The following is a 72,089-nucleotide window of genomic DNA, read 5'->3' as shown; positions in this document are numbered from 1 at the left end:
AACATCCTTTTATAGCACCTGTGAACTAATTAATTAACTCTTTAATTCCATATATTTCACAGTCAATGTGAATTGTGCACCATCTAGTGAACACAGTAATAAAGCCCTTTCGAATTTCTTGTTTACCTGTCAGATTATTTTTACACACATAAAAAAAAGTTTAAAACATCATTATAGTTACAAATCAATTATTTCATGATGGATTAATGAAATAAACAATTCAAACATCACAATTTTACCTCTCTTTTTTTCAATATTAATTTAGGGATATGGTTTATGATTTGGAAACGGAGTTGGCTCACTGTGTGTCCTGCCTTTGCAAAATGGGCTAACACAGGAAAAGTCATGTCTTTATTTCTAATACTTGATTTGTGGGAACTTATCCTATCTTTCAGGGGGCATATAGTCTCCCCCACATAGCCCCACCCACATGGACAATTTAATAAATAGACAACAAATTCGGTATCACAGGTATAGTACCCTTTGATCTCCTTTTTCTTATTATCGTTTGTTTGTGCTATATATTTACCCCTGATCATAGAATTGCATTGCGCACAGTTTAAGCACGGGTATGACCCTTTGTTAGGTGTGGTAAGATAATTAATATGGCCTGTCCTCGTAGTACCTACGTCTGCTCTGACTAATTTATCTTTTACATTTTTGACCCTTTTAAAAGAATGAATTTTTTTTTTTTAATTCTTCTATGGTAGGATAAGATTTATTGAGGATGTACCAATATTTTCTGAGAACAGATGAGATTTTATTGCTATATTCACTATATTCAGTGGTGAATATCAATCTGTTCTCCTTACATCAGATGATCTGCAAAATATAAAGTCTGATATGGATAAGCTTATTGATGAGTATGATCTGAAAGAGATGAAACAACAGAAGTTCAGCCGCGACCAGGAAGACTACCAGAACAACAGAGTATACCGGTAGTCACGTGAGGATCAACTGCATGATGTCACATTCTGGTGAAAAGGAAGAGGAGAAGGGGCATGAAGAGGCAGCTGGCAAGCACCTAAGAAACCTGCACAAGGTAGTTTTGACAATTCCTCATCTGAGGATTTTTTAGGAACAAGCTCCGATACAGATACCGGAAGGGCAGCTGTAAGCACAAGCAGCAACAGAGAACAACTAGGAGGAGCAAGCAAACACACAAAGGATAGAGGAAGTACAATCCGGTCAGAACAGCCCAGGTATGTAAAACAAATGATAATATTGTAAATTTGGACACTGTACCAGAGACTTTTGAGCTTATATTATTGGGACTATCACAGCAAAAAAACATCTGTTGAACAAAAACAAAGTGATTTGCGTATAGGTTTGGTAATAAATATATCTAAATATGAATTAACAGAAGTTGAATTGAAAGTATTATGTAGGGGGTTATCTTTTTGCCCTTCAAAAAATATTGATACTTTTAATTTAGATAAGGATTTATATTGTTTCTGTCGTTTACTAAGATTGAAAACACATTTTTCAGCCCAAGAGATATATACACCAGACGCTAATAAAAGCACTATATAGTAAAACACTACTCTTGATTTAAAGTCTTTTGGACTGACAAATAAATCAAAATTTATACCTAGTACCATCAATCCTGGAATGGAAGCCTTTATTAAGTTTGTGCAAAGTGATGTTAAATCAATTTTAGAAAAATCTAATTTTGGATCAACAAAAAATAATCTATGTTACAGAGAAAGACAAACTTTACAAAATCCAGCTAAAAATAAACAGATTGTGATTAAAAATGCTGATAAGGGTGAATCTGTAGTTGTGTTAGATACTGAGTAATGTATTATATACATGAAATACTGTGTCAATTATTGGATGGAGGAGTGTACAAGGTTCTTGATGGTGACCCCCTTGCTGAAATCCAAATGGAGATTAAACAAATTGCAGAGGGGGGTCATTGCTAAGAACCTGGCCACTTTTCCTATTAAAGGGCCATAATACCCAAATGTTTAAACACTTGAAAGTGATGCAATATAGCTGTAAAAAGATGACTAGAAAATATCACCTGAACATCTCTACAGGGAGTGCAGAATTATTAGGCAAGTTGTATTTTTGAGGATTAATTTTATTATTGAACAACAACCATGTTCTCAATGAACCCAAAAAACTCATTAATATCAAAGCTGAATAGTTTTGGAAGTAGTTTTTAGTTTGTTTTTAGTTATAGCTATTTTAGGGGGATATCTGTGTGTTCAGGTGACTATTACTGTGCATAATTATTAGGCAACTTAACAAAAAACAAATATATACCCATTTCAATTATTTATTTTTACCAGTGAAACCAAAATAACATCTCAACATTCACAAATATACATTTCTGACATTCAAAAACAAAACAAAAACAAATCAGTGACCAATATAGCCACTTTTCTTTGCAAGGACACTCAAAAGCCTGCCATCCATGGATTCTGTCAGTGTTTTGATCTGTTCACCATCAACATTGCATGCAGCAGCAACCACAGCCTCCCAGACACTGTTCAGAGAGGTGTACTGTTTTCCCTCCTTGTAAATCTCACATTTGATGATGGACCACAGGTTCTCAATGGGGTTCAGATCAGGTGAACAAGGAGGCCATGTCATTAGATTTTCTTCTTTTATACTCTTTCTTGCCAGCCACGCTGTGTAGTACTTGGACGCGTGTGATGGAGCATTGTCCTGCATGAAAATCATGTTTTTCTTGAAGGATGCAGACTTCTTCCTGTACCACTGCTTGAAGAAGGTGTCTTCCAGAAACTGGCAGTAGGACTGGGAGCTGAGCTTGACTCCATCCTCAACCCGAAAAGGCCCCACAAGCTCATCTTTGATGATACCAGCCCAAACCAGTACTCCACCTCCACTTTGCTGGCGTCTGAGTCGGACTGGAGATCTCTGCCCTTTACCAATCCAGCCACGGGCCCATCCATCTGGCCCATCAAGACTCACTCTCATTTCATCAGTCCATAAAACCTTAGAAAAATCAGTCTTGAGATATTTCTTGGCCCAGTCTTTACGTTTCAGCTTGTGTGTTTTGTTCAGTGGTGGTCGTCTTTCAGCCTTTCTTACCTTGGCCATGTCTCTGAGTATTGCACACCTTGTGCTTTTGGGCACTCCAGTGATGTTGCAGCTCTGAAATATGGCCAAACTGGTGGCAAGTGGCATCTTGGCAGCTGCACGCTTGACTTTTCTCAGTTCATTGGCAGTTATTTTGCACCTTGGTTTTTCCACATGCTTCTTGCGACCCTGTTGACTATTTTGAATGAAACGCTTGATTGTTCGAGGATCACGCTTCAGAAGCTTTGCAATTTTAAGAGTGCTGCATCCCTCTGCAAGATATCTCACTATTTTTGACTTTTCTGAGCCTGTCAAGTCCTTCTTTTGACCCATTTTGCCAAAGGAAAGGAAGTTGCCTAATAATTATGCACACCTGATATAGGGTGTTGATGTCATTAGACCACACCCCTTCTCATTACAGAGATGCACATCACCTAATATGCTTAATTGGTAGTAGGCTTTCGAGCCTATACAGCTTGAAGTAAGACAACATGCATAAAGAGGATGATGTGGTCAAAATACTCATTTGCCTAACAATTCTGCACTCCCTGTATGTAAAAAAGAAAGATATTTTACCTCAAAAGTTTCTCAGTAGCCACCTCCCATTGTAAAGGATTTCTAAGCAGCATATTAGTATGTCTGTCCTGGGACAGCTGAAAGGATGAGCCTCGTGCACTCTCATATTATTTCCATATTCAGTGTAACAATAAAATCTCATGAGAGTTAAGTCAAATCTCATGAAATAACAGTAAAAGAGTTCATGACCTCAGCACTGCTGATGCTGATTGGCTGCTGTTCATTTCTTCATTTGTTTATTTTTTTTTACCTGCAACTGGGAGCAGCTGAGTATAGCTTTTTACACAGAACTTACTCTGCTGAGCTGAGGAGATTGTGTGGCAAAATATCTTCCTTTTTTACATAGAGATGCTCAGGTGATATTTTCCTGTAAGCTTTTTACAGTTATAGTGCATCAGTTTCAAGTGATTTTGCATATGAGTATTATGTCCCTTTAAAAAGCACCATATTACTCCTGTGTTTAACACACTGCCAAAGGTCCACAAATAGTTGAGGGAGTCTCCGGGAAGGCAAATTGTCACCGGTACTGATTCTGTTTTTGCACACATTTCAATTGTTCTAGACAAAATGTTGAATCCCATAGCTTCAAAGCAACAATCTTTTCTTAAAGATGCAGGTGACTTTTTAGATAGGATTTGTGGGACCCCCTGTGGTGATACTGAGTTTTTGTTCAGTTTAGACATAGTAAAGTTATACACATCCATACCACATGAGGCACAAATACAATCTGTACTTGACCTTGCAAAACAAGAAATCTCTCTGACTACATTACAATTTGAATTTATTAAAAATTTGTTAAGGATGATACTTTAATTACTTCTTATTTCAAGACACATATTATTTACAGCAAAAAGGCATGGCCATGGGCTCCTATGTTGCCCCTTCATATGCCAATGTTTTTGTCAGTGAATTTTAAAATAAGTTTGCATATACTAATTCAAAATTCCAGGAGTATTGTAAAGTTTGGTTGTACTATATAGAGAGGATATGTTTTTTAGATACATCTGTATACAAGCAAAACTCAACACTCACTACTAACATATATAGTAAGCCGACTGATTGGAACACATTGTTACATTTTCAAAGTTTCCATCCCTCCAGAGTTTTTAACTCCATTCCCATTCATACGAAGATTACGCAATGTAAAGGATAAGAATCTACAGGAAAAAAGATTAAAAGAAATGGTTGAGAAATTCCTGGCAAGAGGTTATCCAAATGACATTGTGACTAATTGTGAGATAGAGACTAAAAACAGACTACACATTGACACTGAGGGAAGGAAGAAGAGGAACAGATTGATATTTACTACTGAATATAGTGAGTATAGCAATAAAATCTTATCTGTTCTCAGAAAATATTGGAACAGCCTCAATAAATCTTATCCTACCATAGAAGAATAAAAAAACAAACCATTTAATCTTTTAAAAGGGTCAAAAATGTAAAAGATAAATTAGTCAGAGCAGATGTAGGTAGTATGAAGACAGGTCATATTAATTATCTTACCACACCTAAGAAAGGGTCATACCCGTGCTTCAATTGTGCCCAAAGCAATTCTATGATCAGGAGTAAATATAAAGCCCAAACAAACAAACAATAATAAAAAAGGGAGATCAATGGGTACTATACCTGTGACACCAAATTCGTTGTCTATTTTTTGAAGTGTCCATGTGGGCGGCGCTATGTGGGGGAGACCATACGCCCCCTGAAAAATAGGATAAGTTTCCACAAGCCAAGTATTAGAAATAAAGACATGATTCTTCCTGTGTCAGCCCATTTTGCAAAGGCAGGACACAAAGGCCTAGATTTGGAGTTTGGCGGTAGATGGGCTGTTAACGCTACGCAGGCTTTTTTCTGGCCACACCATAAAATTAACTCTGGTATCGAGAGTTCAAAAAAATGCTGCGTTAGGCTCCAAAAAAGGAGCGTAGAGCATTTTTACCGCAAATGCAACTCTCGATACCAGAGTTGCTTACGGACGCGGCCAGCCTCAAAAACGTGCTCGTGCACGATTCTCCCATAGGAAACAATGGGGCTGTTTGAGCTGAAAAAAAACCTAACACCTGCAAAAAAGCAGCGTTCAGCTCCTAACGCAGCCCCATTGTTTCCTATGGGGAAACACTTCCTACGTCTGCACCTAACACTCTAACATGTACCCCGAGTCTAAACACCCCTACCCTTACACTTATTAACCCCTAATCTGCCGCCCCCGCTATCGCTGACCCCTGCATTATATTATTAACCCCTAATCTTCCGCTCCGTAAACCGCTGCAACTTACATTATCCCTATGTACCCCTAATCTGCTGCCCCTAACACTGCCGACCCCTATATTATATTTATTAACCCCTAACCTGCCCCCCACAACATCGCCGCCAGCTACTTACAATAATTAACCCCTAATCTGCCGAGCGGACCTGAGCGCTACTATAATAAAGTTATTAACCCCTAATCCGCCTCACTAACCCTATCATAAATAGTATTAACCCCTAATCTGCCCTCCCTAACATCGCCGACACCTAACTTAAATTATTAACCCCTAATCTGACGACCGGAGCTCATCGCTACTATAATAAATGGATTAACCCCTAAAGCTAAGTCTAACCCTAACACTAACACCCCCCTAACTTAAATATAATTTAAATCTAACGAAATTAATTAACTCTTATTAAATAAATTATTCCTATTTAAAGCTAAATACTTACCTGTAAAATACATCCTAATATAGCTACAATATAAATTATAATTATATTGTAGCTATTTTAGGATTAATATTTATTTTACAGGCAACTTGGTAATTATTTTAACCAGGTACAATAGCTATTAAATAGTTAAGAACTATTTAATATCTACCTAGTTAAAATAATAACAAAATTACCTGTAAAATAAATCCTAACCTAAGTTATAATTAAACCTAACACTACCCTATCAATAAATTAATTAAATAAAATACCTACAATTACCTACAATTACATAAACTAACTAAAGTACAAAAAATAAAAAATAACTGTTACAAAAAATAAAAAAATATTTACAAACATAAGAAAAATATTACAACAATTTTAAACTAATTACACCTACTCTAAGCCCCCTAATAAAATAACAAAGACCCCCAAAATAAAAAAATGCCCTACCCTATTCTAAATTAATAGAGTTAAAAGCTCTTTTACCTTACCAGCCCTGAACAGGGCCCTTTGTGGGGCATGCCCCAAGAAAATCAGCTCTTTTGCCTGTAAAAAAAAACATACAATACCCCCCCCCCAACATTACAACCCACCACCCACATACCCCTAATCTAACCCAAACCCCCCTTAAATAAACCTAACACTAGGCCCCTGAAGATCTTCCTACCTTGTCTTCACCATCCAGGTATCACCGATCCGTCCTGGCATCCGGTGCTGAAGAGGTCCAGAAGAGGCTCCAAAGTCTTCCTCCTATCCGGCAAGAAGAGGACATCCGGACCGGCAAACATCTTCTCCAAGCGGCATCTTCGATCTTCTTCCATCCGGTGCGGAGAGGGTCCATCTTGAATCAGCCGACGCGGATCCATCCTCTTCTTCCGGCGTCTCCCGACGAATGACGGTTCCTTTAAGGGACGTCATCCAAGATGGCGTCCCTCGAATTCCGATTGGCTGATAGGATTCTATCAGCCAATCGGAATTAAGGTAGGAATATTCTGATTGGCTGATGGAATCAGCCAATCAGAATCAAGTTCAATCCAATTGGCTGATCCATTCAGCCAATCAGATTGAGCTCGCATTCTATTGGCTGTTCCGATCAGCCAATAGAATGCGAGCTCATTCTGATTGGCTGATTGGATCAGCCAATCGGATTGAACTTGATTCTGATTGGCTGATTCCATCAGCCAATCAGAATATTCCTACCTTAATTCCGATTGGCTGATAGAATCCTATCAGCCAATCGGAATTCGAGGGACGCCATCTTGGATGACGTCCCTTAAAGGAACCGTCATTCGTCGGGAGACGCCGGAAGAAGAGGATGGATCCGCGTCGGCTGATTCAAGATGGACCCGCTCCGCACCGGATGGAAGAAGATCGAAGATGCCGCTTGGAGAAGATGTTTGCCGGTCCGGATGTCCTCTTCTTGCCGGATAGGAGGAAGACTTTGGAGCCTCTTCTGGACCTCTTCAGCACCGGATGCCAGGACGGATCGGTGATACCTGGATGGTGAAGACAAGGTAGGAAGATCTTCAGGGGCTTAGTGTTAGGTTTATTTAAGGGGGGTTTGGGTTAGATTAGGGGTATGTGGGTGGTGGGTTGTAATGTTGGGGGGGGGTATTGTATGGTTTTTTTTTACAGGCAAAAGAGCTGATTTTCTTGGGGCATGCCCCACAAAGGGCCCTGTTCAGGGCTGGTAAGGTAAAAGAGCTTTTAACTCTATTAATTTAGAATAGGGTAGGGCATTTTTTTATTTTGGGGGTCTTTGTTATTTTATTAGGGGGCTTAGAGTAGGTGTAATTAGTTTAAAATTGTTGTAATATTTTTCTTATGTTTGTAAATATTTTTTTATTTTTTGTAACTTAGTTATTTTTTATTTTTTGTACTTTAGTTAGTTTATGTAATTGTAGTTATTTGTAGCAATTATATTTAATTTATTTATTGATAGTGTAGTGTTAGGTTAATTGTAGGTAATTGTAGGTATTTTATTTAATTAATTTATTGATAGGGTAGTGTTAGGTTTAATTATAACTTAGGTTAGGATTTATTTTACAGGTAATTTTGTTATTATTTTAACTAGGTAGATATTAAATAGTTCTTAACTATTTAATAGCTATTGTACCTGGTTAAAATAATTACCAAGTTGCCTGTAAAATAAATATTAATCCTAAAATAGCTACAATATAATTATAATTTATATTGTAGCTATATTAGGATGTATTTTACAGGTAAGTATTTAGCTTTAAATAGGAATAATTTATTTAATAAGAGTTAATTAATTTCGTTAGATTTAAATTATATTTAAGTTAGGGGGGTGTTAGTGTTAGGGTTAGACTTAGCTTTAGGGGTTAATCCATTTATTATAGTAGTGATGAGCTCCGGTCGTCAGATTAGGGGTTAATAATTGAAGTTAGGTGTTGGCGATGTTAGGGAGGGCAGATTAGGGGTTAATACTATTTATGATAGGGTTAGTGAGGCGGATTAGGGGTTAATAACTTTATTATAGTAGCGCTCAGGTCCGCTCGGCAGATTAGGGGTTAATAAGTGTAGGCAGGTGTCGGCGACGTTGAGGGGGGCAGATTAGGGGTTAATAAATATAATATAGGGGTCGGCGGTGTTAGGGGCAGCAGATTAGGGGTACATAAGGATAACGTAGGTGGCGGCGCTTTGCGGTCGGCAGATTAGGGGTTAATTATTGTAAGTAGCTGGCGGCGACGTTGTGGGGGGCAGGTTAGGGGTTAATAAATATAATACAGGGGTCAGCAGTGTGAGGGGCAGCAGATTAGGGGTACATAAGTATAACGTAGGTGGCGGTCGGCAGATTAGGGGTTAAAAAAATGTAATCGAGTGGCGGCGATGTGGGGGGACCTCGGTTTAGGGGTACATAGGTAGTTTATAGGTGTTAGTGTACTTTAGGGTACAGTAGTTAAGAGCTTTATGAACCGGCGTTAGCCCAGAAAGCTCTTAACTCCTGCTTTTTTCCTGCGGCTGGAGTTTTGTCGTTAGATGTCTAACGCTCACTTCAGAAACGACTCTAAATACCGGAGTTAGAAAGATCCCATTGAAAAGATAGGATACGCAATTGACGTAAGGGGATCTGCGGTATGGAAAAGTCGCGGCTGAAAAGTGAGTGTTAGACCCTTTAATCACTGACTCCAAATACCAGCGGTAGCCTAAAACCAGCGTTAGGAGCCTCTAACGCTGGTTTTCACGGCTAACGCCAAACTCCAAATCTAGGCCACAGTGAGCCAACTCCGTTTCCAAGTCATAGACCATATCCTTAAATTAAGACAAGGAGAGGACAGATAAATAATGTTGAAAAAAAGAGTTATTGTGGATACAACTATTAGGGACTCTGCATCCAGTAGGTTTAAATAAGGATTATGATTTACATGTATTTATTTAAATTGTATTGTTTTTAAATGGTGATGTTTAAATTGTTTATTTCATGAATCCATCATGAAATAATTAATTTGTAACTATAATGATATTTTAAACTTTTTTATACGTGTGTAAAAAATAATCTGAGAGGTAAACAAGAAATTTAAAAGGGTTTTGTTACTGTGTCCACTAGATGGCACACAATTCACATTCACTTAGATTACAAGTTTTGCACTATAGAGGGTGCGAAACGAACGCAACAAAAGTTGCGTTATTTCATCCTCCATATCGCTGCCATTACAAGTTACTAAAAAGCCGCCTTGTGCGTGTGATATGATGTTGATGAGCTCCATACCGCACAAAATCCAAGGGCTGCTTTGACGTGCTCATGCACACTTTTCCCATAGACATCAATAAGGAGAGCATGTTAGAAAAAAAACTAACACCTGAAGTGCGGAATGGTAATCTTCGTAACGCAATATCCTACGAAAGGCCCTTTTAAGGCCCCATTGATAGTTATGGGGAAAAATAAGTTACATTTAAACCTAACACCCTGACATAAACCCCAAGTCTAAACACCCCTAATCTGCTGCCCCCGACATCACTGACACCTAAATAATGTTATTAACCCCTAATCTGCCGCTCCTGACATCACTGCCACTAATAAAAGTTATTACCCTTATTTCGCTGCTCCCCGACATGGCCACCATTGTAATAAAGTTATTAACCACTATTCCCCTGCACCCCAACATCGCCGACTGAAAGCTACTGAAATTCTATTGGCTTATTTGAATAGCCAATAGAATTTCAATAGCTCTCATTCTAATAGCTGATTTGAACAGCCAATAGGATTTCAGTAGCTCTCATCCTATTGGCTGATTTGAATTAAAAAAATCAAATCAGCCAATAGGAATGCAAGGGACGACATTTTGAAAAGGTTACCTTGTATTGAAGATTCAGTGTACGGTGGCAACCATATTAAAGGGAATGGACCCCCTCTGCACCTCCGGAATGAAGATAGAAGATTCCACCGGATTTAACCCAATAAAGGAATATTTTGGATCAAACAGTGCTTGGGCTATACTCTTGATTGTTGCTTCTATATGAAGTGGGGCTTGCAGGACCCCTACAGTCTGCATGCACTTGATAAAGTTTTTTTTTTATATATGTATATATATATATATATATATATATATACACATATTTAGACTTGTGTATATGGGTGATTTGATTGCCCTCAAATGCATTTGCTTTTAACTTGTAAAACTTACATTACCTAAATTACATGCAAAAAAGCCGAAAAAAATAAATATCGCTTGTGTGCAACAGTAATCGTCCCACTCATAGTATAGCCCCATATAGGCAATATTAGAGAATTAAAAGAAATCATACTTTTAAGAGGGATTATAATAAAAACAACAAGTGGGTTATAATGTGAAACATTAAGTTGAAAAGAAAGTGTCTGGGATATATATAAAATATTTGCTATCCTCTGAAAAACATTATTTATTTTTAACTGATAATTTTTTTTTCTTTCTTGGTAGTGAGAGTCTACAAAATCCATGCTCTTGGGAAGTACAAGACTTGGTCACCAGGAGGAGGCAAAGGCACCCTATATGAAAGTCTTTAAATATTTCTCCCACTTCCCCTTCCTTTCCAGTAGGACATAAAGCCAAGGAAAGGAAGAAAAGAAAGAGAGACAATAGAGTAAAGAGGTGTATGATAGAACTGCCATTCCAAAAAGATACAGGTAGGTTTGTGGACTCTCACCTCCAAGAAGCAAATTAATTTATCAGGTAAGAATAAATATTGGTTTCTTTCTTTGGTGGTGAGAGTCTTAGTAATAAACACCCAGCTGTGAAGTCCACAAAAACAAAGGGTGGGACCAAAAAAAGGTAAAGGCAGGCGCCTATTTGTCAGGTACAACCACTTGAAAAATAGAAGGAGAAAATTAAGCAAAATGAATTAAACTCTTCCTGTGTAACAACCAAGAAAGAGCAGAAATCTGATCCTAAGCTCCCAACTGAGAGACCCTTATCCAGGCCAGTCTGAAGAAATTTCAAATGCGGGAGATCCCAACCAATGTCAGGAATAACCCTTCTCAAAGACTACAAGGAAAATAAACTTTCCCACATTGTGGAATTTTTTTACTAGACACAGGTTCATAAACCTGAATAATAGTCAGTATTACAAATGCAGAAACACCACTCTGAGAAAGAACTAACAGAACAACCTTCAAACAGGCAAGTTGAGAGACAAAAGAGCTTGGTAAACAATGGACCCTTGGATAACAGCATCTTTCCTTGTGGTAGGAGCCTGAGGAAGAGCACTGGACATCCACACAAAGTCAGTGTACCATAACCTCCACGGCTATGCAGGAGCTGATCCATACACCTGCTTGATCTGAGCCACAACTCTGATATAAAGCACAGTTGGAGGAACAGCTAAATTAGACGTCAAACTAGAGAGCAACTAGGGGGAACTTCCGGGTAGCAGCCATGATAGGCTGCATATTTCCATTCTGCTCCTGCACTCTATCTATTTTTACATGAAACAACTTTTCAAACGGCTCAAACACTGGCTAAACTAAAAGATCTTTACCTCGCTTGAAAACCTGCATCAGATGAGCCTAAAACTGAAGAGGTACACGCAGTTTTGAGCGCCCGGAGCACAACAGAGGGTTGAGGCCTGCTTCTATACCCCCCCGACGAGGCACACTAAGGCCTTGTCGTTAAGTAGCACGAAGTGCTAATATTACAACCAAACAATCTTCACAGCACTACTCAGCGTTACTTTGATGACTGACCAGTAAGACGCTTTACACAACCGGACGATATTGTATACCTTATCTCTCCCTAATACCTGCTACTACACCTTTGCTATGGAGATTCCTTCAAACTTTTGGGTGGAACTACGCGCCCTGCTTGCCTCTCACCACGCAGCCCTAGAAGACAAGCTGCGTGCAGCGTTTCTCAGTAGCGGCACCGTGTCTACCCGGACTCACATACAGAATGATCCCTTCATCAAGGAGAGTGAGGGTGGGGGTGCTTTGGGGCCCCGGCGCCCACATCCCACCTTTGAACTGCCAGTTGACCTGCGGGAGTCCGAGACTGGAGGAGTGTCTGCTCAGCCAGACCCAGCACTGAAGAGCAGAGGACCGATCACGTTGGAGAGCTCTGCCGGTCTCCCCCAAGCATACGTTGCCTATCCAGAGGTGCTGCGACTTACTGTACTGCAGAGTAGGAGAGACAAGGGGCATAAAACCCGAGTGCATCCAGCCCAGAAAAAGGAACATTCTTGTAGTAAACAAAGGCTACACAATACGCACTCTTCTACATCTGTGAAAGAACCGCTTCTGCTCCTCCACTGCGCACAATGGCTTCAGTCAGCTTTGAAGTGGCCCTGTTCATTTATACATAGAGTTTTGTTGCCTCTTTGGTGGGATCCGGGCGGCCTGCTTGCCCTTCAGGTCTATGCCTCACAGTTCGTGGTGTGGGACTCTAATGACTAACTGCTATGCGACAGTGGGGCATGCATATTGACTTTTAAACCCCTAACAAAGGACTGTTGAGCTAGTTTGCTGTGACTTTAAGCTTGGGGTAGGAACTTTGCCTTGCAGCTTATCTACCACATATGGGACAGCTAGCAACTTGCAGTCGCTATATTTTTAGCCTCTCACTTTTTGATCGCTTTTATTTTACCCATGTCCAAGAATTTCTAATGTGCATATACAATGACCTCAAGTTTATGTTTAGTACTGTTGTGTAATCCATCCTCACCTTTCTATTGGTTATCATTCTACACTGTTATTTGAGACCCATAAAATTGAAAACTGAGGTTCTTGTCTGGAGATCCAAAAGTGGTCTCCATTGTCAACAATTGTCTTCCATACATTTATATATACGCATGTCTGAGGTCCAAAAGCGGCCTCTAATACCATCTGGGAGGCGCTTCAGGCTATTAGGCATTTTATTTATATACTATACTACCAGAGTGTCCTTTTGCATTATGTATTGTATCCCTCGATTTGTATCATATGAAGTTTATATGTTATTATATGCTTGGTTTTATGTTTCATGTATGCCTTGCCTTAAACCTCAATAAAAAAAACAAAAAAAAAAAAAAACTAGAGAGCAACTAGGATTTCTATCAATTTGCAGTTCAGACTGAATGCCATAAGATCTAACTCTGGACAGCCCCCAACAAAGAAAATTCTCTGTTGCTTCTTGCCCTATATTTTTAATGATGTTCCAATAAAAGCATTTTTTTAGCTTTTCATTCTGGTGCCTTCCATGTGCTGCTAACCGTTTTACGTGCGGCTGGCTCAGCCACATACAGCGTGCATCTCTTTGGGTGTTTTGCACTTATGGTGGCGTCCAGCTCATACTTACTTTTGGAGAGTCTGCAGCGGCTGTCTTCTGTTTGTAAGAACAAATTTAGCTACACCACCCTGAATGACATATAAGGCCAGAAGTCCTACAGTAGGTGTTGTACCATAGGCAACTTTCTGAGCTTGAAGAACAGAAATCAAACTGGAGCTGCAAATTGTGCAAGTGGAACACTGTGACCACTATGCAAAGATTCACATATCAAGAGTTGGAAAGGAAACAACAGAACTCACCACTGAGAGATACAACTGAAATTACTCCAGTTTGATCCTCTTCTAAAAAAGCAAGAATGAAGGAGAAACACTAGAGAAAATGGCTCTAGAAAATAGTTGTAGAATACTCTACTTAGAAGTAGAGAAGGGAACATTTAGTAAATGTAAGGATGGAAAACTCATACTAGAGATAATTACCAATCAGAATATGAGACCTAATGGTCTAGAATATCTTGAGTACAAAGACTGAACCTTAGGACTGCACACCGATCTTAAACAGATACTTCGGCATAGGTGATAAACTGCCATACAGAAAAAAACAAGTACTGCAGATTTGCGGTACTCTGCAGTACTTTATCAAATACGGTGGTAAACCTGATAACTGCAAAAAAAAAATAAAAAAAAATTTGTCATTTATTATGGTATAAGATAGAACTACAATCAGACAACTAGCAGTCATAATGGTATCTACTATAACTGCAATAGGGCAGATACTATGACATACGCTAAACCTGCAATAAAGAAATTAAGCAATACTGCTGGCTACCAGGACATTCAATACAGGCTCAAAGCAGTTACAACTGTATACCTATGAATTGCAATACAGGAGAAATGTAGATACTATACACTGAAACTGCAATTCAATATTCAGATACCGCAGTATACCCCAGAGCTGCAATACAGAATCGAAGAAGATGCTGTAGAAAAACACTAGTCCTGCAATATTATGGGCTAGATTATGAGTGCAGCGCTAGTTAGTTCTTTCTCTGGAGTGCTAATTGATCAAGAAGTAAACTTTTTGCTTGCGTCGGTTTGCGCTGGCAATAAGTGTTGAAAATAAAAAGTTATCGCTCTTGCAGTAACCCGATGCATGCAAAAAGCAGAGCTTACAATATTGCGCAGGTGATAACCTACTCCCCCTGAAGACGTCAATTGAGAAAAAGTGGGGAAAAAACACCCTATTTGAGCAAAACCAATCACATATGAGAAGCTAACCAGACATGAAAATATGAATATTTCGCATTCCAATGTTCTTCACATAGCAGAATATGTTTTATTTATTCATAAATACATATTTCTATATATATCTGATGGTATTTTGAACAATATATATCTATATAGTTACATGATTATATATCGGTATAGATATATACAAATATATATAGGAATATCTATTTATAAATACTTAGAACATATTCTGTTATGTGCAGAATATTGGAATGTGAAATATTTACAGTACATATAGAGTATAACACTTAATTAAAAATGAGTATTGCATTAATATGACTTTACATCTATCTATCTATCTATCTATCTATCTATCTATCCTCAAAATCATTATACAGAGCAGCATGCATATTATTACTGTTTCCTACTATTGAATTACATTTGGGGGCCCCCAAAAATAATTTCCCCCAGTGTTCCGCTATTGACCACCACTCTCTTCTTTCTTTCCTCTCTACCTCTCAACTTTCTTTCCCCTTTCCTTCACATTTATCTCTATCCACTTTCTTCAATTCTTTCTCCTTTTATCCACTCTCTCTCCTCTCTACCTTTATCACTCCCATCACCTTCTCTCCTGTTTCTCCTTATCCTTTTTTTTGCTTCCTTTATGTCAGCTTTTCTTTCCCCTTCTCTCTCCTCTTCCCTTTTTTCCCATCTTTCTCTTGCATGACTCTTTCCACCTATCCATTGCTTCTTCTACTTTCCTCCTAGTTTTATAACAGTTGGGCAAAATAATGACTGTAATAATTATAATATTTAGTTCCATGAGTGCTATTTTTTTTACTAATAATTGTAAATTGTATATTGTGTGCTATTACACCAGGACACTTTTAAATGTAAATGGGGTAAACACATAGTTAAAGCCCATTTTGGAGCTGTAAATCACAAATGGCATATGTTTGTAGTTGCAAATTACTAACCTTGTCATTATGCATACTGCATCCTGGGTATAGATAATCAAATTATGGCAGCACAAAGTTCACAGCTAGAGAATATGGGGCCGAATTATCAAGCTCCAAATGGAGCTTGATGCCCCTCTTTCCGCGCCAGCCTTCAGGCTCGCCCAAAACAGCAGTTATGAAGCAGCAGTCTTAAGACATAATTGGTCTGCCTGCTCTGAGGCTGCAGACATCAATCCGCCCGATTCTATGCGATCGGGCTGATTAACACCCCCTGCTAGCAACCGATTGGCCGCAAATGTGCAGGGGGCGGTATTGCACAAGCAATTCACAAGAACTGATTGTGCAATGATAAATGCCGATAGCATATGCTGTTGGCATTCATTGTTGTCTGTCGGACATGATCCGCTCAGCGGATCATGTCAGACAGACTCATGATAAATCGGCCCCTATGTCTGCCCATCATCACACCAAGCACATTTAACAATCATGTGATAGCAGGGTTAACGAGTTTATGGGTGTTTTAATTCTGTTACCTCTGGAAGGTGGTGGAAGGGTTAAGTAATGGTAGTTACTTCCTAACTTGTGGCAAGCAAGGGATCTAATGAAGCTTCTGCTGCTTGATACCTGAATCTCTATGTATTTAACCCTTTTGAGTATAATCAACCAATAGCACAATAATGAAATGCTCTAAAACATTAGAACATTGCATTATTGAGTTGTTAGCAATTTAACTTTTCAACCTGAGATAAATATTGTTGACGTAATTAATTCCTTATATAAATTTCATACATAATGAGAAATACATTAAAATAGAACCTACAGATATATAAACAGAACGCATTTTGTGACTGCTTTGCCTCCTAGACAATACATATGCCATAAAGATCCCTTTTATTTTTATACCCAGATGGTTGTGATTTTATAATAAACTGTGAACAACTGGGGCAGGTTCTGTGCCTCTGACAAACACATAAATCTGCTGTATATCCTGGCTGCAAGACTTAATATATTGTGCTAACTAGGATGCTGTGAGACTATTAGAATCAATAGCACAGACGGGCCTCGTATGAAGCTTATTATCTGTTCCAAAAATTCATCACTTTTATTAAACCAGAGAACTATTCTTCACTATTTATTTATCAGCATGCAAATGATCTGTCATCAAAATCTGTTTTGTCTCAATAACAGTACTCCAAAGAATACATTTAACCCCCTTTTTTTCTTTTAGGTGGGCTGACCAAAATATAGAGACAAAAAAACTGCTTATATTTTGCTGTACACAATAAAGAAAAATATGTGTTTGTATGGAAAATAACACTTTTGCATTGCCATTAGGGTAATGAAAATGATTTGAGATCAGGGGTTTTTGGAACATTTAAAACTTGGTATCAGTAGGGGGAAGTAGAAAAAAATTACTTAAAAGGGAAACCAAATGCATATTTTGTTACATACTGTATATCCTAAATTTATGAATAAATATATTTTTTTATATACTTATTATATAGGGGTCCATTTATCATTATGCGGACAGACATGATCCGCTATGGAAAACGCATACGTTGTCGGCATTTATCATTGCACCAGCAGTTCTTGTGAACTGCTGGTGCAATACCCCCCCCCTGCAGATTCACGGCCAATCAGCCTCTAGCAGGGGGTGTCAATCAACCTGATCTTATTCAATCGGGTTGATTTCTGTCTGCCGCCTCAGAGCAGACGGACAGGTTATGGAGCAGTGGTCTTTAGACCGCTGCTTGATAACTTGTGTTTCTGGCGATCCTGAAGGCTCACCAGAAACATGGGGTATCAAGCTCCATTCAGAGCTTGATAAATAGACCCCATAGAGTATTTATAAGTAGGGAGTAAGCTGGAGACCTACTAATAGGAATATATTCAAATTAACTTTACAGAATATTAATGGTGGAACAATAGTTTACATACTTGGGGGCCTATTTATTAAAGGTCTTGCGGACCTGATCCGACAGTGTGGATCAGGTCCGCAAGACCTCGCTGAATGCGGAGAGCAATATGCTCTCCGCATTTAACATTGCACCAGCAGCTCACAAGAGCTGCTGGTGCAACGCCGCCCCCTGCTGACTCGCGGCCAATGGGCAGCCAGCAGGGAGCTGTCAATTAACCCGATCGTACTCGATCGGGTTGATTTCCGGTGATTCCTGTCCACCTTCTCAGAGCAGACGGACAGTGTTATGGAGCAGCTGTCTTTAGACCGCTGCTTCATAACTGGTGTTTCTTGCAAGTCAGAAACAAGGGCCCACAAGCTCCGTACGGAGCTTGATAAATGGGCCCCTTGCTCTCTATCAAGTTTTATTTTTACATTTTTGTCTTGTGAAAGACTCATTTATGGACCAAAAATGCATAGAATGCTTCTATTTTATTTTTTCTTTATATCTAGTATGTACACATAGCAGCTTCATCTGATGCCTGAGGTGAGCTGTTAGCTGCCAAGAGAATAAGGGGTGGTTTTGCTAGTGTCATGCCCTGCTTGTGTCATCAGTACTTTTTGTCTCTTCAAGAAGCTCCTTTTTGCAAGACCCTATGTTGCACTATCTGTGTCTTCAACCACTTGAATGTGCATGATGAGGCATTCTTGTCATACACATCTAATCCGCGGTGCAGATGATGAACATAGGTTTGTCATCCTGGGAGTAGCCCTTCTGACCCAGATCTCGGGGACCTTCCCCACTGCAGATCAAGAAAGAAGACTGCAGTTCCTTTCCTCATCACTGTCCTGCAGGCCCTGTGATGTCTCCTCCAGCAAACGTGGTGACATCACAATGGGGAAAGACTAACTGCTGATGCAGATACTAGGAGACAGCAAGCCATAGGGCTGAGGGTAAGGGATTTGGCAGCCTGTATCTTAGCCCCAGGCCATTTACAAGGACAAGTGACCTCTCAATTAAAAAAGGTGTCTTCCTCAAGTTCAACTCTAAATTGCAGGGGATCATTGTAAAAATGTCAATAACCTGCAGCAGATTTTAAAATGTTGTGTAACCAGAGGCATTCTAATGGTGTTTACCTGATTCAATTCTAACTTGTTATCTGCTTCATGAGTTACTTCACAGGTATAAAAGATATTTATCAGCTCTGCAACATGTCAAACTCCTTCACAAGTTGCACATATCACGCAGCATAACCCCTCTGCTACCTGTTACTATATTAGTGGATAACTATCAGATCTACAATTTGTTTGAACTTTACTGCTGTCCACAGGGCCTGATTGGCCTACCAGGATACCAGGAGATTTCCCGGTGGGCTGCAGCAGCTGGGGCTGGAAAGCTACAACTTAAAGGGGTGATTTGTGGATGCAATTGGGTTTTAGGGTGCATATATAATATCAATCTGGCATTTTTATTTAATGCAAAGTAATATAATTTAATTGTGAACAAAATATTGGGGAAGGAGTATCCCAGTAATCCCCCTTGAGAGAAATGGGTCCTGTGCATTCTACCGACTCAACAGAAAATAAGGCTGGTCTTCATATTTTTCCAGGGCTGCTTTTTATTCCCAGTCCGGCCCTGGCTGTCCAGACTCTGTACTTAATATCTGCATTCTAGAAATCATCTCTTTGCTGAATTTAATTAAATGGAACAATATCTAAATCTCCCATCTTTAAGAATTTATTTATTTATTTAAAATGATTATTATAACTGGGGAATTTCCTCTATATGGGGTTTACATTTGATTACAAATTCTGAACACTTTTTCCCTTATAAAAATACGCTGAGAGGTATTGCACCAACATTTTATTGATATGCTCTGAGAGCTGGCATCTGCAATCTTTAATAAACATATTCTTTATAAGGAAATCTCCCTATTTCAGAAAATGCAGATTTTATTCCTGGCATGAATCCTGGAATTTTTTTTACAGATTGTGCTAAGAAGAGTATTTGTAGAATAAACGTTTTGGTTGATGTAAAATCTGATACTATAATAAGTTATAATGAACTTGTCATTCAATTTGGTTTGTCTAAGGTTTATATTTTTTATATCTTCAGTTGAAAGATCATCCTTCCTATTTAGTGGTAATAATTTTTGGACCCAACATTTTTTTTATTCAGATCAATAAACATGTTTATTAAAAACAATTTTCCACCTCTATGATATAGTGTTGGTGCACAGGTGAAACATTTGATTTGTCGGAATCTTAGGAAGCAAATATTTCAAATATTAATTTGCCATGCTATTTAGTGTTGTTTTAATTCTCAACAAAATGAATACTGAATATTTGTTTAATATTTACATTAGTTTTTATTAAACAAATGTAAATGTTCCTTTGCTACAGATGAAAAAATTCACCTGCAGCATTACATACTTAGCTCTAGCATGCTAAAGAGCCATACTAGTCCTCCTGACCCTTCATTTACAGGGCCCTGTGGTATGCTAATAGGAGGCTTAGCATAGCGGAACCTTTAGCACAGGCCCTGGAATCCGCCACGCTAAGGGTTGGGATTAGCATGGCTCTCTTGCACGCTAGAGGTATTTTTAATCCCTAAGGTAATTTAAAGAAAATTAATGAATACTGACAAATTGAATCAGTATTTATTAGTTTTCTTTTTGATGGGTATTCATTCAGATATTTGTTTTGTTGACAAATTTGCAATCGTAAGGAAAAAAATGCATGTCTACTTTATAATACTTCAAATGTTATTTAAAAGCTAAAAAAGAAGTAAATAACAAAGTAGATATAGAGACTTGAGGGCCGATTTACCAAGCGGTCAATCGGCCCAATGCTTCTAATTCCAAGTAAGCCTTGAGGCTCGCCGGAATCAGGAATTAAGAAGTAGCAGTCCTAAGACCGCTGCTCCATAACTCATCTGCAAAGGGGCTAGAGAGGAGCGCCAAAAGAGGCATGGTCTAATAAGAATAAATGTGTGGTGAAAGGTATATATGGTACTGAACCACAGGTCTAAAGTTGACACTGTGTAACTATGTGTACAGAAATCAAAATAAAAATATAGCTTAAGATTTTAACAATATTATTACCAATTACAATTGTTAAAATATCACAAAAAGTATTTAATGCGTATTACATAAATAAACATGGATCCATGGTAACATAAAAACATAGATAAAAACAAATGAGTAGTATACACGTAGCAGATAAGTAGATAAAACAAATACAAAATATATATTAGCCTTCCAAGGAATGCAAACCAAAGATGAAAGCTTATTGATGCTGACAAATAATTGCTGATAAAATGATCAAAAACAAGGGGGAATAATGAAAAGTTATGGATCAATAGACGTTAGTCCAGTTTAGATCAGTGATCTGGTGTGGTAACAGTCCTCCTCATCTGTTATCCGTGGTGTTAGTGTAAATCAAAAAGTGGAATAGCACAAGATAAAAAACAGGATACACAATGAGATGGAAAAATATAATGTCATCAACAAAAATATAAAATATAAAGTGTAAAACAATCTGAAAAATGCGCCAAGATTACTATATTTCCAACTCTGTGGGTAGCTGGGGACCCACTTTAGATTGGAGCCATAGGTTGCTATTTTATATCTACTTGTAGCGCTGTAAGATCCAACTATTCTTTTGATATCCATAACTCGTCTGCCACCTCTGAGGTGTCGTATACGATCGGGTTTATTGACACCCCCTGCTAGCGGCTGATTGGCCACAAATTTCACCAGAACTGCTTGTGCAATGATAAATGCTGACAGCGTATGCTGTCCACCAGACAAATGATAAATAGGCCCCTAAATTCATTTTGAATAGTTTAAAAAAATCAGAGAAAGCATCATCAAAGTTGCAGCAAGACCACTGAGTACCTTAGGAAGCCTGCATGTTCCCAAAGACAAGCACCCCTACCATAGTCATTGTAGCAAGGATATGAGTCGTGGCTGCTAGGTAGGGCCATGTGTTTACTTCAAAGTCTGCAAAATGTTTTTCCTCACTTTATTCCTAATGCTAAGCTACATAACTATAGGCCTTGCTTGTAATGGACAGAAAAGCCATTTGTTTACTTTCTGTACATAACCCATCTGCAATGAAGCACTGCATTTAATAAAAAAAAATACCTGCCCGCAGAAGTAATGTTTTTGAAGCATTTGAATGTAGATTGCATATGGCAGAATTAGGTAAACAGACAGTGCCCAGCTGTTCCTCATTAGTATAGTGGTGAGTATTCTTGCCTATCATGTGGGAGACCGGGATTCAATTCCCCCGATAGAGAGGTGTGTCTTTTAACCCCTGGCATCCACCACATTACAGGAAGGGTAAAAAAAATAGAATCATTTAGCCATAGGCCTTGCATATAAATAGACAGCATAAAAAAATGTATCTACAGATACCAAAGGGCCATCGGCCCAATGCCACTCCTTTCCTGCTTGGTTGAGATGAGTCTTGCAAAGACTTAGCCCCTGTGTATTGCAGGCCCAGCTTGAAATTCATTGGCATTTTCGAATGCAGCCCAGAAATAAACAAATTTCCCAGCACAAAAACGATAAATCATTAGCAAAAGAAGGTTTTAATTCATCAACATCTGGGTTATGGCCCAGTACGCTACCACTGTGCCACTCTGCTTTGCTTATGGCAATTAGCCTTTGGGTGCTGCAGTACGTATTGGTCCACAGAGTTCACTCTCAGATTAGCTTAATGTTTGCCTGGCGTAAGGACACCTTTGTACATCCTTTAAGGTTTTTGTCTCATCAAAATCAAAGCTCTAACCCTAGCAAAGCCTATACTGTCAGTCTGTTGGCAAAGCTGTTGTGACCAAAACCACTCTCATTATTAAAATTAATTTACCCAGGGTACAGGCATTATTGCTTTGGCTGCTGCGGTTAAAAACTTGTAGCAAGGAATGGAGGGTCCCAAGCTTGCTCCATTGCACTTCTAAAAGGAGATAGGACCGGCATGCTGACAGGATGTGTGAGATAATCTCACTTAAACATGTGTGCATTTCTCCCTATGGGCAAAGGTGGCTGCTGGAAAGAATGCAATGAAATTTGTTTTTCCCTTTCCACAGATAGTTATGTGCATATCTGTGCTTGGCTGCCTGGAAGGCTCTCCTTATTAAATCCTGGGCGTACCTCAGCGGATGCTCAGAATGGGTCTGAAGGCAAAACTGAGTGAGGAAAGTTCCACATACAGAAAGAACAAAGGCCTGATATCACTGGCATTGTGATGTCATTGTCATCTTACTGCCTCAAAGATGCAACAAGGTCATTGGATACAGCCCTGTCTTAGGAAGCTTTCATGTTTCCAAAGACCCTTACCAATGCCATTGTAGCTAGGATAGGCCATGTTTCCACTGCCAAGTCTGCAAAATGTTTTTTTCTCATGTTATTCCTACAGCTACACTATATAACGGTAGGCCTCGCATGCAAGGGACATTAAAGCCATTTACTTTATGTACATATACTAACTGCAATGAAGTACTGTATTGCAAAAAAAAAACACACACAAAAAAAAAAGAAGAAATATCTGCCCGCAAAAGTAATGTTTTGGAAGCGTTTAAATGCATATGGCAGTGTTCCGTAAATGGATGGGGCACATTTACTGGTTAGTATACTGGTGAGTATCCCCACCTGTCATGTGTAAAATCGCAGTTAGATTAACTGACAAGGAGGTGTGCCTTTTACCCCTAGGCATTCACCACGTTACAGGAAGGGTTAATAAAATACAATTGTTCAGTCATAGAAATGGACAAAAATAAAGTATCTTCAGGTACTGAGGACCATCAGTCTATTGTCACTCTTTTCCTGCTTGGCTGAGACGAGATGAGGCTTGTGAGATTTTAGCCCCTGTGTATTGCAAGCCCTGCTTTCTTCCTAGCTGTGAAAGTCATTGGCATTTCCGGATGCTGCCCAGAATTAAACACATTTCCTGGTATGAAAGAGATAAGACGTTAGCAGAGGATGGTTTCAATCCATCAACCTCTGCGTTATTGGCCCACCACTCTGCTTTGCTCATGGCCCCTCACCTGTTAGTTGTTGCACTTATTGGTCCAAGGGGTCCACTCTCAGGTTAGCTTGGTGTAAGGACATCTCTGAACATCCTTTAAGGCTTTTCTATTAGCAAAATCAAAGCTTTAACCCTAGCAAAGCATATACTGTCAGTCTGTTGGCTAAGCTGTTGTGACCAAAACCACTCCTATTATTAAAATGAATTTACGCAGGGAGTATGTGCCACTGCTTGGGCTGCTGCAGTTAATCAGTTGTATCAATGAATGTAGGGCGCTTCATTGCGCTACTGAAAGGAGATAGGGCCGGCCTGGTGACAGGACCTGTAAGATGATCTCACTTACACATGTTTGCGTTTCTCCGTGGGGCAAATGTGGCTGCTGGGAAGCATGCAATGAGATTGTTTATTTTTCCTATCCAAAGATAGTTATGTGGATATCTGTGCTGGGATGTCTGAAAAGGTCTCCCTATTAACTCCTGGGCCTGCCACAGTAAAGCAGATGCTCAGAGAGGGACTGCAGGCAGAGCTGAGTCAGGAAAGTCCCATATACAGAAAGAACAAAGGCCTGATATCACTGGCATTGTGATATCATTGTCAACTTGCTGCCTCATTATCTTATATTATAGAATCACAGCCTAGATTATTATATTGGGATTACTTTACTCCAAAAATAGTTACTAAATGGAATTCAAATTGTGTTACTTTTTGTATTAAAGGTACAGTCTACACCAGAATTGTTATTGTTTTAAAAGATAGATAATCCCTTTATTACCCATTCCCCAGTTTTGCATAACCAACACAGTTATAATAATATACTTTTAACCTCTGTGATTATCTTGTATCTAAACCTCTGCAAACTGCCCCTTATTTCAGTTCTTTTGACAGACTTGCAGTCTAGCCAATCAGTGCCTGCTCCCAGATAACTTTACGTGCATGAGCACAGTGTTATCTATAGGAAATACGTGAACTAACACCCTCTAGTGGTGAAAAAACTGTTAAAATGCATTCTGAAAAGAGTTGGCCTTCAAGGTCTAAGAAATTAGCATATGCACCTCCTAGGTTAAGCTTTCAACTAATAATACCAAGAGAGCAAAGCAAAATTGGTGATAAAAGTAAATTGTAAAATTGTTTAAAATTACATGCTCTATCTGAATCATGAAAGTTTATTTTGGCCTAGACTGTCCCTTTAAATATTGTAAACCTAATTACATTATTTTTGGTTATGTCTATAAATTACACAACTCTTTGGAAGAGAAAATTCTAAATATCATGACTTTTAAGAATGGAGGTTGAAGTCTACAAATCTTTTGTTTGACACAGGATTCCCAATTTAATAAATCTGTACAGTTTTAGGGGTTAGTTGTATTTGAAATATAAAAAATATTTTACATCTTTGGATACGTGATAAATTCTAAATATGGTTTGTTTAAAAGAACTGATGAAAACTTTGATTAATAAACAATATGACAAATTGAATGATATTCCTAATAGGATTAAAACATTTATGCAGAAATGGAAAATGTTTATAAGGTCTTTGTGATATTAATATATAAAGAAATAGGTTCTCCTTTTATTAAATCTAGTTTCATACTTCAGAAATTAAGTTCAGAAGAATGGTTTAAATATTAGGGTTAAAATCGCCTTCCTTTACTGACATTGTTGACTTCTTGAGATTGTTAAGATTATATATTTCTGGCTATTGACTGTGCAATTTTGATGAATGTCATTTTTCTTTCTATTGTCATTTTTCTATATTAAAAAAAAAAGAAAATAAATAATCTCTGCTTGAACTACTGTTTGCAACTCTAATTTATGTACCATTGTAGATAGTGGTGACAATAAGACAACTCAGATGTATCAGCAACCGATGAGTAATATGCATTACGCACTTTTACCTGCTGCCAAAATGCTTTCTGCTCTCAGTTGGCCACAATGCTTTTTCCTTTAAACTAAACAACCATTTATGTGGGGTGGGCAGAGAAATTATTATCCCTTGCAAATGCAACAAAATGTGTCAGTTTCCACAAACTGAATAACCCAATTTCCTTGTAGCCCCTTCATAGCAGTTTAGTGGTCATAGTTTGCACACAGAAGTACAGTTTGATGTAAATGTTTAAAGGGACATTGAACCCAAATTTTTCTTTCGTGATTAAGCTAGAGCATGCAATTTTAAGCAACTTTCTTATTTACTCCTATTATCAATTTTTCTTCATTCTCTTGGTATCGTTATTTGAAAAGCAAGAATGTAAGTTTAGATGCCAGCCCATTTTTGGTGAACAACCTGGGTTGTTCTTGCTGATTGCTGGATAAATTCACCCACCAATAAAAAAGTGCTGCTCAGCGTCTGAACCAAAAATTGGCTGGCTCCTTAGCTTAGATGCCTTCTTTTTCAAATTAAGATAGCAAGAGAATGAAGAAAAATTGATAATAGGAGTAAATTAGAAAGTTGCTTAAAATTACATGCTCTATCTGAATCATGAAAGAAAAAAATTGGGTTCAGTGTCCCTTTAAGGTAGTTGGTACCTAACTGAAGTTCTAGGAGTTTTAATGTACTTGCTTTAACATATAGTTCATGCTGAATATACTCTGGCCCCAAGTTATCAAGGTCTGTCGGACCTGATCCGACAGTGCGGATCAGGTCTGACAGACCTCGCTGAATACGGCGAGCAATACGCTCGCCGTATTCAGCATTGCACCAGCAGCTCACAAGAGCTGCTGGTGCAACGCCGCCCCCTGCAGACTCGCGGCCAATAGGCCGCCAGCAGGGGGTGTCAATCAACCCGATCGTACTCGATCGGGTTGATTTCCGGCAATGTCTGTCCACCTGCTCAGAGCAGGCGGACAGGTTATGGAGCAGCGGTCTTTGTGACCACTGCTTCATAACTGCTGTTTCTGACGAGTCTGAAGACTCGCCAGAAACACGGGGCATCAAGCTCCATCCAGAGCTTGATAACTAGAGGCCAATGTGGCCATTTATAAAGATGCAAAAGCAGCATTTCCTAGCCTGAAATGCTAGTTAAGTTGATTTCATCTTAATATTGCTACTACTTAACCTCTCTGACACCTAAAGTGTAGCTGAGTGAAATCATCCTGATCCAATCGGGATGATTAACAGCCAGTGCTTGTACACGATTGGCTGCGCAGAAACAGGGGGTGGCATTGCCCAACTAGCTGCAAGGCCAGGCAGAAAGGTTCAAGGCAGCAAACCTAGTCCATCTGGCAATTAATAAATGGGGTTCAATAAATAATATATATTACCAAAATATGGTTAACAAGCGGCACCTTGTTTCTCAACATGAAATTAGAATTGATATACCTTATGTCAAAGTTATAAATTATATGTTTAGTGCTCAGTACAGTTAGTTTGAAATGATGTATTGCAATGAACAGCCACTTCGTACACATTTATGCATTGGTAAAGTGGAGTGGACAAGTTAGTGATGTAGACCTATGCACATACAAACATTTGTTTTGGATTGAGCATTTGTAATTGGTACAAAAATTAGCTCCTGGGGTCATATGTTGGCAAAAACTGTGACATTTATTTGTTAACCAAAATGTATTAACTTATTTCCTATGGGTAATATCTTAAAGGGACATGAAACCCACATTTTTTCTTTCATAATTTAGAAAGAGTGTGCAATTTTAAACAACTTTCTAATTTACTTCTATTATCTAATTTGCTTCATTCTGTTGATATTTTTTACTGAAAAACATATCTAGATAGGCTCAGTAGCTGCTTATTGGTGGCTGCACATAGACGCCTCTCGTGATTGGCTCACCCATGTACATTGCAATTTCTTTAACGAAGTATATCTAAAAAATTAAGCAAATTAGACAATAGAAGTAAATTGGAATATTGTTTAAAATTGTATTCTCTACCTGAATTTTGAAAGAAAAAATGTGGGTTTAGTGTCCCTTTAAGGGCAGCAGAAGAGACGCTGAACAGCAGCTTAAACATTATTAGAGAGACAGAGCATACAATTTCAAACAACTTCTATTATCAAAATGTCTTCATTCTCTTTGAATCCTTTGGGTTGAATGAGCATCAATTTCCTACCAAGAGCTAGCTAAACACATCAGATAAACCAATGACAAAAGGAATATATGTGCAACCACCTATCAGCTGCTATCTCCCAGTAGTACATAGCTGCTTCTGATCCCAACTAGGTATGATTTTTCAAGAAATGATAGCAAGAGAACAAAGCAAATGATATAATGTAATTAAATTGGAAAGTAGTTTAACCTTGTATGCTATAGCTTTATAATGAAAGACACATTTTGGGTTCCATGCCCCTTTAAAGTAGTAGATAGATGTGGACTGATTTGCCGAGTTGTGGACATCAAAACGAAGTGTCATTACATACCTCATATGTTTGAGGGTGAAGTTTGTAAGTGTATATCTTGATGTTTTATTTGTATGAATAAAGTGGACTATTTGTTTTAAATCTGCACTTAGATCAGTGTGTTCCCCCCTGGCTGCGCTCCATCCCCCCTTCTGTTTCTACAGATTTCTTCTAACATACCTTTAACCTCACAGAGATCACACCAGTGATTGGAAGGGAGCTGCACGGCGGACATACAAAAAGACAAGAACTCTCTATAAGGGAAGTTAACAGCATCTATTTCTTTTTCACAATAGAAAAAACTTTATTTCTCTTCATAAAGAAACTATATATATATATATATATATATATATATATATATATATATATATAGATTTGACACTGAACTTTTCAATACACCATCATTATCTGGTATTTTGCTTTATAGGTGGTTACTGTTTTATTTTTCCCTGGTATTAGCATATATGTTTTAAGTTTTTTATACTGGGTGTGTTTTATCTGTGATATTAGTCATATTATTATTTGCTTATTTGTGGTGCTACGTCAATATTGTATTTTATACGATATTCTTGTTCATTGTTAATAGATGATTGAGGATTAGTATTTAGCTCCTAATGACGTGAGTGTAGTTGTGAGCTGGGTGGGTATAATTATAGCATGTAAGATGTTTGCATGAGTATAGTGTGAGATATGAGTGGTAGAGATTAAGGAGGGCACTCGTGGGTCTTTTGCTTAACTTAAAGTATGTGGGCCATAATTTTATATAAAATGTCAGGCAAATAGGGGTGTAATACCGTAGTATGAGGAAGCTCTCTACTTGTTTGGGCAACCAACAAAAATTAAAGAAGCCTATTGTAAGCTGACACCTTGAAAGACAGATAAGAGAAAAGTAGGTACAGAACCCCTACTGTATATGTTCAACTAAAGATTTAAAAGGAGATTTGTAGTGGGCTATTGTAAATAAGCTCACCATATGACATAAATGATAAGGGCAGTTATAAGATCTTATTAGTTATTGTCAGCAACTCAAATTTGACTTTGGTAAGACCTATCTTAGTGAGCAAGAGGTTATTCTGCTGTGTGGGTTAGCAGAAAATAGTTAATTGTACGTACATTATACCTGACTAGCATGTTTCTCAGAGTGAGCAAAATAGAGCCCTATATTTTAAAACATAAGCTAATGAGAATAGTGTATAACCTTAATGTAAAAAAAAACATAACATCATTATATACTTCCATATGTAAGCAGAATGGTTAGTTGCAAAATGTTCGACCCAGGATATATGACAAGAACACAAATATAAAACTTGCCTTAGAAAGAGTAGGATATATGGTATAGGTGGATATCTTTAAACTATTGTAAATATACCTACATGAAATACTTTGCACACAATAAGCATATGAAAGAACAGACTAAGGGGTCGATCCGATAAAAATCGTTGCCCGCAAAAGTCGGCGACGCCAATATTAGCGCTGGTTTGGTATCCTATATACGGCGTAACCTAGAAGTTACGCGCGTATATTTCTGCCGTCGCCCGTAGTTTTTTGGGCCATAGGCAGGTATACCAAACCCGCGCAATTTGGTATCCAATATACAGCGTAAGGACTTACGTGGCGAAAATGGAGAAATCTTACTCCATTTTCACCTCGCCACAAAAAGCAGCCGTAAGAAGCCTTACGCTGACTATTGGAGCCCCGTAACTCCCTAAACTGTCTGCTAAAATAAACCTAACACCTAACGCATGCGCAATGTCTATCTCCCTGTCAACCGCGATCTGCTAAAATAAACCTAACACCTAACGCATGCGCAATGTCTATCTCCCTGTCAACCGCGATCCCCCGCCGCAATCCCTAATAAAGTATTTAACCCCTAAACCGCCGCCATCTACATAAACTAACCCTCTACTGTGAGCCCCTAAAACCGCCACCATCTAACTGATATATCCCCTAATGTGAACCCCTAAAACCGCCACCATCTAACTGATCTATCCCCTAATGTGAACCCCTAAAACTGCCACCATCTAACTGATCCATCCCCTAATGTGAACCCCTTACACCGCCGCCATCTATATTAAAATTATTAACCCCTATTATCTATATTAACCCTAAGTATATTATAGTTAATATAGTTATTACATTATATATATTAACTATATTAACCCTAATTATATTAGGGTTAATATAGTTAATATAGTTACTATAGTATTTATATTAACTATATTAACTCTATCTAACCCTAACACCCCTAACTAAATTCTTATTAAATAAATCTAATTCATATTATAAACTAAAATATTCCTATTTAAATCTAAATACTTACCTATAAAATAAACCCTAAGATAGCTACAATATAATTAATAATTACATTATAGCTATGTTAGGGTTTATATTTATTTTACAGGTAAATTGTTAATTATTTTAACTAGGTATAATAGCTATTAAATAGTTATGAACTATTTAATAGCTACCTAGTTAAAATAATTACCCAATTACCTGTAAAATAAATCCTAACCTAAGTTACAAATACACCTACACTATCAATAAATTAAATAAACTACAAATATCTATCTAATCTTTTTTTTATTTTTTGTAATTTAGTGTTTTATTTTTTTTGTAATTTAAAGATTTTTAAGCTAATTACACCTATTCTAAGCCCCCTAATAAAATAATAAACCCCCAAAATAAAAAAAATTCCCTACCCTATTCTAAATTAAAAAAAGTTCAAAGCTCTTTTACCTTACCAGCCCTTAAAAGGGCCTTTGTGGGGGCATGCCCCAAAGAAAACTGCTCTTTTGCCTGCAAAAAAAACACAATACCACCCCCCAACATTACAACCCACCACCCACATACCCCTAATCTAACCCAAACCCCCCTTAAATAAACCCAACCAATCAGCCAATGAACCAATCAGCCAATCGGATTGAACTTGAATCTGATTGGCTGATTCAATCAGCCAATCAGATTTTTCTACCTTAATTCTGATTGGCTGATAGAATCCTATCAGCCAATCGGAATTCGGCGGACGCCATCTTGGATGACGTCATTTAAAGGAACCTCATTCGTCGGGAAGTCGTCGTGCCGGAAGGATGCTCCGCGGCGGAGGAGCGAACAAAGAAGATTGAAGATGCCGATTTGCTTGAAGACATCACCGATGGAAGAAGACTCTCTGCCGCTTGCTTCAAGACATCGCCCGGATGGAAGAAGACTTCACTGCCGCTTGCTGGAACACATCGCCCAGATCGGATGAGGAGTTCTGCCCGGCGGGGTGAATACAAGGTAGGGAGATCTTCAGGGGGGGTAGTGTTAGGTTTATTTAAGGGGGGTTTGGGTTAGATTAGGGGTATGTGGGTGGTGGGTTGTAATGTTGGGGGGTGGTATTGTGTGTTTTTTTGCAGGCAAAAGAGCAGTTTTCTTTGGGGCATGCCCCCACAAAAGGCCCTTTTAAGGGCTGGTAAGGTAAAATAGCTTTGAACTTTTTTTACTTTAGAATAGGGTAGGGAATTTTTATTTTTATTTTGGGGGTTTATTATTTTATTAGGGGGCTTAGAATAGGCGCAATTAGCTTAAAAATCTTGTAATCTTTTTTTTATTTTTTGTAATTTAGTGTTTGTTTTTTTTTGTAATTTAGTTTAGTTTGTTTAATTGTATTTTTAGATAGATATGTGTAGTTTATTTAATTTATTGATAGTGTAGGTGTATTTGTAACTTAGGTTAGGATTTATTTTACAGGTAATTGGGTAATTATTTTAACTAGGTAGCTATTAAATAGGTAATAACTATTTAATAGCTATTATACCTAGTTAAAATAATTAACAATTTACCTGTAAAATAAATATAAACCCTAACATAGCTATAATGTAATTATTAATTACATTGTAGCTATCTTAGGGTTTATTTTATAGGTAAGTATTTAGATTTAAATAGGAATATTTTAATTAATAATATTAATATTAGATTTATTTTAATAAGAGTTTAGTTAGGATGTTAGAGTTAGATAGGGTTATTATACTTAATATATATGTAATATAATAACGATATTAACTATATTAACCCTAATATAATTAGGGTTAATATAGTTGATATATATAATATAATTACTATATTAACTATATTAACCCTAATATAATTAGGGTTAATATAGTTAATATAGCTGGCGGCAGTGTAGGGGGATTAGATTAGGGGTTAATACATTTATTATAGGTGGCCGCGGTGTAGGGGGATGTAGATTGTAGGCAAAAGAGCATTTTACTTTGTGACAAAGCCCCGCCAAAAACCCTTTTAAGGGCTGGCAAAAGAGCTGTTACTTTGGGGTAATGCCACGCAAAAAGCCCTTTTCAGGGCTATTTGTAGGGTTAGACTTAGGTTTAGTGGTAGGAATAGTTTATTATTTTAGGGGTTAAATAATTTAATATAGATGGCGGCGGGGTAGGGGGATTAGATTAGGGGTTAATAATTTAAAAATAGATAGCGGCGGGGTAGGGGCTCACTTTAGGGGGTAGGTAAGGTATATGGCGGCAGTGTTAGGGGCTCACTTTAGGGGGTTATAGATTTAATATAGCTGGCGGCGGTTTAGGGGTTAATAACTTTATTAGGTAGCGGCGGGCTCCGGGAGCGGCGGTTTAGGGGTTAATACATATTTTATTGTTAGGCAAATGAGGGGGGATAGCGGATATAGGGTTAGACGTGTCGGGCTATGTTAGGGAGGCGTGTTAGACTTGTCGGGCTATGTTAGGGAGGCGTGTTAGACAGTGCGGGTAATTTAGACTTTAGTCAGGTTTTGTAGGCGCCGGCAGTTTCTAACGTGCCGCAAGTCACTGGCGACGCCAGAAATTTGTACTTGCGCAGATTTCTGGACATCGCTGGTTTGTCAGACTTACGGCACGTTAGCATCTGACGGCGACATATATGGGATAGCTCGAGTTGCGAGCTGAAACTGCGGGCGACGCGGGTTCCCTCGCTTGTGCCGCAAACTACGATCTATATCGGATCGACCCCTAAGAAGCTTGCTAAATGAGCCTATGGGATAATCTAAGTTTCTTTCTGCCCCACTAAGATAGATAAATTAATAATTATAGCATATATCCTAAGTTCCAGAGAACATGTATATACAAACATATTTAGACAGCATGCATGTATAAAGATATAGATCCATCATCCTAAATACTCAGGCTAAAAGTGGGTCAGCTTTACTGAAGGTAAATAATATTAGTGGGGTGCATAATTGACACTGGATTAAAAGAATAGTAGTGGGTTGGACACCATTATCAAACTTGATCGTTCTCATTAAGGTGCCCTAATCTGAAAATCCAGTAAGAGTAGTCCAGACCACAATGACAAAAATCCAAGTGCTGGGAATACCTGTATTAGAAGAAAAATAAGATTACCCAACACCTATTTTTATGGCTTGAACTTGTGAACGAGTGTTAAATTGCTGTCTAACAGACCCCGTTACTGCAGTCTGGGGTTCTAGTGATCGCCAATGGCTAACTGGGCCATGTGGTGCCTTCATCCAAAATCCCGGCTGAGAGAGCTAGTAAAGTAGTGTACTTGATAAGTCTCTGAGCTTAATTGGCTGCGCGGGTGTTCCTGGTGCTGGAAGCGTAGCAAAGAGATCTAAGTGTGTCTTTCTCTGCTCTGTCAGACTGGACGCATCTTCAGAAGGTAGAGTTATGAGAGAGCTGAAGGTATTCACAGAAATGGTCTGCCTGTGTCAGTGCATCTCCCGGCAAGTGCATGAACCTCAGTCTGTTGCGTTTCCTGAAGCTGCTCCACTGACATCTCCTCTCGTGCGGCATGGGTGTTGAAGTTATCCGTACTTGTGCCTAGAAAACATATATTGGTTAATAACTGGCTGTATCTAAGATCCATCGACTGTCCCAGGCGTTTGAGAAGGTCTGCTGCCATAACGAGATCTTCCTGTGAATTCTCCTGCCCGCAGTCTGTTAGGTTACGGCTTGATAATAGAGACATTGTGAGGTTAGCTGAAGTTCTCTCTTGTGAGTGTTGAAACTAAATAGCTGAGTAGATCCACAGCTTCAGTTTTACTTAAGTAGCCGGGATGAGGGTTGTGTGAAGGTCCGCGTGTGAGGCCTCCATCAAATATCTAACAATCTATAATTCCCCTGCATTGCACCTTAGTAGTAAGAAAGCATATTTCTGTTAAGGGAAGTTCCCCTGCATTGCACCTTAGTAGTAAGAAAGCATATTTCTGTTAAGGGGAGTTTTAGAAAGCAGATTGTAAGATTGTTCTGGACGGATTGTCCATAGTTCCAAAGATAATCATTAGAATAGGGAGTCATCCTTCTGAGTGTTAGTATTTTCCGTACGCCATGGTTGCCTCTTGGCCACGCCCCAGTGTAAATCATTTTAAATGACATGATAATACATTTTTACTGCATGATTACGTATATTTAATGTGAGACTCCGTGCCTATGACAACCATTTTAATTTAAAGGGCCAGGAAACCCAAGAATTGTCTTTCATGATTTGGATAGAACATACAATATTAAGCAACATACCAATTTACTTAAATTATCAAATTTGCTTTGTTCCCTTGTTATCTTTTGCTGAAGGGACATCATTGCTCTCCTGGCAGCTAGAGGAACAAATATGAGCAGGCAACAATTAGCAGCAGCTCCAACTAGTGTAGACTATGTGCGTATTCTTTTTCAACAACGGATACCAAGAAAACAAAGCACTTTTGAAAATAGAAGTGAATTTAAAAGTGTCTTAAAATTACCTGCTTTATCAGAATCATGCAAGTTTAACAATGACTTTCCTATCCCTTTAATACCATTTATTTTTTGCTAAGGACAATAAATATAATATTAGTTTAAGGGAATACAATTTTGAATGATTAAAATATAGTATATTCTAATAATTATTTTCTGTTTGAAGAAAGCTAGTTAAAAGGGATTGTCATTTGAACGGTGGTGTTGAGAATGATTGGGGTTAATCATAAAGCAATTATTGTTAAATCCCCTCCAGTTTGAAAGCAGCTACAAGATAGATTATAAAAATGAAGAAAAATAATATACGCATTAATGCAAGTATTCCTTTTGGCTGGACCATAGATTTCCAAATTACATTATGTTTGAAAAAACAGCTACCATTCACTGAGTTTTGAGGGTAGCTGAAATGGTTTAATATCTGAGGAAATATCTTTATGAAAAACTACTAATGCAGTTAAAGGTTTGTGCACTAAGGCAACCTGAGAGTTGGCAATGAAATTAATCTTAGTAAGTAGAAAACATTTCTCAGAAATGTATCAAGGCTGATTCACAAGCAATGCCTACTACAGAACAAAGAAGAAATACTTTTATTGTCTTTTTATCTCCAAGCAAAAACACCTTTGTCCTTTTGTACCACCCTGAAAATCCATTACTGCTTTCGTCTATACACAAAGCGCTGTCAGTAACACAACAAAGCATATTTATTTATTACAAAACCATTGATTACATCATCAACTTATGAGTTTTTAGAAAAAAGCTAATGGAAGAAAAAAAAAAAAAAAAAAAATGAGTCAATTGCATTTATTAATGAAGTCCATAACGTATAACAAATCAATGCAATATAATGAAATACAGTTTTATTGTTTTGAGGTAATCATATTGGATTAATATAATATATGAAATGATTTTGATTCAATTTACTGCATTTACTTTTCTATGTCATTCTTAAATAGTTCCAAATTACAAGTGGAGTGCTATTTAATGCTGCCACTCGAGATCTAACTGTGCTAGAAGTAAGCTTTTTGCACGCGTCGTATTCCAAGTTGAAATAAATTGTTTTCACTCGCACGCTAACCTGATGCGCTTAAAAAGCCAAACTTAGAATATTGCACATGCAATAACGTATTCCCCCATAGAACTCAATGGAGCAAAGAAAGTGGAAAAAACACCCTACTCGGACGCAAACAAGATTGCATATTCTCAAATGCACTAATCTGACTATTATTAATATTAATATTTCATATTCCAGGGTTATTCACATAGAAGAATATGTTCTATTTATTCCTAAAAACATATTTCTACATATTTGAAAGCAAAATGGGTAAAGAACCCACTAGTGGAGAATACACATTTAGGACTCTAGAGTCAAAGACTAGTGATGTCTTATCACCATGTGGATTATATTAAGTATTTGACAACAGATAGTCCCTACTGGTAGGGAAGGGAGAAGATTCTATGTTAAAACATAACTTTTAATGTTTATTCTAAAATATAAGGGAAGAATAATTAATTTTAAAAAACACACTTCTGTATAGCTCTGCATGTACTTGGATTTGTGTATACAATGGATTTGTGCTTTTATGCCACTGTTGACAAGGAGAATAGTTGTGAGTTGTCACAAAATGTAAGGTTCAGTAACTTACCCTTGGGCAAATAGTTGATAGTGTTATTTGATAGGTAGCACTAGGTATAATTCATATGCTCATAGATCATTTCCTCTATAAGGGATAGATAGTTTAAAAAGTTGTCAGGTGTGGAGATGTTCACTATCTTATTATTATACAGCCAATAAAAGCATTCTCAGGTCTTACTTGGAATCCTGACAATCAACAAATATATGTACTAGAAAATAATAGAAACCTGGTATGGTTTCCTGTAGGTAGTTGTACATGTATAACAGGCTTGAAGTGTACAGATATTGTTATCAGGTAGAAATAAGCTGCAATGATATGTAGTGGCCCATTAAGTGAAATACTACCTGCATATAACAATTTGAGTGCAATCAAAAGAGTGTTATACAATGTAATACTACTAGCTGCTGTTACAGTTTACTGTTATACTTTAAATATAGCAAATATAATTAGCTGTTAATGACTGTACTCTAGCTGGTTGTCTACTGTGTGTAGATTGGTTACTTAGAGCACAGAATGTTACATACATTATAAAGAATGTGTTGTGCTGATATTTCAGAATAATATCAAGCGTTTAAATTGCAACTACTGTTGCTTGCCTTGCAAAGGTTGCTTAATTTGTATCTACAAAGTAGCAGATGGACTAGAGTAATATATCCATGAGTAAAACATTTCGGACTGTGTTGCTATATAAGCTGTCAGTATTCTCTGTATTATCAGTATTATCAGAATATGCTAAAATTGGTGAAGAGATTCTCACCATTAGCGTTAAGAGTAAAACTCAACAGTATCTCCTTGTTTTTAAGTTAGCAATTAGATAAGCTAGAGTTCATGTTTTAAAGTTAGATGTCAGGTGCCATTAAAAAACAGGAGTTCCCAGTAACTCCTCAACAACAGGTCCCTAACATGTTTGGCTGTGTGAACGGCTTTCTCAAAGGCTATTACGGGCAGCGCGTGATCAGCCTCTTTTTATGACAAGTTGAACTTGGCCCTACCTCCAAACGTGACGTCATCAATTCATTGTTCATCTGATTCTGTATCAGAACTTAATCGGTGGCATCTTATTTCTTGCTAACAAAATAAAGAATTATGTTTGCTGACATATGTCTTGTTGTTTTTTCTACATGAAAATGGACATACTTCTATTTTTGTTTATTGAAGTTCAATTGACTGACTGTTTCTAATTCTAGTTAGTATGGCATCGGAAGGGACAATTATAGTAATATGTATAGTTTTTAATACTAAGTTTTAAGAATAATGTTTCTCTGGTTGATTTTAATTCTTAAAACAGCTTTAATAGCTTTAGGTAGTACTCATATTGAATACGAGAATCTGTTTGAAAAGTCATTTTAAATAGATAGAATTATTCTTTCTTATTTTTATTGGAGGTTGATATGAGTCTCTTATTTTTGATTAAAGGCAAAATAAGTTCTAATTAGTTAATGGTATAGATCATAATATTTCTTTAGGTAATACTTGTGTTAAAGATTTTTCCAACAATATTTAAAAAAAATATATATACTTAAGTGTAAAAGTTAATAGATTTTGGTTTGTTAAAGTGTGACGATAAGAGTGTACAAGTGAAACTTTGTGAAGATTTGAAAATTAGAGTGTACAGTAGACACTCTGTGATGATTTTGTTTTTAAATGTAAACTTTCAGTGATTTTTAGAATCTTAAGTATGAGATTCATACTTTTATTTGTTAGTGTATATTTTATTGTGTTTGTTATCTTGAGTGAGATTTTTTAGATTGTAATAAAGGTGAATATTTTATTCTAGGATGGGTGATTTTAATTGTGAGAATAAAAAAGATCTTAATTTTTGGATTATTAATTTATACTTATTTGCCTTCTAAATATGGCTGTTTGTTAAGTTATTTTGTAAATTAAAAGATAGACTAATAGTAACTATTAAGTATTAATATTAGGTTAATTGTATTTTTATAATATTTTCTATAATGTCCTAGTTCTGAATTTAGGGGTGTTTACAAGAATGAGCTGAAATTGTTTTGTTCATTTAAACCATGCGATTGTACAGTATTGAGTAGGAATATCCATTTACTTACAGTACAAAGTTTTTTCTAAGTTTCCTCCTTGAATTCCCAATTCTATTTTTTGGATTCCAAAACATGTGACTTCAGACTGCTTTGATTGATCGGTGGGAAGGAAATGTTTAGCTACTGAGGTAATCTTTTTTCAATCTTTGAGGTTTTTTTCTGCATTTTTTATGTTTCTTAAATGTTCCTGAAGTCTCGTCCTGAATTTTCTTGTCGTCATACCTACATAGGTTTTCTCACAATTGCATTTAAGAGCATAGATTACTCCTTCTGTGTGACAGTCTATATGGGCATTCATTTTGTGGCATTTGCCAAATCTGTCAATTATTTCTTTGATTTCAACCATAAATCTGCATGTTCCATATTTAAAGGAGCCATGAGTTAAGGTACTTCTAGTTTTTTGCCCTTTGAAGTGACTTGGACTTACCACGTCTAACATTTTTAGTTCTTCTACACCCCACTTGTACTTTTTCTCCCAAAATTGGGGAGAGTATTGGGTCTGATTTTAGTATATGTCAATTTTCTTTTAGAATTTCTAGGATTTCTCTAGATTTAGGATTGTATTGTGTGATGAATCTGACATGGTTTTCTGTTTTTTAGGTTTATTTTCTAGAAGTTCCTGTCTTGGTGTTGATCTTGCTCTGTATTCTGCTTTTTTGATAGTGCCTATGCTGTAGCCTCTGATTAGAATTCTCTCCTGTAGTTCTTTTGCTCTCTGTTTATAATTCAGTTTCTTTGAGTAATTTTGCCTCATGCGTAAATATTCTCCTGTTGGTAATGATTTGATAGTATTGGGAGCATAGGCACTAGAACTCTGTAGGATGCTATTAGTAGCTGTTTTTTCCTATAGACATTTGTGATGAGCTATCCTTCTGCATTTTTGGTGATTTTGAGGTCTAAAAAAGGTTATCATGTTTAAATCTGCCTCATAGGTTAGCTTGATATTCAGCTCATTGTTGTTCAGATGTTTTAGAAATTGGTCTAGTTTGTCCTTCGGAACTTCCCAAAAGAAGAGCACATCCTCAATATACCATAGCCACAGTGCTAAATGTTTCATGCATTCTGTAAAAGTACAAAAAGGAGAGGAGTGCAGACTCGATTCAAATGTAGAGTAAGGACTTTTAATGGTATAACACACGCTAAATAGAGCAACTCACAAGATGAACGAATATACACAGCATATCACAGAGTCTGCTACAAGTGTTCGAAAAGACACACACCCTTGGCTCTACCCAATAGATACCTAACTGAAGCGAGAATCTATGGAAGCCTCACCGGGTCAAAAGAATTCATAAATTACTTCTACACATTTCGTCCAGATCAACGGGACTTTCTCAAGAACGTGATTCACATGTGAACTTTCTCACAATCCTGGGACATTGCCCTTTATTATAAAATCCTGAGGCTTTTATTATTAGCCTATTGTTACTTGGATCAAATTTGATCCGTTTTGCATTTTTGTCTTTTACTCATGTTTTAACGTTTTTTTATGTACTCAATGCATTTTTAACACATTTGTAATTGATAATTTATCATCATGTATAGCACTACTCTGTGTATTTCATACACCATTTTTTTGTTCAGGTATTCTGTATTTGTATCTGAGAAGACTGTATCTTGTTCCCCACAACCTAAAAAAAGGTTAGCATAAGTGGGTGCACAGGATGTGGCCATCACTGTGCCGCAAATTTGTAGGTAGAATTTGTGACCAAAAGTGATAAAATTAAGATTCAGAATGAAATTCAAATGTTTAAGGGGCATATTTATATACACTAACACCTAACCTTACACTACAATTAAATAAATTACATTAATTAAATCCAATTAATTAAATTACAAAAAAAACCCACTAAATTACACAAAATAAAAAATAAATGATCAGATATTTAAACTAATTACACCTAATCTAATAGCCCTAACAAAATAAAAAAGCCCCCCAAAATAAAAAAACCCTAGCCTAAACTAAACTACCAATAACCCTTAAAAGGGCCTTTTGCGTGGCATTGCCCCAAAGAAATCAGCTCTTTTACCTGTAATAAAAAATACAAATAACCCCCCAACAGTAAAACCCACCACCCACACAACCAACCACCCAAATAAAATCCTAACTAAAAAACCTAAGCTCCCTATTGCCCTGAAAAGGGCATTTGGATGGGCATTGCCCTTAAAAAAACATTTAGCTCTTTTCCGCCCAAAAGCCCTAATCTAAAAATAAAACTCACCCAATAAACCCTTAAAAAAAAACTATCACTAACCCCCGAAGAGCCACTTACAGTTTTTGAAGACCCGACATCCATCCTCAACAAGCCGGCAGAAGTCCTCAATGAAGTGGCAGAAGTCCTCATCAAAGCGGGCCGAAGTCTTCATCCAAGCCGGCAGAAGTCTTCATCCAGATGGCATCTTCTATCTTCATTCATCCGGCGCAGAGCGGCTCCATCTTCAAGACATCCAGTGCGGAGCATCCTCTTCTTTCCACGGCGACTGAAGAATGAAGGTTCCTTTAAGTGACGTCATCCAAGATGGCGTCCCTTGAATTCCGATTGGCTGATAGAATTCTATCAGCCAATCGGAATAAAAGGTGAAAAAATCCTATTGGCTGATGCAATCAACCCATAGGATTGAGCTCGCATTCTAATGACTGATTGGAACAGCCAATAGAATGCGAGCTCAATCCTATTGACTGATTGGATCAGCCAATAGCATTGAAGCTTAATTCTATTGTGAGGAAAAAAGTGATTAGAAGTGCGCTAAGGAGCTGATACCAAGCACCTCTCTAAAAGACACTATCCCTAAAATGTGTCTAGTATCAGTTTAACCAGTGGGTAAAGCTTTTTAGGGCTTTGTGATAAAGAGGGCGCCCAGGGCTAAAGGTATCAAACACCAAAAGTATTGTATAATAAAAGTATTTATTTAAAAACAAATGCACATCCTAAAAATTACACAATCTAATCAGGGACGTCTCCCTATATTAAAACTATATGTACAGTTCAATATATATGGTCTGTAGCTTAGTACATAAATAAGTAAGTATATATGGGAAAAAAAAACAAATGGAAGCAATAAAAACAATTCAAATAACTTAGATGTGAGTATGGCCCATAAGGATATAACGGATTTGGATGTATCCAATTTTTTGTTCTCTAAGTATAGTGAGAGATAGAAAAAGCGTGGAACTTCCCAAAATATATATATACAGTCCACCAAAGAATCGGTATGTGAATTGGTTCGATAGATATACAGTCACTGTATTAACACCGCTTTACTTTACCACTTCTTCTGTCTCCGGTCACATCAGGGACCGCTACGATATCCAAGGCAGTCACTGCAAGCTGTGAACACAGACCATACACGTGTTGGGATGGCGTCTGACGTCACGCCTCGTCCGTTCGTTGCCTTTATGGGCAATTTGCAGCGTATTTGTTTCAGCTGTGAATTGTAATAGTTCTTTCAATATTCCAGCCCTGTACTGTGCACTTTAGTTATGAATACAGTGGGATATTCAAATTCATCCACGCTGTAAGATCTTGATAAAGCCCACAGGTGGGTGAAACGCGTCGATTGCTTTTGTGACTTTGTAGTAGCACACCAAAAGTGACCAACATCACCATATGCCTATTATCAGCATTGTCATCTAACCCGGGTTAAACTCTCTACTACAACTCATTCAATCTTACAGCGTGGATGAATTTGAATATCCCACTGTATTCATAACTAAAGTGCACAGCACAGGGCTGGAATATTGAAAGAACTATTACAATTCACAGCTGAAACAAATACGCTGCAAATTGCCCATATAGGCAACGAACGGACAAGGCGTGACGTCAGACGCCGTCCCAACACGTGTGTGGTCTGTGTTCACAGCTCGCAGTGACTGCCTTGGATATCGTATCGGTCCCTGATGTGACCGGAGACAGAAGAAGTGGTAAAGTAAAGCGGTGTTAATACAGTGACTGTATATCTATCGAACCAATTCACATACCGATTCTTTGGTGGACTGTATATATATTTTGGGAAGTTCCACGCTTTTTCTATCTCTCACTATACTTAGAGAACAAAAAATTGGATACATCCAAATCCGTTATATCCTTATGGGCCATACTCACATCTAAGTTATTTGAATTGTTTTTATTGCTTCCATTTGTTTTTTTTCCCCATATATACTTACTTATTTATGTACTAATCTACAGACCATATATATTGAACTGTACATATAGTTTTAATATAGGGAGACGTCCCTGATTAGATTGCGTATTTTTTAGGATGTGCATTTGTTTTTAAATAAATACTTTTATTATACGTTACTTTTGGTGTTTGATACCTTTAGCCCTGGGCGCCCTCTTTATCACAAAGCCCTAAAAAGCTTTACCCACTGGTTAAGCTTAATTCTATTGGCTGATTGCATCAGCCAATAGGATTTTTTCACTTTTTTTCAGCCAATCGGAATTCAAGGGATGCCATCTTGGATGACGTCACTTAAAGGACCAGTCAACACAGTAGATTTGCATAATCAACAAATGCAAGATAACAAGACAATGCAATAGCACTTAGTCTGAACTTCAAATAATTAGTAGATTTTTTCTGACAATTTTAAAAGTTATGTCTTTTTCCACTCCCCCTGTACCATGTGACAGCAATCAGCCAATCACAAATGCGTACACGTACCATGTGACAGTCATCAGCCATTTACAAATGCATACACACTTATTCTTGCACATACTCAGTAGGAGCTGATGACTGAAAAAGTTTTAATGTAAAAAGACTGTGCACATTTAGTTAAATGAAGTAAATTGGAAAGTTGTTTAAAATGCCATGCTCTATCAGAATAATGAAAGTTTACTTTTGATTGAGTGTCCCTTTAAAGGAACCTTCATTCTTCAGTCGCCAAGGAAAGAAGAGGATACTCTGCTCCGGGTGTCTTGAAGATGGAGCCGCTCCGCGCCGGATGGATGAAGATAGAAGATGCTGCCTGGATGAAGACTTCTGCCGGCTTGGATGAAGACTTCGGCCCGCTTGGAGGAAGACTTCTGCTGGCTTCGATGAGGACTTCTGCCGCTTCATTGAGGACTTCTGCAGGCTTCGTTAAGGATGGATGTTGGGTCTTCAAAAACTGTAAGTGGATCTTCAGGGGTTAGTGTTAGTTTTTTTTAAGGGTTTATTGGGTGGGTTTCATTTTTAGTTTAGGGCTTTTGGGCGGAAAAAGAGCTAAATGCCATTTTAAGGGCAATGCCCATACAAATGCACTTTTCAGGGCAATGGGGAGCTTAGGTTTTTTTAGTTAGGATTTTATTTGGGTAGTTGGTTGTGTGGGTGGTGGGTTTTACTGTTGGGGGGTTGTTTGTATTTTTTTTTACAGGTAAAAGAGCTGATTTCGTTTGGGCAATGCCCTGCAAAAGGCCCTTTTAAGGGATATTGGTAGTTTAGTTTAGGCTAGGGGTATTTTTTATTTTGGGGGGGCTTTTTTATTTTGATAGGGCTATTAGATTAGGTGTAATTAGTTTAAATATCTGATAATTTGTTTTTTATTTTGTGTAATTTAGTGTTTTTTTTTGTAATTTAGTTAATTGAATTTAACTAATGTAATTTATTTAATTGTAGTGGAAGGTTAGGTGTTAGTGTACGACAGGTTAGGTTTTATTTTACAGGTAAATTTGTATTTATTTTAACTAGGTAGCTAGTAATTAGTTAATAACTTTTTACTAACTATTCTACCTAGTTAAAATAAATACAAACTTGCCTGTGAAATAAAAATAAAACCTAAGCTAGATACAATGTAACTATTAGTTATATTGTAGCTAGCTTAGGGTTTATTTTACAGGTAAGTATTTAGTTTTAAATAGGAATTATTTAGTTAATGATAGTATTTTTTATTTAGATTTATTTTAATTATATTAAAGTTAGGGGTGTTAGGGTTAGACTTAGGGTTAGGTTTAGGGGTTTATAACTTTAGTATAGTGGCGGCAATGTTGGGGGCGGCAGATTAGGAGTTAATGACAGTAATGTAGGTTGCAGCGATGTTAGGGACAGCAGATTAGGGGTTAATAATATTAAACTAGTGTTTGCGATGCTGGGGTGCAGCGGTTTAGGGGTTAATATGTTTATTATAGTGGTGGCGATGTCCGGAGCGGCAGATTAGGGGTTAATAATTTAGGGATTTAGGGATTAATAGGTAGTTTATGGGTGTTAGTGTACTTTTTAGCACTTTAGTTATGAGTTTTATGTTAAGGCGTTGTAGCATAAAACCCATAACTACTGACTTTCAGTTTACGTTATGGATCTTGTAGTTTTAGGCTGTACCGCTCACTTTTTGGTCGGACAGGCAGACTCGTAATACCGGTGCTATGGAAGTCCCATTGAAAAAGGACTTTTTGAAAGCTGCGGTAGTTACGTTGCGTTCCGGCCAAAAAAGTGTGCTGTGCAGCTAAACCTGCAAGACTCGTAATACCAGCGGTAGTGAAAACGAGCCTTAACGCTGCTTTTTCACCCATACCGCAAAACTCATAATCTAGCCAATTGTTTCAATCTGATCTGTGAGAATGGACTTGGTGCTCTTTTGTTTGGTTTTTGACCTTGCTTGTTTTGTTTGTTCTGAGTACGATTTCTCATTTGTACAACAAAAGAATGGAAAGGAGGAGAACCATTCAAGAATACACTTCTAGCACTCACAGCAGACAAATAAATATGTAACTGTATTCAAAATATAGCAGTGCAAGAAATGTGCTAATCTCAAGTACACTGTTACCTATAAAATACCAAGATTTAAAATGCTAAAAATTATGGCTGGTAAATAATCTATTATTCAATCATGTCCAAGTTGCTTAGACAACGTAACCAATAGGCAATATAATAAACAGCTTTGCCACAACCTTAAGTGAAGCTTATAAAAACAAAAAATAATAACAAACTTAATACACTTCTTAGAAAATGGATATTTAAATATCCCAATATGTGCACAAAAGAGACACTGTTGTCTAATACTGGTCACTTATATATACAAATAAATACTGTATAACATTCAGGATATAAATACCACAGATTGTTCAAATGGATCTGTTCTGTCCCAGAATAGGTTAAATAACACAGATAGCTTTAACTCTTTTGCAAGATATTCTTATAGCTGATACATAGAATCCTTCTGGTGCTGCTTGTCTCAGGGTCCTAATTGTATCCAGATCCTTACAACGACAAACTGCAACAAAAGAAAAACAAGCACATCCGCGATTCACCATATCTATCTTTTATTAAATTACAAGTTAAGCTATAAAAATGCACACTTACAAGATATGTGCATATGACATGCATGTAATAAAATGAAGCTGTTGTCCCACTATCAGGCAATATCGTAGTATCCAACTTTAGATCTGGAGCTGTATAACCGCTCTCAAGTTCAGTGGCTCAGCTTGTCTGGTAATGGTGCTAAAATTTCACCGAAGATATATAACGTCCTCCTTAGTCCTCCACGATGATACAAATGAAAGCCAGGCAGATGAACTCTCCTTCTCAATGCGTTTCATTCACTCCCGGGTGTACTTTCTCAACAAACTTTGTGTACTGAACAGCTGTTGGTTTGTAGTTTTAAATTTACCAGGCTCTCCTCTCATTGGATTCTGTCATTTTACTCATGTTCTCCGATGTTGAGCCTTTTACTAGTTGCGGTAGAAACCAATCTGTCCTATTATACATACAAATATCTACAATAATACATAATATACATGTCATGCAATATTACAATTAATCGTTAGTTGTAACAGCTTATTACAATTCATGCATTATTAAAAATACCTTTTTTTTAAAAACGATCAATTATAAAAAACAAGTGGTTTATAATAACATATAAGAATTGATACCTTAATTATAAAACACCTTAAAATTCATTTAGAACATTCTTACTAAAATGTATTCACTATAAATATCTTACCCTAATTCATTATATTAAAGAACATTTAATTGGTATAAAATTTTTATAATACAATTTAATACTAGAACATATTAAACTTCAGGACACAGTACATACTATAATAGAATTCTCTTGATACAAAATAACACATTTTGGGGTATATTAAAATTAATTATTTGATACACTGTTTTGACCCTCTACCCTATTTATCAGATTCACACAATCTATGGAACAGGTTCGTAATGTACATACTATACTAAACCATAAATGCTTGGAGGTCAATCTCTATATTTAATCCTCTTGGATTTAAACTTTCTAATTGGTGAATCCATTTTGTTTCTGCTTTTCTAAGTTTTAGAAGACGGTTACCATTACTATTATCATTATTAATATGCTCTAAAACTTTAAATTTAATTCCTACACTGCTACATTGATGTTTTATTTTGCAATGATGGGATATACTATGACCCTCCAAACCATTTTTAATATTGTTTAAGTGTTCATAGACCCTCCTTTTTATTTTACGTTTGGTACGCCCTATATATATCATCCCACAAATACATGTCAATTGGTATACTACATATGTTGAATTACATGTAGTTCTATCTTTAATGTTATATTTGTTTGTTCTATCCCAGTTCCAAGTGTACTCAGACATTCCATCTATAATAGGGCATAAACAACAATCTTTTTTGCCACATCTATATGTTCCTGGCTTCAGTGCTAACCAGTTAGACAGGGCTCCCTCATTTTTGTGTATTGAAGATTTTAATTTTGATGGAGCTATTGACAAAAGCAAAATATAGTAATATTATTGATAATGAGGAATTTAAGTTCATATATAGAGTCAACCCAAAAATTCCAACTTTTTATCATATCCCGAAAATCCATAAAAATAGTACCAACCCCCCAGGACGACAAATTGTGTCAGGAATTGGGTCAATAAGTAGTAATTTATCCATTTATGTTGATTGGTAATTCCAACCGATGGCAAAAAAAGTTAAATCTTATCTCAAAGATACAACTCACACCATAAATATTTTTGAGGGGTTAGAATGGCAACAAGACTTTTTGTGGATATCATGTGATGTATCTGCATTATACACCAAAATTCTTCACAATTTAGGTATAGAAGCTTTCAAAGCATTAAGTACAACTTGGAATATGCCAGATATACATGTTGATTTTCTAAGTGACAGCATCTTATATATATTAACCCATAACTATTTTTTATTCGAAGGAAAGTTCTATAAACAAATCCAAGGGACAGCAATAGGGACCAATATGGCCCCATCTTACGCTAATATATATATGGGAAATTTTGAAAATTCTATGATTTTGGGGTGAACATCAATTTAAGACCAATATATATAATTATTATAGATTCATAGACGATATTATTATGATTTGGAAAGGATCTATGGAAGAAGCAGAAGAGTTTATAAAATACATTAATAACAACAGATATGGATCTGTTTTTGGATCTGGTGATATACATAGACAAATCTAATAAAATAACTGTGAGGAATTTTATAAAACCCACTGATAAAAGTGGCTTTTTACATGCCACGAGTGGCCATTTACCCCTCTGGAAGAAAAATATTCCTAGTGGCCAATTTAGACGCATACAGAGGAATTGTACAGATGTAACCAACTATATGCAGGAAGCTGATATAATGAGTAAAAAAATCATACAAAAAGGGTATGAAAGAACAATTGTTGAGGAAGCTAATCAAAGAGGGCTTGAATATGATAGAAAAACCTTGCTAACAAATAAGGAAGACAATGTATCACTTTTGGAAAAAAAGAAGAATAAAACTAAATTTCTAACAACATATAGTGAAGGAGCACAGGGGGTTAAATCAATTTTAAACAAACACTGGAATATTTTATTAGCTGACCCAATACTAGCAGACCAATTAGATAAACGACCTGATGTAGTGTATAGAAAAAATAGGGATATCAAGAGTTTAATAGCTCCATCAAAATTAAAATCTTCAATACACAAAAATGAGGGAACCCTGTCTAACTGGTTAGCACTGAAGCCAGGAACATATAGATGTGGCAAAAAAAGATTGTTGTTTATGCCCTGTTATAGATGGAATGTCCGAGTACACTTTGAACTGGGTTAGAACAAACAAATATAACATTAAAGATAGAACTACATGTAATTCAACATATGTAGTATACCAATTGACATGTACTTGTTGGATGATATATATAGGGCGTACCAAACGTAAAATAAAAAGGAGGGTCTATGAACACTTAAACAATATTAAAAATGGTTTGGAGGGTCATAGTGTATCCCACCATTGCAAAATAAAACATCAATGTAGCAGTGTAGGAATTAAATTTAAAGTTTTAGAGCATATTAATAATGATAATAGTAATGGTAACCATCTTCTAAAACTTAGAAAAACAGAAACAAAATGGATTCACCAATTAGAAAGTTTAAATCCAAGAGGATTAAATATAGAGATTGACCTCCAAGCGTTTATGGTTTAGTATAGTATGTACATTACGAGCCTGTTCCATAGATTGTGTGAATCTGATAAATAGGGTAGAGGGTCAAAACAGTGTATCAAATAATTAATTTTAATATACCCCAAAATGTGTTATTTTGTATCAAGAGAATTCTATTCTAGTATGTACTGTGTCCTGAAGTTTAATATGTTCTAGTATTAAATTGTATTATAAAAAAAAAGATACCAATTAAATGTTCTTTAATATAATGAATTAGGGTAAGATATTTATAGCAAATACATTTTATTAAGAATGTTCTAAATGAATTTTAAGGTGTTTTATAATTAAGGTATCAATTCTTATATGTTATTATAAACCACTTGTTTTTTATAATTGATCGTTTTTAAAAAAAGGTATTTTTAATAATGCACAAATTGTAATAAGCTGTTACAACTAAGAATTAATTGTAATATTGCATGACATGTATATTATGTATTATTGTAGATATTTATATGTATAATAGGAAAGATTGGTTTCTACTGCAACTAGTAAAGGCTCAACACCGGAGAACATGAGTAAAATGACAGACTCCAATGAGAGGGGAGCCTGGTAAATTTAAAACTACAAACCAACAGCTGTTCAGTACACAAAGTCTGTTGAGAAAGCTCACCCGGGAGTGAACGAAGCGCGTTGAGAAGGAGAGTTCATCTGCCTGGCCTTCATTTGTATCATCGTGGAGGACTAAAGAGGATGTTATATATCTTCGGTGAAATTTTATCACCATTACCGGACAAGCTGAGCCACTGAATCTGAGAGACAGAACTTGAGAGCGGTTATACAGATCCAGATCTAAAGTTGGATACTACGATATTGCCTGATAGTGGGACAACAGCTTCATTTTATTACGTGCATGTCATATGCACATATCTTGTAAGTGTGCATTTTTATGGCTTAACTTGTAATTTAATAAAAGATAGATACGGTGAATCGCGGATGCGCTTGTTTTTCTCTTGTTGCAAATAAATATGTAATGACTTCTAAATAGGCATAAATGGGGCCAAGGGATAATTTGCTTGAATATAAATTAAAACATAAATTTTATTAAAAACGCCAAAAAGTTTAAAATACTGGGATGTTCAATTAAAATCAACAGTTAGCGAGGTCTATAAATAATCAATTCAATACCATGTACCTGATGGTAAATAAGTGTCTTATTCAAGACCAAGGTAGTGTGTCAGTGTGATTGGTGTACACAGTAATAGAGTACAGCATACAAATGGAAGGTACCAGCTGAATAACTGGAACTACAAAATCCCTATGTATAGAATCCTTAAAGGGGAAGAGTACAAAAAGTAAGGAGAATACCAGATTCTCAGGCAATAATGTTATCTTCCCTCTATGGATAAGGACAGTGTACATAAGTATAAGTGACTGCAGGAGAAAGCCTAAAGTATCTATTATATAGGTGGATACAACAGTATCAAATCACTTAAGTAACCAGCCTGTGGATACTACTCCATACGATATGAATGTGTATGTGGCATAATAAAGCTGTAAGGTATTAAGGTTAGTCATACACTGGAGTTTAATACCCACACAAATTACTAATTATAATGCCAAGATTGCACTAGTATCCAAAACATATATAGTTTATGAAGAATGGGTAAAAAAGTATTGGTGTGCTGTTAATGTACACTTCCTCTCTGTATGACAAACTGATAGTAACTCTATATTAATTTAATTTAAGAGAGTAGACAGTACAGATACTCCAAAAGACTAACTTGGGCAGTAGTTGTGAAATATATAATAGTGAAATATGTATATGGCGGTTCCAATTGCTTGCTACATTATCACACATGAAACAGTTTAGGTAGAGAAAGGAAAGAGCCACGCTGAGAGCGTTCACACTCCGTTAAGTGCCAAACAAATAATGGAGCTCAAAGTTTGCAAAAATCCTAACACTACTCTAAAAATTACAAAAAGTATCTAATTACAAAAAAAAAAAATTACAAAAAAACAAACACTAAATTACGAAACATAAGAAACAAATTATCAAAAATAAAAAAGAATTACACCTAATCTAATAACCCTATCAAAATAAAAAAGCCCTCCCAAAATAAAAAAGCCCTCCCAAAATAAAAAAGCCCTCCCAAAATAAAAAAAACCCTAGCATACAATAAACTACCAAACACCCCCCAACAGTAAAACCCACCACCCCCACAACCAACCCCGCCAAATAAAATAACTATCTAAAAAAACCTAAGCTCCCCATAGCCCTGAAAACGGCATTGGATGGGCATTGCCCTTAAAAGGGCATTTAGCTCTTTTATGTGCCCAGACCCTAAACTAAAAATAAAACCCACCCAAAAAAACCTTAAATAAACCTAACTCTAACCCACGACGAACCACTTACAGTTATTGAAGTCCTGCTTGAAGGATCCATCCAGCCGGCAAGAAGTCTTCATCCAGACGGCCTCTTCAATCTTCATCCAGCCGGCGAAGTCCTCATCCAGGCGGCAAGAAGTCTTCATCCAGACTGCATCTTCTATCTTCATCCATCTTCATTAATTTAGTTATTTTTATTTTTAGTAATTTAGTTAATTCTTTTGTAATTTTAGGTTTTAGTGTAAGGCAGGGTTTTATTTCACAGGAAAGTTTGTATTTATATTAACTAGGAAGTTATTAAATAGTTAATAACTATTTACTAACTAGTCTACCTAGTTAAAATAAATACTAACTTACCTGTGAAATAAAAATAAAACCTAAGCTAGATACAATATAACTATTAGTTAAATTGTTGCTAACTTATGTTTTATTTCACAGGTAATTATGTATTTAGTTTTAAATAGGTATTATTTAGTTAATAATTGTAACTTTAGTTCAGCTCTATTTTAATTATGTTAAAGTTAGGGGGGTAAGTCTTAGATTTAGGGTTAGGTTTAGGGGTTAATATAGTTTAATTTAGCTTGTTGCGATGTGGGGGGACTTGCGGTTTAGGGATTAATAGGTTTATTTAGTTAATAATTGTAAATTTAATTTAGCTATATTTTTATTATGTTAAAGTTAGTGGGTGTTAGGGATAGGCTTAGGGTTACGTTAGGGTTAGGGCTATGTTAGGCTTAGGGTTAGGTTTAGGGGTTAATGGATTTATTTAGTGGTAGTGATGTGGGAGGCCAGAGGTTTAGGGGTTAATAACTTTAGTATAGTGGCGGCGACATTGGGAGCGGCAGATTAGGAGTTAATAGTTTTATGTAGGTGGCTGCAGATTAGGGGTTAATAACATTATGTAGGTGGCGGGGATGTTGGGACAGCAGATTAGGGGTTAATAACATTATGTAGGTGGCGGCGATATTGGGGGCAGCAGAATAGGGGCGTTTAGACATAGGGTTTATGTTAGGGTGTTAGGTTTAAACATTCCTCTTTCCCCATAGACATAAATGGGGCTACGTTACGGAGCTTTTGTTTCCGCGATCGCAGGTGTTAGGATTTTCTATGCGGGCTCTCCCCATTGATGTCTATGGGGAAATCGTGTACGAGCACATCAAAGCAGCTCTTGTTTTCGGTGCGGTATGGAGCTCAATGCAATTTCACCTGCACAAGCCTGTTTTTTTAAAACTCGTAATACCAGCGCTATAGGGAGGTGAAATAATGCCGCTTTTGTGGCGGTCGTTAAAATCCCTATAGCGATCACAACTTGTAATCTAGCTGTTAGTTAGTTTGCAATGTGGGTGGCGTTTTAGGGGTTAATAGTATATTTAGTTAGTTTGTGATGTGCAGGGATGGTGGTTTAGGGGTTAATGGTTTATATAGATAGTTGGCGATGTGGGGGATAGCATTATTTAGTTTTTGTTATGGGGTTAATAGCATACATTTTTAGTTTGCCCATTTGCAGGAGCGCAATTACGTAGCACTCCACTTGTAATCTTGCCAAGTATCTTTTATTAGAGAATGCAGCCCATTCGATTTCATTGTTTCCTGCTTGCAAAATTTATTGGAGAAATACACATTAACCTATTTATTGTATACATGTCAGTAAACCAATCTGCCAAAAGATACAAACATTATTTTGAGATTTTTGGTAAATTGACCAAAAAACAAAAACTTGTCATTGGAAAAAAATGCAGCATTTTATTTTACAAAATGAAGCTGGTATTTTGACTCATATGATTAAATTCCCACTATCTTGGCAAGGACACAACAGCTCATATCAAACTTATTTCACACTTGGTTGAGTGGATGCATTTCATGCTGACAAAAAAAAATGTTTAAAATTCTGGCTTTGCCAGTAACTATCAAGTGAGTATGCATAAATATAAAAGAAAGGTAATTGTCTGAAAATAAATATTAATTTATAATACATTACAGACCTTCTTGCTAAAAATATTGTCTTTGTTTTCACATACATTTTTGTGATTGAATACATATTACTGTGTCATGTCAGTGTCTCTAAAAACTGAAAATACAAAGAGTTTGAGTACAGTATTCAGGCAATAGCCTTCTTTTTTCATCAAGCGTCTCCACTATGTGTTCGTTTTTGGATGGTTTAGCTAAATGAAAATGCTTTTCAGGGATATCAGAAAAGATTGTAACAGTTTCGGTGAACATTTTTATTAAATACGTAATATGAATTGAAGAAAACAAGACACACAAAATTAATGACAATAGAATAATGTTATGTGAAACAGAAAACAGAAATCCTGCTTCATTTTTGTCTTTTATCAGAAGTTTGAATATAGCTTGGAAATAAATTATTTTTGGTTACATTGCAAAGTGAAGCCTAAAAAAGGGGGAACTCCTTTTTGTCAATCTCATGATTATAATGGTTGTTATTTTTAATACATTTGCTTTAAGCAATCTCTGTAAATCACTTACAGCTACATTGCAGTTATCAGGACTATACTATTTGGCCAACTCCTGTTTTCCTAAGCCTTTAGTAATGGATATATTTCAGTGTAAAGCATTTAAATATGAAGGCCCAGATCACAAGGGGAGTGCAAAAAATATTAGCGCTATTGTACGCTTTTATTTTTGCACTCATATTGCAAGTTGAAAGTAACATATTAGTATTTAAAGGTAACCTCAAAAATTTTCTTTCTTGATTCAGATCATTCTGGTGTTTCTCCCCTCCTGTGTAACTCTGTTATGGTATGTGAATAAAATGTCTTATGGTATGTGAATATAATCCCTGTACATCTGTAACACTATTTATTGCTTTCTGGTACTTTTCATCTCCTGTGCAACGTTCTCTTATTATATACACACACACACACACACATATATATATATATATATATATATATATATATATATATATATATATATATATATGTGTGTGTGTGTGTATGTGAATTGAGTATATGATTATAGGCTGTTAAATAAGTCCTGTATTTATTGTAATGTTATTTCCAATGTCATATTGCTAAGGTCATGTCAATTGCCATTTGATGTTCAATCCTTATCAATAGTAGCTATTATACTTAAATATCTTTTGGCACAGCTTCAACCTCCTCCAAATTTTACTGTCTATTTTTTTGAGTTATCTCACCCTGACCTGACCAGAATCTAAGGTTCCAATTGTCCTTTTAAACTGTCTTTGATTTAGTAATCAACTAATTTTGTGGACCCAGCTGACTGCCCTGCTTATCTATTTTACACTAGCTTGGAGTGTGCACTGCAGAGGGGGTTCATTGCCTCGCGGTGTGTGATTTCATAATAGCTTTTTTCTTTTTTAAATGAGGGGCCTTTTAGCTTTGTAGCTGCTATGGGAGCTGAGATCGGAGGGTTATAAAAACCTCCCCCCATCCAGATCCCTAATAGCTACCAGTGAATTGTGAATTAGGCCCTTTGTGACGTGTGTACATGAAGCCTGGGAGTGCCACCCACTAGTCCACCAACGATCCTGTCCTATACTGAGGGGGATCGCCAAAAACAGTGTTTGATCAGCGATCCCCCTGCATGACGAGAAGGGCTTGTCATGGAAGTACAGGAAGTGATGCGCATGGTGAGAACGTCTCGTTATGCATATTCAAGAGGATAATATTACATTTAATAATACTGAGAGACATATACAAATAGTAAGAATTTTTTATTGTTGTACAGGTTAAAAAAGTGCAAGTAAACAAGTAAAGTCATGTGGAGCAGTGTTGGTTCACAGCCTTCTACATGTAATAAAGTAACCAAAGACAAAAAGGAAGAAACGGCTGCCAGGCAGGGGTTTAAAAGGCAAATGGGAAGTCAGCATTGGGTAAGATATTACACACAATACATTTTGTTCACTCTAAGGTTTGACACTGACAGGCTGCTTAAGCAAACATTACAATTTGTGCTTCTTAACGTCTTATGGTTGGCTTCTCTCCTAACTGTATTTTTCATATGATTCAATATGAACAAATATATGAACAAATTAGTTTGTTCAAACATTTCTTATTTGTTTATTTGTTAATTTGTTCAAAAACAAATGCAGCAAATTACACATTTTTAATTATTTTTGCATTTGTCTCTGAATGAATGCACATCTCTAGTGAGTAGTAACCATGTTACTATAGTTGTACCCAGCTGTTTAATGTCCCTTTAATCAACTTTCCAGTTGACTTCTACTAATGTTTTGTTCTATTGGCATCCTTTGTTTAAAAGGATACCCAGGTAGGCTCAGGCTGTTGACTGGTGGCTGCACCAATATGCCTCTTGTTTTGGCTCATCCAATGTGCTCAGCTAGATCATTGTAGTGCAGTGTTTCTTTGTCAACAAAGGATACCAAGAAAATAGAGCAAATTTGAAAATTTAAGTAAATTGGAAAGTTGTTAAAAATATTCTCTATCTGAATATTGAAATAAATATTTTGGGTTGCATGTCCCTTTAATTTTGTCTTTACTGTTCTTGGAACCATTTTCAAGCTCAAGTGTGAAGTTTTAAAAATTGTAAATATTGTTTTGTTGAACTTTCCAAGCAGTTCTTATTTCATTGTACATTAGACACCTCATGCAGCCATAGATGTCAATGGCAGGACACCACATGCAGCCATAGATGTCAATGGCAGGACACCGCATGCAGCCATAGTCCTCATCCAGTCGGCAAGAAGTCTTCATCCAAATGGCATCTTCTATCTTCATCCATCTGGCGCAGAGCGGGTCCATCCTGAAGACATCCGGTGCGGAGCTCCTCTTCATACGGTCGCCACCGTAAACTGGAACTTTAATGCAAGTGACGTCATCCAAGATGGTGTCCCTTGCATTCCTATTGGCTGAAATATTTCAATCAGCCAATAGGATTAGAGCTGCTAAAATCATATTGGCTGTTACAATCAGCCAATAGGATTTGAGCAGCTCTCATTCTATTGGCTGTTCCAATCAGTCAATAGGATTGAGCTATCATCCTATTGAAGTTCCAGTTTACAGCGGCAACCGTATGAAGAGGAGCTCTGCATCGGATGTCTTCAGGATGGACCCGCTCCGCGCCAGATGGATGAAGATAAAAGATGCCATCTGGATGAAGACTTCTTGCCGACTGGATGAGGACTTCGCCGGCTGGATGAAGATGGAAGAGGCTGCCCAGGTGAAGACTTCTTGCCGGCTGGATGGATCCTTCAAGCGGGACTTCAATAACTGTAAGTGGATCGTCGGAGGTTAGTGTTAGGTTTATTTAAGGGTTTTTTGGGTGGGTTTTATTTTTAGTTTAGGGTCTGGGCATGTAAAAGAGCTAATTGCCCTTTTAAGGTCAATGCCCATACAAATGCCCTTTTCAGGGCAGTGGTAAGCTTAGGTTATTTTTTGTTGGTTGGTTGGTTGGGTGGTGGGTTTTACTGTTGGGGTGTGTTTGTATTTTTTTACAGGTAAAAGAGCTGATTTCTTTGGGGCAATGCCCCACAAAAGGCCCTTTTAAGGGCCATTAGTAAGTTTATTGTAGGCTAGGGTTTTTTATTTTAGGGGGGCTTTTTATTTTGATAGGGCTATTAGATTAGAAGTAAAAAAAAATTTTTTTTGATAATGTGTTGTTATTTTTTGTAATTTAGTGTTTTTTATTTTTTGTAACTTAGCGTTTTTTATTTTTTATAATTTAGTCATTTTTAATAAGGTAATAGTAGATTTAAATAATTTGAGTAGGGTTAGGGTTTTTTAATATGTAATTTAGTTTCTTTAATTGCTAGTTTAATTTAATTGTAGCATTATAGTTAGGGTAGGTTAATTCATAGTTTAAAAATAGTTTATTTTAATTCTACAGGTAAATGTACATTTATTTTAAGATAGGGATGTTGTAATTTTAATTTAAAGTTAGCGGATTGTTAGGTTTAGGGGTTAATAGCTTAATTTAGTTTATGGCGAATTGGCGATGTGGGGGGCTGGTGGTTTAGGGGTTAATAGGTTTAGTTAGTGGTAGGGATGTGGGAGGCCAGAGGTTTAGGGATTAATACGTTTATTTAGTGGCAGCGGGGTCGGGGAGTGGCAGGATAGGGGTTAATAACTTTTTTTATGTTCCAGCGGGGTCAGGGAGCGGCGAGATAGGGGTTAATAACTTTATTTAGGTTGCGGCAGGGTCGGATAGCGGCGGGATAGGGGTTAAACATTTTAGTATAGTGGCGGCGTTTAGTGACAGGGTATAAATAAAGTTGGTAAAAAGCCGAATAGATGCGAGATCGATGACTGTTAGTTAACAACAGTCCGATGCTCATCTTCCCGTACTTGGTGCATGTCTTTTTGCCTGCTTTTTTTATATATATGGAGAGCGTATTCATGTCCGCGGCCACGATGTTAGGCGAGCGTATTGATGCCGTTGAATGCAACATAGTTGATGGCTTGATAGATATCCCCCATAGTGTTCACCCATGTATGACAGGTATAGACATGATACATTTAGATTCACTACAATACTCTCTGTATTATATATATCTGTGCATACAAATAAAACATTTGGTTTAGCACACCTACAAAAAGTTTATATACACATCTTTGGGATTGCTGCCAATATGACCTAGTCAATACACAAACAAAAAGGTATTGCTGCACATCCATTTTCAAAAGCACAAAATATATTTTGAACTGCTGAAAGAAATTGCCTGCAAAAACATCAAGAGACAACTATTCTTTTTAAATAAAATTGGGATTTAGTCACACAATATGGCCATATTCTGCTTAGCCAGTCACCAACTTACAAGGTGCCCCAATATAGACTGGTCCTAACACTACAGTCTTTTGCCTCAGAGGGCTGAATCATTCCTGCTTTTTAGTGTTAAGTGTTAACTAATTAACTATGTGACACGCCCACTTACATGTTTTTAACCAATGGGTTGGTTAGGCTCCTTTTTTAAAAGCTGTGTATGACATGTAAGCGTAAGCTTCTTTATTGAATAGCCAATAGAATCTCATTAGTTCTCATCCTATTGGCTGTTTTGAACAGCCAATAGGATTTTAGTAGCTCTCATCCTATTGGTTGATTTGAATTTCAAGAATCAAATCAGCCAATAGGAATGCAAGGGAGGCCATTTTGAAAAGGCTTCCTTGCATTGAAGATCCAGTGTACGGCAGTGACCGTATGAAGAGGACGCTCTGTGCCGGATGTCTTCAAGGATGGATCTGCTCCGCGCTGCCGGGATGAATATAGAAGACACCGCCGGGATGAAGATAGAAGATGCCGCCTGGATAAAGATAGAAGATGTAGCCTGGATGAAGACTTCTCGCCGCCTGGATGAGGATGGATGGTCCGGACTTCAGAAAATGTGAGTGGATCTTTGAGGGTTAGTGTTAGTTATTTTTAAAATCTTTTTAGGTGGGTTTTTTTTAGATTAGGGCTAGGGCTTTTTTAAAAGAGCTGAATGCCCTTTTAAGGGCAATACCCATACAAACACCCTTTTCAGGGCAATGGGTATCTTAGGTTTTTGTTAGAGTTAGGTTTTTTATTTTGGGGGATTGGTTGGGTGGTGGTTTTTACTGTTGGGGGTCTTTGTGTTTTTTTTAAGGTAAAAGAGCTGATTTCTTTAGGGCAATGCCCTAGAAAACGCCACTTTAAGGGCTATTGGTAGTTTATTGTAGGCTGGGGGGTGTTTTTATGTTGGGGGGCTATTTTATTTTTATAGGCCTATTAGATTAGGTGTAATTGTTTTTATTTTTCATAATTTTCAGCCAGATTACGAGTTTTGCGTTAATGCTGGCTCGCTAATTACTTGTACGTTATTTTCACCGCTCACCTTTCATAGCGCTGCTATTACAGGTTTGCAAAAAGCCGGCTTGAGCGGGTGATATGGTTGCATTGAGCATGCTTCACCCAAATACAAGTAGTGTTTTGACGTGCTCATGCACGATTTCCCCATCAGATACCTGCGATCACGGAAGGAAAAGCTCCGTAACGCAGCCCCATTGATGTCTATGGGGAATAAAAATGTATGTTTAAACCTAACACCCTAACATAAACCCTGAGTCTAAACACCCCTAATCTGCCACCCCCAATGCTGCCGCCACCTACATAAATTTATTAACCCCTAATCCGCCGTCCCCAACGTCGCCGCCGCCTACCTACACTTATTAACCCCCAATGTTGCCGCTGCCACTATAGTAAAGTTATTAAACCCTAAACCTCTGGCCTCCCACATCACAAAACTAAATAAATATATTAACCCCTAACGGAACCCTAAGTCTAACCCTAACATAACCCTAACCCTAACACCCCCTAACTTTAACATAATTAAAATAATTCCAAATAATACTTACTATTAATAACTAAATAATACCTATTTAAAACTAAATACTTAATTACCTGTAAAATAAACCCTAAGCTAGCTACAATATAACTAATAGTTACATTGTAGTTTGCTTAGGTGTTATTTTTATTTCACAGGTAACTGTATTTATTTTAACTAGGTAGACTAGTTAGTAAATAGTAATTAACTATTTACTAACTACCTAGTTAAAATAAATACACATTTACCTGTAAAATAAAGCCTAACCTGAGTTACACTAACACCTAACATTACAATACAATTAAATTAATTTAATTAATAAAATACAATTATCTAAATTACAAAAAAATAAACAATAAATTACACAAAATAAAAAAAGAAATTATCAAAAATAAAAACAAATTACTCCTAATCTAATAGCCCTATCAAAATAAAAAAGCCCCCCCCCCCCCAAATAAAAAAAACCACTAGCCTACACTAAACTGCCAATGGCCCTTAAAAGAACCTTTTGCGGGGCATTGCCCCAAAGAAATCAGCTCTTTTACCTGTAAAAAAAAATACAAACAACCCCCTCAACAGTAAAACCCACCACCCACACAACCAAACCCCACAAATAAAACCCTATCTAAATAAATCTAAGCTAACCATTGCCCTGAAAAGGGCATTTGGATGGGCATTGCCCTTAAAAGGGCATTTAGCTCTTTTACATTGCCCAAACCCTAATCTAAAAATAAAACCCACCCAAAAAACCCTTAAAAAACCTAACACTAACCCCCGACGATCCACTTACAGTTTTGGAAGACCGGACATCCATCCTCATCCAGCCGGCGAAGTCCTCATCCAAGCAGGTAGACGTCCTCATTGAAGCGGCCAGAAGTCTTCATCCATCAGGCATCTTCTATCTTCATCCATCTGGCGCGGAGCGGGTCCATCTTCAAGACATCCGGCGCGGAGCATCCTCTTCTTCTGAATTCTATCAGCCAATAGGAATTAAAGGTGAAAAAATCCTATTGGCTTATCCAATCAGCCAATATGATTGAGCTTTAATCCTATTGGCTGATCCAATCAGCCAATAGGATTAAGCTCGTATTCTATTGGCTGTTCCAATCAGGAATTTTTACCCTTTAATTCCTATTGGCTGATAGAATTCTATCAGCCAATCGGAATGTAAGGGATGCCATCTTGGATGACGTACCTTAAAGAGGAACTTCATTCTTCATTGACCATCAGAAGAAGAAGAGGATGCTCTGCCCTGGATGTCTTAAAGATGGACCCACTCCATGCCAGATGGATGAAGATAGAAGATGCCGGATGGATGAAGACAGAAGATGCCGTCTGGATGAAGTCTTCTGCCCACTTGGATGAAGACTTCTGCCGACTTCAAGGAGGACTTCTGCCCGCGTGGATGAGGATGGATGTCCGGTCTTCGAAAACTGTAAGTGGATCATCGGGGGTTAGTGTTAGGTTTTTTTAAGGGTTTATTGGGTGGGTTTCATTTTTAGATTAGGGTTTGGGCAGTAAAAGAGCTAAATGCCCTTTTAAGGGCAATGCCCATATAAATGCCCTTTTCAGGGCAATGGGGAGCTTATTTTTTTTAGATAGGATTTTATTTGGGGGGTTTGGTTGTGTGGGTGGTGGGTTTTACTGTTGGGGGTGTTTGTATTTTTTTTTACAGGTAAAAGATCTGATTTCTTTGGGGCAATGCCCCGCAAAATGCCCTTTTAAGGGCCATTGGCAGTTTAGTGTATTCCAGAGTTTTTTTTATTTGGGGGGGGGCTTTTTATTTTAATAGGGCTATTAGATTAGGAGTAATTTGTTTTTATTTTTAATCATTTCTTTTTTTATTTTGTGTAATTTAGTGGGGTTTTTTGTAATTTAGATAATTGTATTTTATTAATTTAATTTATTTAATTTTATTGTAATGTTAGGTGTTAGTGTAACACAGGTTAGGTTTTATTTTACAGGTACATTTGTATTAATTTTAAATAGGTAGCTAGTAAATAGTTAATAACTATTTACTAACTAGTCTACCTAGTTAAAATAAATACAAACTTAGCTGTGAAATAAAAATAAAACCTAAGATAGCTACAATGTAACTATTTGTTATATTGTAGCTAGCTTAGGGTTTATTTTACAGATAAGTATTTAGTTTTAAATAGGAATTATTTAGTAATAATAGTAAGTTTTATTTAGATTTATTTTAATTATATTTAAGTTAGGGGGTAGGGTTAGGGTTACATTAGGGTTAGGTTTAGGGGTTAATAGGTTTATTATAGTGGCCGTGTGGGCAAACGGCAGATTAGGGGTTAATAATATTTAAATAGTGTTTGCGATGCGGGAGGGCAGCAATTTAGGGGTTAATAGGTAGTGTATGGGTGTTAGTGTACTTTTTAACAGTTTAGTTATGAGTTTTATGTTACAGCTTTGTAGTGTAAAACTCATAACTAATGACTTTAGATGGCGGTACGGATCTTGTAGTTATAGGCTGTACCGCTCACTTTTTGGCCTCACAGAAAAACTTGTAATACTACCGGCGCTATGGGAGTCCCATTGAAAAAGGACTTTTCTTAAAGTGCGGTACTGACGTTGCGTGACGGCCAAAAAATGTGCAGTACAGCTATTCTGACAAGACTTGTAATAGCAGTGGAAGGGAAAAAAGCATCGTTATGGGCCGTAACGATGCTTCTTGAGACATAATGCAAAACTCGTAAACTAGTTGTTTGTTTGTTATTTTTCGTAATTTAGTATTTTTTATTTTCTGTAATTTTAGACTTAAATTGTTTTAGTAGTGTTAGGTTTTTTTAATGTGTAATTTAGTTTTTTTAATTAGTAGTTATTCTAACTTTAGTATAATAGTTTAGTATAATAGTTATGTTAGGTTAATTGTTAGTTTAAATTTAGGATTTTTTAATTTCACAGGTAAGTTTTTACTTATTTTAAGATAGGGATATTGTAATTTTAATTTAAAGTTAGGGGGTGATAGGTTTAGGGGTTAATAGTTTAATGTATTAGTGGCGATGTGGGGGGCTGGCGGTTTAAGGGTTAATAGGTTTAGTTAGTGTCGGCGGTGTTGGGGAGCGGCGGAATAGGGGTTAATAACTTTATTATAGTGGCGGCGATGTGGGCAGGCAGCAGATTATGGGTTAATACATTTTAAATAGTGTTTGCGATGCGGGAGGGCCTCGGTTTAAGGGTTAATGGGTTGTTTATGGGTGTTATTGTACTTTATAACACTTTAGTTATGAGTTTTGTGAAACATTTTTGTTACAGATAATCCATAACTACTACTCTCAGATGGCGGAATGGATCGTGTCGGCATAGGCTGTAACGCAAGCATTTTAGCCTCACTGCACAACCTGTAATACCGGCGCTATGGAAATCCCATGCAAAAACCTCATTTTTTTGAGTGCAGGATTGACGTTGCGTTACAGGCTAAAATGCTTGTGGTATAGCTAAACCGACACGACTGGTAATAGCTGCCTTACTGTTTTTAAGCTGAAATGGTCATTTTTTCAGCGTTAAAACCATAACGCAAAACTCGTAATCTAGCCATACGATAGCAAAGTGTACAGAGATTTTATTACGTTGGTATATAGCATTAAAGGTAGAACATTCAATTTTAAACAACTTTCCAGTTTACTTCGATTATTAAATTTGTTTTATTCTCTTGGCATCATTTGTTGAAGGAGCAGCAATGCACTACTTGTTTCTAACTGAACACATGGGTGACCCAATGGCAATCAGTATATATTTGCAGCCACCAATCAGCAGCTAGAACCTAGGTTCTTTGCTGCTCCTGGGCTTTCCTAGATGAACCTTTCAGCAAAGGATAACAAGAGAAAGAAGGAAATTAACCCCTTAATGACCACATCACTTTTCCATTTTCTGTCCGTTTGGGACCAAGGCTATTTTTACATTTTTGAGGTGTTTGTGTTTAGCTGTAATTTTCCTCTTACTCATTTACTGTACCCACACATATTATATACCGTTTTTCTCGCCATTAAATGGACTTTCTAAAGATACCATTATTTTCATCATATCTTATAATTTACTATAAAAAAAATTATAAAATATGAGGAAAAAATGGAAAAAAACACACTTTTTCTAACTTTGACCCCCAAAATCTGTTACACATCTACAACCACCAAAAAACACCCATGCTAAATAGTTTCTAAATTTTGTCCTGAGTTTAGAAATACCCAATGTTTACATGTTCTTTGCTTTTTTTGTAAACTATAGGGCCATAAATACAAGTAGCACTTTGCTATTTCCAAACCATTTCTTTTCAAAATTAGCGATAGTTACATTAGAGCACTGATATCTTTCAGGAATCTCTGAATATCCATTGACATGTATATATTTTTTTTTAGTAGACAACCCAAAGTATTGATCTAGGCCCATTTTGGTATATTTCATGCCACCATTTCACCGCCAAATGCAATCAAATAGAAAAAATTGTTCACTTTTCACAAATTTTTTCACAAACTTTTGGTTTCTAACTTAAATTATTTACAAACAGCTTGTGCAATTATGGCATAAATGGTTGTAAATTCTTCTCTGGGATCCCCTTTGTTCAGAAATAGCAGACATATATGACTTTGGTGTTGCTTTTTGGTAATTAGAAGGCCGCTAAATGCCACTGCGCACCACACGTGTATTATGCCCAGCAGTGAAGGGGTTAATTAGGGAGCATGTAGGGAGCTTTTTGGGGTAGTTTTAGCTTTAGTGTAGTGTAGTAGACAACCCCAAGTATTGATCTAGGCCAATTTTGGTATATTTCATGCCACCATTTCACCGCTAAATGCGATCAAATTAAAAGAAACGTTAATTTTTCTCAATTTTAGGTTTCTCACTGAAATTATTTACAAACACCTTCTGCAATTATGGCACAAATGGTTGTAAATGCTTCTCTGGGATCCCCTTTGTTCAGAAATAGCAGACATATATGGCTTTGGCATTGCTTTTTGGTAATTAGAAGGCCTCTAAATGCCGCTGCGCATCACACGTGTATTATGGCTAGCAGTGAAGGGGTTAATTATGTAGCTTGTAGGGAGCTTGCAGGGTTAATTTTAGCTTTAGTGTAGAGCTCAGCCTCCCACCTGAAACATCAGACCCCCTGATCCCTCCCAAACAGCTCTCTTCCCTCCCCCACCCCACAATTGTCCCCGCCATCTTAAGTACTGGCAGAAACTCTGCCAGTACTAAAATAAAAGGTATTTGGCCCTTATTAAAAAAAAAAAAAAAGCATATTTACATATGCTGATGTGTAGGATCCCCCCTTAGACCCCAACCTCACTGATCCCCCACCATACTGCTCTCTAACCCTTCCCCTCTGCAATAATGGGCGCCATCTTGGGTACTGGCAGCTGTCTGCCAGTACCCAGTTTTGTAACAAAATGAGCCTTTTTTTTTTTAAATTCCCTTTTCTGTAGTGTAGCTTTCCCCCCCACCGAGACCAACCCCCAACCCTTCCAAAACCCTTAGATTGCATTTAAGTTTTTTTTTTTTTTACTTTTTAACTTTTTTTTTTCTGTAGTGTAGCGGTTCCCACCCGCTCCCGCCCCGTGCACGCGCCCGCCCACCACCCCCGTGCACGCGCGCGCTCCCGTGCGCGCCCCCGTAGCTCCCGCCCCCCCGATCCCGCCCCCCTCCACTCCACATAGCGCACCGATGGCCGCCACCCGCCTCCCACGTAAGCTCCCACCCACCAACGATACCGGCCATCGATGTCCGGTGCAGAGAGGGCCACAGAGTGGCTCTCTCTGCATCGGATGGCCAAGGGGGGTTATTGCAGGATGCCTCCATATCGAGGCATCACTGCAATAACCGGAAAGCAGCTGGAAGCGAGCAGGATCGCTTCCAGCTGCTTTCCACACCGAGGACGTGCAGGGTACGTTCTCAGGCATTAACTGCCTTTTTTTTGAGGACGTACCCTGCACGTCCTCGGTCGTTAAGGGGTTAAATAATATAAGTAAATTGGAAAGTTGTATACTCTGTCTAAATCATGAATGTCTAATTATGACATTACTGTCCCTTTAAACTTGATTACTGCCAATAAATCCCATTACAAGATGTAACCTCCATATTGCCAATAATTAGCAGTAATTTAATCAAATATGTTCAGTATTGCTATTTCCCCACACAGTTAATTAAAACCTCATACTCAAAGAATCAGTGTTAATAACATTTAACACAACCATAGATTTTAGCAAACTATTTAAAATAAAAAATAACTAAATATGATGTAATCAGCTGGGTCACACATTTTTATACTGCACATGTGGCAGTTTACTGACATTAAAATCAATATGAACCATTGTTTTTATTGACGTTTTTGGCATTTAAAGGGATAGGAAACCCCAAAATGTTCTTTCATGATTTGGATAGAACATACAATTTCAAACAGCTTTCAAATTGACTTCTATTTTCAGATTTGATTCATTCTATTGTTATCCTTTGCTAACTCTATAGCATTACACTACTGGCAGCTAGCTGAACGCATTAGTTAGCCAATCCCCAGAGACAAATGTGTGCAAGCACCAATCAACAGCTAGCTCCCACTAGTACAGGATATGTGCATATTCTTTTTCAACAAGGGATACCAAGAGAACAAAGCACATTTGAAAATAGAAGTAAATTAAAAAGTGTCTAAAAATGACATGCTCTATCTAAATCATGCAAGTTTAATTTTGGCTTTCCTATCCCTTTAATATAAATTCATAAGAAACCTTCATAAATTTGATAATGTTTGAAAAAATTGGTTTGTCTGCAGTGCTAGCAAAAGAAGAGTAGAGATGAAAAATATATATTGTAATCTACCAAAGCTGAGGAACATTTTTTTTGTACAAAGTATCTACAGTCTCTTATTACTTTCTTCCAAAAATATATGTAGTCACATTTATCCTCTTCAGAGTTGTCCTATATGTGTCAGCAATGTCACTGACTCCTACTGGTGTGGTTGTGCAGTGGATTATGGGAAGGTCTATTGTCAGATTTACATAACTTTATCAAACACCCCAGCACACAATGATGCACCAATGAAATCCTGCAGAAGAGGTTGACATTGTTCCAATATGATGTGCTTCATTTTAAAGGGGCATGAAAGTTAAAAATACATTTTCTTGGTTCAGATAGAGCATGACGTTTTAAGAGACTTTTCAGTTTGCTTTTTTTTTTATCAGATTTAGGTGTTGATCACAGTCCTTTAAGAAAGTTTATCTAATGAAAATTCACCCTAAAAGTCTATAGGAAATTTTAAGATAAATCATGAACATCAGTGTACTACTGGAAGCTAGCTCCTGATTAGTGGCTACACACCTAGCTCACAAGATGTACTCAGCTAGCTCCCAGTAGAGTATTACTGTTCTGCGGCTTACTTTAACTATGTGTTTAACCCCATTTGCAGGGGCAAAACAGAGAGTTATGTTCAGACAATAGTGCAATAATAAAATGCTCTAAAATATTAGGACATTTTCTTTTTCAATTTTACAACCCTTTTAACTTGTCCCTTGACATAATTAAAGGGACATAAAACCCCAAAAAATTATTTAATGATTTACTTCTATTATCAAATTGTCTTTGTTTTCTTGTTATCCTTTTTTGAAAAGCAGAATGGTAAGTTGAGGAGTGTGCACATGTCTGCAATACTGTATGGCAGCAGTTTTTGTAAAAATGTTATACATTAGCAAGAGCACTAGATGGCAGCACTATTTCCTGTCATGCAGTACTAAGGTTATACATTAGCAAGAGCACTAGATGGCAGCACTATTTCCTGTCATGCAGTACTAAGGTTATACATTAGCAAGAGCACTAGATGGCAGCATTATTTCCTGTCATGCAGTACTAATGTTATACATTAGCAAGAGCACTAGATGGCAGCATTATTTCCTGTCATGCAGTACTAATGTTATACATTAGCAAGAGCACTAGATGACAGCATTATTTCCTGTCATACAGTACTAATGTAATACATTAGCAAGAGCACTAGATGGCAGCACTATTTACTGTCATGCAGTACTAAGGTTATACATTAGCAGGAGCACTAGATGACAGCACTATTTCCTGTCATGCAGTACTAATGTTATACATTAGCAGAAGCTCTAGATGGCAGCACTATTTCCTGTCATGCAGTACTAATGTTATACATTAGCAAGAGCACTAGATGGCAGCACTATTTCCTGTCATGCAGTACTAATGTTATACATTAGCAAGAGCACTAGATGGCAGCACTATTTCCTGTCATGCAGTACTAATGTTATACATTAACAACAGCACTAGAGGGCAGCACTATTTCCTGTCATGCAGTACTAATGTTATACATTAGCAAGAGCACTAGATGGCAGCACTATTTCCTGTCATGCAGTACTAATGTTATACATTAGCAAGAGCACTAGATGACAGCATTATTTCCTGTCATACAGTACTAATGTAATACATTAGCAAGAGCACTAGATGGCAGCACTATTTCCTGTATTGTAGTACTAATGTTATACATTAACAAGAGCACTAGATGGCAGCACTATTTCCTGTCATGCAGTACTAATGTAATACATTAACAAGAGCACTAGATGGCAGCACTATTTCCTGTCATGCAGTACTAATGTTATACATTAACAAGAGCACTAGGTGGCAGCACTATTTCCTGTCATGCAGTACTAATGTAATACATTAGCAGAAGCACTAGATGGCAGCACTATTTCCTGTCATGCAGTGCTAATGTTATACAGTAGCAAGAACACTAGATGGCAGTACTATTTCCTGTCATGCAGTACTAATGTTATACATTAGCAAGAGCACTAGATGGCAGCACTATTTCCTGTCATACAGTACTAATGTTATACATTAGCAAGAGCACTAGATGGTAGCACTATTTCCTGTCATGCAGTACTAATGTTATACATTAACAAGTTCACTAGATGGCAGCACTACTTCCTGTCATGTAGTACTAATGTTATACATTAGCAAGAGCACTAGATGGCAGCACGATTTCCTGTCATGCAGTACTAATGTTAAACATTAGCAAGAGCACTAGATGGCAGCACTATTTCCTGTCATGCAGTACTAATGTTATACATTAACAAGTTCACTAGATGGTAGCACTATTTCCTGTCATGCAGTACTAATGTTATACATTAACAAGAGCACTAGATGGCAGCACTATTTCTTGTCATGCAGTACTAATGTTATACATTAACAAGAGCACTAGATGGTAGCACTATTTCCTGTCATGTAGTACTAATGTTATACATTAACAAGAGCACTAGATGGCAGCACTATTTCCTGTCATGCAGTACTAATGTTATACATTAGCAAGAGCACTAGATGGTAGCATTATTTCCTGTCATGTAGTACTAATGTTATACATTAGCAAGAGCACTAGATGGCAGCACTATTTCCTGTCATGTAGTACTAATGTTATACATTAACAAGAGCACTAGATGGCAGCACTATTTCCTGTCATGCAGTAATAATGTTATACATTAACAAGAGCACTAGATGGCAGCACTATTTCCTGTCATGCAGTACTAATGTTATACATTAGCAAGATGTAAGGATTCCAGTCCTGCTTTTACTTTTTGCCTCAACTCACCTTCCTCACCTGTACTTAAGGCATCACCCCGCCCCAAACAAGTGCTTAGTTGTTGAGTATTGTTTGCTGAAACCAGTGCTCTCTTTCTTATAAGCTATATACTTATCAAAAGAAGATTTACTTCTACTACTTTAACATTTGGATTTACAAATACCAGCTGCAGTTTGGTCACAAAGGGACTAATAACAACTAGTCTCATTCATCCTGAAGATTGCTATTCCAAGAAGTATTAAGTTATTCAACTCCACATCTCTACAGGAATTGCTATCTAATTTCCAACAGGAGGATTCTACCAACTACTACTACGGTATTTGTATCAAATCTAATTTACCTTGGATGCCTTAAGTAACGGCTAATTACAAATTTCATGTTTCCTTTTGAACTTATGTAAATTGACTTTGTCTCTCAGAAATTACTTTGATTGCAACGTATGTTTTATTTAATTCTAAGAACTTCCTTTGATACATTCTCATACCGGACAGTAACGGACTTTATGTGACGTCACACAGCTTCATACATCTCAGCTTGCCATACAGCTCCTTACAACTCAGCGTGTCTCACAGCACCAATTGCAATCACTAGTCTGTGTTCAGATTTCCACGCTGCAAGCATTACTCTGTGTGCTGTGTCTCGCAGCAGGTCACGCCCCTGTCAGCAGCTGCAGTCTGTGTGTCTCACATCTCTCATGCCTCAGTGCTTATTACAATAAACACTATCTCTCACATTTGGGTTTGAGCACAATTATTGTTAAAAGTTGTTATTAATAATAATACTTATTTTCAGCCTCTAAATATTTATATGGTATAACGATATTATATAACCATATAAAGACTTACTGCCATTACTTATAAAAATCACTCTGAATAAAACAGTCTATGCTGATATAATAGCCTGTACTTCAGTTGTGAAACAAAAATAATTTATTTAGACTCTGCAGTTGTGATTCAAATAACCAAGGAACCTGATATAACAACTAAGCCATAAAATATGGATCCAGCAGAGCTTCCTCAAATTGTTTATAATTTAACACAAAGAGTTGACCAACTTAGTCAAGCCTTTAGAGAGTTACAATTAGAAAATGAAACTTTAAGAAAAGTAATAAAAGACACTGTCTCTATTAAACAGAGCCTTCCTGACAATCTGTCAGAACCATTTATTGCCCCTCCAGATTTTTTCAATGGAGATAGGAATTTATACCGTCAATTCAAAAATGCTTGTCTGCTTAATTTCACCCTTAAACCTAAAACATACCCAAATGATAGGGTTAAAGTCCTTACAATGATAAGCTATTTAAGAGGTGAACCTCGCATTTGGGCAGACACTCTCTTTGAGACAAATAATGCTGTTCTTTCATCTTTTTCATCTTTTCTGGATATCATGGATGAATTATACTATGATTCTAACCTACAGTATACTGCTGAGAAAAAGATGAGGAACTTAAAACAAGGTAACAAACCTGTTGAATGTTACATAACAGAATTCAAGCAATATTCTATTGACTCTCAGTGGAACGCCATTGCTTTAAAAAACCAGTTCAGGCTTGGACTCTCTGACGCAGTAAAAGATGAATTAGCCCGAACTGAGTTACCTGAAACATTGGAAGGCCTTATGAAGCTCAGCAGGCAAATTGATAGGAGATTACGTGAAAGAAGATTTGAACGTCAATACCCTGAAATTGTTTATAAGAAGGATAAGGTTCTAAACCATCCCACTTCTAACAGTCCTCATACTGGTTCAACTGGTGCTGAAGCAATGGATATAAGTTTTTTTAGAGGACCTCTAACTCCTGAAGAACGTATCAGAAGGAAGACTAGAGGCCTCTGCATGTATTGCGCATCCTCATCTCATACTTTAAAGGATTGCCCATCTTTGCCACAGAACAAGAAGAGTAAGTACCATACCAATCTTTCTCTCCAGTCAAAGCATAACAACCCTCTTCATTGTTCTTTACTTCTTTCTCTACAGTGGGCAAATAAGCAACTGACCATTCCAGCCATCTTGGATACAGGAGCACAAGGAAACTACATTGACAGTTCTCTGGTTTCTAAAAATAAAATACCATTGATAAAAAAGTTGTCTCCTATTTTCCTTCGTGTGGTTGATGGCTCTGAGATATCATCAGGGCCAATTACACATCACACCATCCCGCTCTCTGTCACTACATTAAAAACACATCATGAACATCTCACTTTTGATGTAATCACTTCTCCATTATTCCCAATTGTACTTGGGCTAGCTTGGTTACAGCTACACGAACCTGATATTAATTGGAAATCCTTAAATGTTCAATTAAATTCTGATTTCTGTCAACAGACTTGCCATAGAATTTTTTTTCACAGTTTATCCTCCACATCAGAAACTCTGATACCAGAAATGTACAAGCAGTTCTCTGAAGTCTTCAGTAAGAAGGAAGCAGATACCCTTCCCCCACAGAATCTACGACTGCCCTATTGAACTGAAACCTGGAACCACGCCACCTATTGGACATTTATACCCACTTTGTCAACCAGAACTGGATCATCTAAAAACTTACCTAGATGAAAATCTAAAGAAAGGGTTTATCCGTCCTTCGGTGTCTCCTGCTGGTGCAGGAA

The sequence above is a fragment of the Bombina bombina genome, chromosome 11 (assembly GCF_027579735.1).
Source record: "Bombina bombina isolate aBomBom1 chromosome 11, aBomBom1.pri, whole genome shotgun sequence".
Taxonomy (NCBI): domain Eukaryota; kingdom Metazoa; phylum Chordata; class Amphibia; order Anura; family Bombinatoridae; genus Bombina; species Bombina bombina.
The sequence above is the reverse complement of the archived record's forward strand: the minus strand, read 5'-3'. Positions refer to the sequence as shown.